Genomic DNA, 72,089 nt, shown 5'->3' with positions numbered 1-72,089 from the left:
TTAGTTAAGAGCTAATGCTTGTGATGTGATATTTAGTTGTATTTTTCTAAAACATTGTGTCATTAAACCTGCTCAGGACTTGTACAATTTTGTTATTTTCTGTTTTTTCTTTTTTTTTTTTTAAATCTAAGAATTGATCAGTTGAAACGTTTTGTGAAATGTTGTGTTTCCACCTTCATGGCCACCATATGACATCACCCTACTCAGCAACGTCATTGGCAAGCATCTCGTCAAAGATGTGACCATAAAAAAAAACAAAACTAAAAAAAAAAAAAAAAAAAACACAGGCACCATTTTTACCAAACTAATTTAAAAAGAAAATAAAGGAGACAGGAGTGAATTTGTATTTTAAAAAAATAAAGTTACAGCCTGACCAGAGGAATCCTCTTTCTATCATGCCGCCATATTAGAACTCTTTTGTTTTTTAAAGCCACCAGATAATGACAGGCAGTTTAGAGCTTAAAATTCTCAGTTTCATTTTCTCATCCTGTATTTAACTCTTTAGGTATTCCTTATATCTCATTTGAAGTTACGTCTCTTTCCTGTTTGTGAGACGTCTTTGTTGTTGAGTTGAAAACACTGCAATTTCTGAGGCAAGATGGATTCTCTCATTTCTGTGTTTTTCACAGGGAAATCCATCTAGCAAAGCTCCCATCTGAACAGTTTGGGCCCAGTTAGAAAGTGACAGGACCAATCAGCAACAAGGGGCAGTACTTTCAGGTGCGGCGGAGTCGTGACATAAGCAAGCAGCAACAAGAGGCCGGTGCAATTATGGCAGAAGAGATAAGTTTGGATGTTGCTAAAGCATCAGTTTTATCAGAACTCGACAACATTTCTTCATTAAAAGAAGAACAAACAACAGCTGTGAGTTGTTTTCTTTTCAGAAACAACAAAAGTCATGTACTGGCATGTCTACAGTTGCCATGGTTCACGTTATGCAGTTCTGTATGGAGTTTACTTCTTCGGTAGCGGCGCATCCACACCTTGGTAGGGGCAACAACTTCACATGTTTTGTTGCTCTGATTGGCCGGTAAAGATGTGACAGACAGAATGTTCATCCAATCACCCTCTGAGTTTGTTTTTTTTTTTTTTTTTAAAGGCTCTGCCCTTTCCTAAACGCTCTCTATCAGAGGTTTTCCATCTGGCATGTCAGGTTACTTCTTTTAACTATCCAGGACGAAAGACAAGTGAAATATGGATTAACACACATTCAGCAGGTAAAATGTTTGTTCCTACTGCACACAACACAACTGTACACAACGTGTTAAAAAGTAATTTTTTTACACTAGAAATAAACTGGTTTACAGCCTGGTTCAAAGACAAAACGTGTTTATTATCTAATGTTTTCATGTGCTCACACTTTACAGGGTGGTGAATATTTTTGTACCACAATCATCACTGCGCACCAGTGTTGATTTTGGCAGTTTTTTTTATTTTAGTCTTAGCTGTAGTCTTTAAATGAAATGCATTTTACTTTTAGTCAAATTTTAGTTATTTCCACCCTTTTTAGTTTTAGGTTAGCTTTAGTCGACAAAAACTCAAAACATTTTAGTCTAGTTTTAGTCCATAAAAGTCCCCACATTTTAGTCTTTACTTCTGGTCCAAGCATTTATTCTCTTGTCTAAATCTGGTACCAGATCATGGTAGTGTGTTCTCTGCTCTCTGCCAAACCTGGGGTCCCTGCTTTCTACAGCTGAGAGGCAGAATAGATACAGATGCCTTGTGTTTGGACAGATTTACCAAAAGTGGTGAAATATCACAGATTTTGAATGTCCAACAACAACTAAATTACATTTTAGCTAAAAGTTTTAGTCATCTTGACAAAAAATAAACTAGTTTTTGTCAGTTTTAGTCATCGCAGATCTATTTTTGTTAGTCTTAGTCTAGGAAAAAAAGGCTTTAGTCATAGTTTAAGGGTGCATTCACACCAGAGCTGTTTGATCCGCTTTAAACGAACTCTGGTCCGTTTTCCCGGAGAGTCCGGTCCGTTTGGAGTGGTCCGAAAGCTCAAACGAACTCTGGTGTGGACCAAACAAGCGGACTCTGGTCCGCTTATAAACAGCGGGTCTTCGTCTGCTTCCAAACAAACCCTGGAGCAGTTCGTTTGAGGTGTGAAAGCAAAGTGGACCAACTTGTGAACAAAGGCAGGAATTGGCATAAAGCGTAAAGATATACAGATTTATATGTGATTTAATACGCTCAAACACATGTTGGTACCTCGCTTGGCGTCTGTGTAGCCATAGCAACACGCTGTAGTCCGTGCTGATTTTTTCATCTCACGTAAAGGAGGACATGTTGGACAGCTCACTGCCTTGCTGGCTGCTCATAATGCCACAATGCAAGAGCAGAAACCACAAGACAGTGTAAATTCTGTATTTTTCTTCTTCTATGCCTTCTTTTCTTCTTGGTTGCCGTTTGATCATGGCGACAGCGCCCCTAGTGGTTTGGTCTGTTTGACCAAGAGAGCAGTGTGAATGCGAACCAAACCAAAGGAAAGTGCAACAATGTTGTCATTTCTGTACCAAAACGGACTGAGTCCCTGGACTATCAGGTGTGAAAACGACCTTAGTCGATGAAATTTACAGTGCTGCGCACTGATTGCAGCATTAGGGGGCGGGGTAATTCCCCAAAGTAACAGGTGATGTCATAGGCTCCTTTATTTTCCCTGCTCAACTTAAACTAAGTCAGGAAAGAGTTGAACAACTTTGTAACAGTGTAAATAAAATAATGCACACTTGGATCTCAGTGTTTTCATGTTTACAACCTTTTTCAACATATCTCAAGTGTTAAGTCACAAATTTTGGATTTCACTTTACAGGGACTTTAATGTTTTTTTTTTTTGTTTTGTTTTTTTTTACTGTCATTTTACCAGTGTTACTGAGTTTTCAATGTCAAAGAATGACCAAAATAACTTAACTGGTTTCTGCCATGTGATTGGCTGATTTGATTTTAGTGTTACTGAACAGCTGAACATGTATACCAAATAAGGGGGAGATGTAAGAATAAGAAAAAAAAAAACTTGTTTGACTGTACACGTTATAGATTTCCTTAAACTTAAATCAGCACATACTCGTTGGCTGCCATGATAATTTTGTCTGACACTGACAGGTGTTCGACAGACCATGTGAGTAGGTGGGTTTTTATTTCTAGGATAGGCTACATTCACGGCATCTCCAGCTTTTCCAGAGAAAATTTTGGTTCCCACTTTGTGTTTTTTGGGGCAGCAAATCTGGGACAGATTTTACTCAGAGTGTGTGGGCGGGACTATGTGAGAAAATGTGTGTGTTTGCGAGCGCCATGCGAGCTCCTCACACAGCCGGGTAGCGGGGATGATGGGGCCCACACATGCTGGAGCTCCTCAATTATTCTGGTTACGTGTACTCTACAAAGACTTCATCACACGGTGTTTCAGGGAAGTTTTCACACTGCTAGGTGAATCAAAATGCCAGTGACACCCATCCCCGGCCCGGGTGTCATCTGTGAATAAACAGGGTGTCAGTCTAGCTGTGCTCCTACCGCCTGCAGACAGCCTCTGTCAGCGTCAGACCAGGAAATGCCACCTCTCTGCTGACAGCTGCCTGTGCCGCACTCTCACACTGGCACCCGCAGGGAGAGCCCGGCAGCTCCCCATCCCGCTCCGTGCACCGCCATGCTAAGTGCAGATCCCCAAACCTGCCGTGCGTCGCCCTGACAGCCTTTCACTGTATATCTAAATAGAGCAGGAGCCCGGCGTGTCCCAGGGAAACTTTTACATTCTGCTCCATTCAGGGAGGATTTGTCACCTGGGAAGGAGGATAATGAAGCAGTGTTTCTTCTCGGCTTGTTGCAGCCAGTCCTTCCCTGTAGACATGGTAATGGCTGGATTGGATTAAATGAGCTCTCCTCCTTGTCTGTCAGGGTGAGCCAGGTGGAGATCTGTGGAACGTTTAGGGTTTGTTTTAAGTTGTGAGAGTATTAAATGAATATGATTCAAGCTCAGCATGAGAAAAAGTTGGTGTTTGACTGAAGACAGTGGTATTAGATAGTTTAACTCAAAGACAAAGCAAATCTTCAGAGAACCAGATCTGTAGATATGCATTTTAACAGCTGGGCCGCTGGTCTCTCTCCCATTTTGTTTTTATATTGAACATACCAGTGCCTCTGAGTGTGTTTACATGATCTGATAACTGAAAATAATGAGGTGTTGGACTGATTGACGTGTTTACGTGCTCTTCATTTTTCTGAGAAAATATACATATATTTTTTTTCTATAAGAAAAAAGTTTTAAAAGCTACCTGCACAAGGCACTGACCTCAGCTTGACATGTTGGTCAATTATAGCTCTGTTCCAAATGACCAGTAGATTTATAAACAATCGGCGGGAATTAACCCTCTGAACTCCACTGGACTGTTGAGATCCCAAGCAGTAGGGCAGGGGTTGTCTACGACAGTGATTTTCAAACATTTTTAACCCAAGGCACACCTTCTCTGTATTCATGCAAAACATATTTTTTATCTGATGTATAGTTGTAGTACTAATGCATGGTTGTTCAAATCCACAACACACACCTAGGCATTCCTGGCCTTCACCAGAGTCTCTGCAGGTTTCAACAAGTCAAATTTAAGCCTTGTGAAGAATTTTTTCAATACCATAATGAATACAATTTAAGACCCATTTCACATCCATACTGGGGAAAAAGTACAATAGACATGAAGGAAAATCAGAGGCCCAGAATTACTTGCAAAGTATATGAACTTATTCACAGCTGGGTCAATATCATTATAAGGTGCCTTTCAGACTTCCCTATGTCCAAAAAAAAAAAAAAAAAAAAATTGAGATTTTCAATTAAACTTTATATTCATTGTATAAAGTAGATGTTATACTGTTAGAAGTGGATGTTGGTCAAGCTCAAACATTTTTTATAAATTAACTGCAAGCAGACAATGTACATGCAAACAGCAAAATATGTCCACCCTGGGACAAATTCAAAGTAGAATCAATACATTATAATTAAACAGTGATTATAAAATGTACATTTTCAGAAAGCTATTTAGTCCTTTTGTCAAAAAATATTTTAGTTAATGGAAAAACTATTTGGATAATAATGAAATTATGGCAAACTAGTTGCTTCTCTGTAAAATCTGTGAGAGTTGCACTTTCTTTTCTCAATAAAATCCAACATTAAAGATAGTTGGTCAAAATTTCAATCAATACTATTTGGCCATTGTTTGTTGATAAAGGAATCACACAAAAGGTTCTGCTAACTTTTGAAAATAATTTATTTTCATAAAACATGGAAGTGACAGGGTGGACAGTGACATGACAGTACACGACTTTTTGAAAAGAAAAACAACTCACTGCTGTTCTTTGTTCTTCTTTTAACATCAAGTTCTGATAAAACATACGCTTTAGCAGCATCCACATTAATCTCTTTGCCATACTTGCACCGGCCTCTTGTCGCTGCTTGCTTACATCACAACTCTGCTGCACTCCAAAGTACTGCCCCTCAACACTGATTGGTCCTGTCACTTTCTAACTGGGCCCAAACAGTTCAGATGGGAGCTTTGCAAGATGGATGTGCCAGTAAGAAAGACGGAAACGGGCATATTCATCTGCTTTGCAAGGTAAATTGGCAGCAGCATCAGCTAAAATGATCTCAAACATCTTCATTAGCCTAATCTTGCAACTATAAACCGCATCGTGTCTGCCTGTCTTGATTTTGCACACAAAGCTTTTGGTCCAGTTGTCCTGGATACCTCTCAGAAGATTTCTTGGGTGTACTGGTTCAAAACTGGTGCTCCCCTTCCCTTCTCCTTTCCCTGTAATGTCACTTCACTTGTAAAACACATACACACACACTTCACTCTCAAACACGCTCAAATATGGAAACTACACCGGGCGCATGACCGGTTTTTCTTCTTAACTGAGAGAGAAAGTGACAGAGCTGGAAAACAACTGGACTCTGTTGAAACACGACCACAAGGAAATATTTAGGATTTGCTTGGCTGTGATGATACACCTGCTCCAGGATCCTTGATTAAAGGGGTTCTATGTAAGATTTTTGTTTTAAAACTTCCCACTTTTGAGTATATAATGGTGCACACTTTATCCCGATGTGAAGAATGAAGCTCTTTATGTCTTCCTTGTTTTGTTTTGTTTTTTTTATTTATTTGTTTATTAAAGGGGGAAAATATCCTCCTTTTCTAATCGCCTCATATGAACCAATATTTAATTTTGTGCCATGTCTGCACTAGAGGTTCAAATATACTTCATTTTCATCTTTAGTTCGCAGAACTTTTAAGTGTCACTTCACTTACCTCCTCTGTATACATGATGCTGGTAAATCACCTTGGTCTGCATGTGTATCTGCTGATAAATCGGAGGCTCAAGATGAGTAAGGAGCGCGCCGTTGTGGACGAGCAGGACAATGTTGTTGTAGTTCGCCTAATGGCCAGCGGTGTCACTACACTGATATTTTTCTAAATCTTGCATAGAGCCCCTTTAAAGTAAGCATCAGCACCATGCCTGTTTATTAAACAAGATAATGCAGTAGATGTGCCAAATGTTGGTGTTAGAAATCACAGTTTACTTGCTGATATTTGTTAGCTTGTAGTTAGCAGTGCTGTGTAAACATGTTTGGATACGTGCCTGTCTCTGTGCAGTCAAACTGTGTGAACTTTATTAAAGCTTCACAAAAGTGTATATACTGTATATATATATATATTTTCCAGGCAATACAACACTACTTTAGATGGTCCTACTTATAAATATTGTGTTTTATTTGTACCAAATTTATTCCACTATATTATATTTCACCATTATATCAACTTTCCACGATGAGAAAGCAGCATTCAACGATAACGCATAACACATACAGTGTGTAACAAATTTATTAGACCACCTGTCATATTTGTCTCAGAGACCATCCAGCATCATGAAGTGCTTTAATGCGGACTCTTTCATTTTCAGTGAGCTCTCCACGTTTTACCATTTTGAACAGGAATGAGGGATTTCAAACTGAATTCACCCAAATTTGAGCCGGCTCACTGGGCTTCTCTGAGAAGTCAGAAATGATTCAAACATAACATTCAACCACTAAACTCATTTTTCTGTTCAGGAATGCAAGTAAATAACTATAATTTGACATATTAATCAAGAAATATTAATGCACTTTACTATTTTTTCAGGGTTTTTTTGTAAATCAATAAATTTGAGAATTCATGGATAACAATAATAATTCTATTTTAGCATTTAAAATATCATTTGGGTTAAAGAGCTTCTACATATTGGTGTATTAACCTTTGCAGAAACATAAAAAATGATTTTGATAATTACCAATGCTGTTAATTTAGGGCAGCTGTGGCATAAACCTTACTTTGCTTAGGGTTAGGGTGGTCTAGTAAATTTGTTAAGCACTGTATATTTATGTATGCATATTATGTATATTTATATGTAGCTGGTGTAGTTAAGCAGCCCACTACATCTTAATCATGTTAACCACTGTCAGTACAGATCCTCAGCTGGTGGAATACGTTTACAGAGACGTTTTGCGTTGTAACTGTACGTTAATATGTGAATATGTATAGTCTAGAACAGACTATATGACAAAATATGAAAGTTTAGAGCTGTACTGTGAGTATTCGCCACATTAAAAGAATCATTTGTTCTAAGGTTTCATATTCACAAAACTTAAGCATTAATTTAGTTTCACATCCAGACAGACCAGGCTGATGTGAGCCTTCAGGCTCCGCTTTGTGTTCTTAAAATCAGGTCCAGATAAACATCAGGAAACTGAAACTCTCCCGTTTTCACCCGCTCCTCAGACTTCTGAGTTTTGCAGCCCGGAGCCGAGCAGGTGTGTAGCGCGCTGACATGACGTCAGTGCAACCCCCTATTGTTTGTGTGTAGCTCCACCTTTTTGGTACAGATAGGTAAGACTGGTACCCCTACGGAAGGGTGCCTAAAATTGGAATTTATGGGACAGTTCTTTAGGACTCTTTCCAACTTTTGCTCTATGGAAACGCAAAAAAAAAAAAAAAAAAAAAAAAAATAGCGCGGTTCCATACTGAACTGAGTTGGACCGCTTGATGGAAATGACCTATAACATGTACAGGGGTAGCATGAGAAGTTTTCCAAATGGCGAGGAGTCTACCAGAATAGAAATATGAGTAATCATCTCAAAGAATGCAGAAAAAGTTTGAAAAGAAATGAATCCTGTTGATTTCCTGGGCTCATATGAAGAGAAGGCTGAAGGTTAAATATTACACACTTTACCTTTAAGTTGGCCATCACAGGCCTGTTTTAAGGAGAGAGAGGAGGGTAGTAGCACCTACATTTAGATCCTTTCCATTTTGTAATACTGGCAATATAAAACAACAAGAAAATAAGATATAAATTTTAGGCGGTGACCCTTAGCTCTAGTGGTGGCGTAAATCTAAATGCTGCAGCAACTAATGATGAAGGACATTTTACACAAGCTGATTATAACCGATAGCAACATTAATGCACAACTAAAGTGGTCTTAAATTAAATAATATCAGCAGTTTGATTATTTAAGACAAAGTTCAGAGGTATTCTAATGCTGCTGTTTCATTTGTCTTATTGTTAGCGTGCTAATCCTGTTAAACTTGCTCTTAATTTGCGATCCTAACACAATGCAATCAAAGATCACTTCATAATACAACCAGAAAATCCCCAAACAGCAGCACAAGTTCAGATCAGTCACACAGAAATGAAACAACTCTGGTTCTGTTCCACTGAGATCTTTGCTTTAACTTTCTAAAAGCTCTGTCATGTGTTTACGTCTGTCTTCTCATTGGAGGGTTGCTCCCACTAATTGGTCTTAATTGTTGGTAATACCCCCACGTCGTTTTGCTTTAGGTTGCCTCGGCGTGCGGCTGAGGAGATGCCTTTTTTATTGATGTGACAGCGCTAAATTGAGAACCTTTGGCGGAGTGTCAAAGCCTAATTAATCACTCTAATTTCATCTCTCCATGCGTCCACAGCCATTGAGTGAATGTGATCTGAGGGAGAGTCGTGTCTGCGTTAGCTAAGCCTCCTCATGCTAATTAGCTGCTAGCCCGGAGATGGAGAGGCCCTCAGGGTGAGAGGCGAGGGGCTAAAGCTGGCCTAAATGACCACATAATGACCAAGAGAGCAAGAATCAGAGCTCAGTTGATTTTCAGTATATATTACATTCAAGATGTCAACCCCCACCCTGTCCCAACCACCCAGCTGAATGTGGTTTCTTAAAGGAGTCAGGGCTCCATCTTCCACTGTAGAATATAGGGATGGGAATTGATAAGATTTTATTGATATCGATGCCGTTATCGATCCTTCTTATCGATTCGATTCTTTATCGATTCCTTCCTGTGAATTTTCTTTCTGGATTGCTAAAAATGTTACGTATCAAGTGTTTGGAAGGAGATCATTCTAAAATATACAAAAAATTTCTTTTTTGTTGGACATGTCTCAGTTAAAACAAACTGCTCTCTGGATCTTTAATCTGTGAACTTGAATTAGAATACATTTCTGCTGCTCATTTTCTTTAAAAGATAAAAACTTAAAATAAACACAAAACTAGTCTCTGGATCGTCGATCTCTGGAGGTATCAAAAAAAATTGAACTTCTGTTGCAAAATTAACAGTTCTTGGGCAAAAAGATGCATGTCATGTATTAGACATCACAATGTGTGTATCATTTTTGGAGAAATGAAGCCACACTTTTGACCACTTTAGTCTGTTTTTGTGACAGTTCACTAGAATTGGGTGGTACAACAGTAATACTGCATCCTGGGATATCAAAAATAGCCACGGTGTTGCTTTGATAACCATCATGAAGATGGTGCTGCAGGATAAGCGCACATTAATAATACATTTCTTGAGAATATGTGCATTTTCCACCCATAGCACCACTGCCTTTTTTATGAAGACACTTTAAAAGTGATGACTGAACTCCTGTTAATGACATCGGGACAGTTTTGCAAAAGACAAACACTCAAATATGGACCGAAGCACAGACACTCCCGTGCCATGGCGCAGGCACGGCACGGTTCTGGCACCACGGTAAGGTCTTCTCTGAAGTCAAACTGTTAGATGTGCTCTGCTGGCTCCAATGTGATCTACAACAGCATGAGTTTAAAAAGGCTCTAACTCTTCTTTCTGCCTGTAGATCAGTGATAAGAAAGTATTATGCACACTCACCAGTGCTGCATCCTGCTGCAGCCATGCCAGGTACAACAGAAACCACTGAGGGTTTTTAAAAGTTTAAACTTATCTTTGTCTGTTTGATGTGAAATGTAGATGAAATTATTCACTGCTTGTTGGTCATTTTATGCGCTTGAGTATACTCTAACTTTTTATAAGATCATCGTAAAGTAAACTTTTGGAAGGGCGGAGTTCGCCATTTAAACACAACACGGACATAAATAATAATAAAGTCCAAACTCTATCTGTTTAAAATCCCACAGAACATTACTTCACATTCCCAGATTCTATGATATTAGATTAGGATCTCTCATCTTACCTTTGGAAGAAGAGGAGGGAGGAAAAGAGCGCATGTCTGTGTCATTTAAAGAGAAAAAAGAGAAACTTCATTTGATCTCCTGCCCTGATTTAACTTGATCTACTTAAATAATTCACTTCTCCCACTCCTGTAAACATCTCTTTATAAACCTGTTTTATTTCAGATTGAAGCATTTTGATAAAGGATTAGATGAAGCTCTGCAGAGACGCGCACTCTGCTCGTTGTGCTTATGCTGCATACACGCCAACAAGAGCTTGTTTAATGTGTTTTTTAAAAACCTTGCAGAGATACCATTTAGTCCTGTAAATGTTTGTTTATGTCCTCAACTTCTCTGTTCTTGTTTGCTGACTACCACATGCGAGGCCTGTATTTTATTTTTTAGAATTTTTAAGATAAATTGTTAATGATGTCGATGGATCGAGCCGATTGGAACCGGTTCTCAACTGGAAAAATGAAAATGAAAAATCCGGCAAAGAAGACCCAGGACTGATGAGCAGCTAGAATCCTACACCAAACAAGAATGGGACAACATTCCTCTCCCCAAACTCTAGTAACTGCTATCCTCACTTCCCAGAAGTTTACCGACTGTTGTTAAAAGAAGAAAGGATGCTACATAGTTGTACACATAGCATTAGTAGTAAATCATTGCAGTTTAGTATTATTGAAATTCAACATAGTGTCCCAACATTTTTGGAATTTGGGTTGTATTAGATTTCAGTTTAGCCATTTTACATTATGACCTTTTTTCTTACAAGAGGATGAGGGGAGAAAATATTCTATATGAAAAGTTTAAAAATACTGAGAAAATGTGTATTTTTAGCATTTTTATGTATATTTTTTCTTTTTTTTGTTGTTTACTTTTTCCCTCCCCCAGTGGAATGATGAACCATTCCCATTGGCCAAACAGCTTATATCAGGGCAGACCTTCTGGTAATTGCCTGAATTCCAGATGGTCCGTCTGTCACTGGTGTGGAAGCAGTCACATCTGAGCCCTACACTCTCACAGTGAAAGCAGAAAGGTACAAAGCAAAGAGGTTAATCACAACACACTTACTTATGCAGTGTAGTTGAACTGTATATGAACATAAACGGATGACATGTTAATTGGCTGTCTAGTTGTGATGAAAAACATCTTTCAGGCATGTCTGGAGATCCAACCCCCCGTCCAGTTCAAAGAATAAAATTCTAAGTATTTAGCAGGCTGCTCTTATGTTGAAATTTGGCACCGTTCCTGCATATTAAAGTTTACAGGCCCAGTGTTTCTATACTGCCTGTCATGTGTTGTTAGGACCGGCCCCTCTCTATTAAAGCCTTCATCACACCACTTTATATGAGTGTGTGGGTACATCTGGCCGACGTATTTGGCATCCTCTGTAGATCCTGGCTCAGACACCTAACATGAGACTTAAAAGCCCTCGGCACCCAGCCTGCCTGGCACCCGCTCCTCTGGGAAAGCTGCGCTGGAAGAACAGGCTGTGAATAAGGACGTGTTGGAGAGCTGTACGTGTGTGCGTGTTTGAGAGAGAGAGAGAGAGAGACGTCGACCCTTGCTCTACTTACTGTTGGTTGCTTGTAATGTTGGTGATCCAGGAATTTAAGCCTCCTCTGTTATTCTGTAAGTAGCTGTAAGTGGTTGTGCGTCACTCTGCAGAAGTGTGCCAGCGAAACGCCTGACATGCAAATGTGAATGTGGCTCCAGTTCAACACTGAATAAAACCAGATCACAGAAAAGTGTTATTAAAAACATATTAGGGTCAATTCGTGTGATTAAAAGAGTGATTTTATTTAATTGATGAGTGTACTATTTAAAAGCACATTAGTTCTGAAAGGCCATTAATGTTTGTTTACTTTTTATTTCCATAAAACAACTTCAGACTACTTTATTTTGTATTTTTACATGAATTAGATATAACATTATCTGTAACTTTTACAAAATATATCAGAATTTATTAGACTAAAACTTGCAAAAGTATATCACAGTCATTATTTATTTTCAAGATAATTATGGACCATTCATAATGCTGAATATAAGGATGAAAAAAATTCATTATTCATATCATAACTTTGAATTAGGCATGAAAACCAGCACAAATAATCTAAAAGGGAAAAAACAACTAAACCTAGCACAAAAGGAAATTAGTGTTTGGTAGATTATTTCTTTGTTGTAGCAATGCTTCTTGGCAATAAAGCTTATTCTGTTGAAAAGACTGTTAATTACCTTTAAAATGGTGCCACAGGTGTAAGGAACATGCATTTGTTGGATGAGCAGCAGAGCTGAGTATGTGGGTTGCACCCATGAAAAAATTGCCAAATTTTCTCTGCCAATGCCAAACAGTTAATTCTGCCATTAATTGGATTGGATGATTGAAGTTTGAAGAAACAAGACATATTGACAATATAACAATTTATTCATCTAACAAACAGGACCCTCAGTAGCGTGTGGAAGCACCATACACAGCCACAACAGCCTGGCTCCTCCTCCTCATGCTGGTCACCAGCGTGGTCACATGCTGCTGTGGGATGGATTCCCATTCTTCAACCAGCATTTGTCGCAAGTCAGCCGACGTGGTTGTGTTGGTCACTCTGGCACAAACAGCACTACCAAGCTGATCCCACTAGTGTTCAGTGGGGTTAAGGTCAGGACTGCTGGCAGGCCATTCCATCCTCTGCACTCCCAAATTCTGGAGGTAGTCTCTGATAAACCCTGCTCTGTGGGAGCGTTGTCATCTTGGAGGATAGAGTTCTTGCTGACAGGGTGAGAAAACAGTATTCTTGGGGTGTTGTCTTCTTGGGACGCCCACTTCGCGGCCTGTCTCTGACATTCCCCATTATGTGGAACTTGGCCTTCAGTTTGGAGATGGTACTAGGGTTCACTCCGAACAATGCCTCAAATTGATTTAGCAGCTTGAAGTTGCCCAACTGACGGGCTTTATCCAGATCAGTCAAACGTAGCATGCCGATTCTTGAAGCAGACATCTCCTGACCACTGTAGCAGGGCCCATGCTCACAGGTGCTGCCAATCAGGCCTGGGGGTACCAGAAGCTCAAAACAAGAGTCAATAGCAACAGCAAAATAAGTTGTTTGGCATTGGCAGAGAAGATCTGGCACATTTTTCATGGGCGCAACCCACATACTCAGCTCTGCTGCTCATCCCACAAATGCGTGATCCTTACAAATGTGGCTTTCCAACAGTATAAGATTTATTACCATGAAGCATTGTTACAACAAAGAAATAATGTACCAAACACAAATATTCTTACTTTTTGTTTGAAGTGTATTTGAGAGTGTGGCACTAAAGTGCCCAACAAGGAAATAGCTGGCCCTTGTACAAATGTAATTGATGCTCCCTGCACCAGGCTGTTCTTTGTTATCCTTTGTTTACATGCCATGTAAAAGGACAGGTCTGGATTTGCTGCCGTCTTGAAGTGTTGTTAAAAAGCTTACAGTCAGGCAAAAGTTAAAAAGTGAGTGTATTTGAATCAGTCAGATTTTACAGCTACAGTAGACAGCGTGGTTTTAGTTTTAAAAAAAAGGCAGCAGATTTTGTAAAGCCGTTGAATCCTCTCCATCTGCTCTTGAAAATCCTTGATACACAGTTTATTGTCCTTAGAATAACAATTTCTGGGAAAATAAAAACATAAGCATCCATTAACACACAGTAAATGTTCAGTTATGAGCCTGTGGTGTTATTTCTCTGCTCAGCTTGCCAAGGCTCTTCCTTTCCCTGTAATTACTGGATCAAATTCACATCACACATTAACATGAAGCAGGCAGCCAAATATGCTTTTTTCTAACACTTACAATTTATAGCCTGAACTATGTTTTGTCCTTATATCTCACACGTGCACTGAGATGCAGCTTCAGACACATTTGTCCAAGACGAGCATATGCCGCTTTGACCTGCAAGATTTCCTGGAGTGAGGATTCCAAACATACACAATCTTTTTTTTTTTTTTTTTTTTTGTTCATAGAAAATGCCAACAAACCTGCAGAGATGTGGTCAGTGCTTTCCTTATTTGCAGGGTTTGTCTGGCAGTGTGTGGTCACAAGCTCCTCTGACTGTTACAGAGATAATTATCAAGTCTTTGCTGCAAGGAGGTGTTTTTTTTTTTTTTTTTTTTTTATGTACACGCAATTCTAATTATGCACCGTAGGGGAAGTTAAGGTCTTTTTTTCATAATTCATGTTTTGCTTACAAAGTGTAAAGACTGCTATTCTGCAGCCCGCCTACTCACCATATTATCGTTATCTTCTGATAGTTTAAAGTGTGAAGAAACTTCCTACCTTTACGATCAGCTCAGGCTCTGCCTCTTAAGCTATGGGAACATTTTGCTCCAGCAGAGTGAGGAGAAGCTGCTCGGGAGAACAGATTTTTTTATGAGTACACTTTCGGGAAGGCTGTCAGCCACTATCGCTCACAGCTTTGGCACAGATGCTTATTTTAAGTGATCGAGGGAGTAAATATATAATTTTTTTCTTTAGTGCCACAGTTGGTGAAAGTGGCTTAATGTAATGTTGCTCGTGAAATTGGATAATCAGATGTAATATGCAGGCTGCAGCCCACACACACACAAACACACTTCCTGCTGTGATGCATGAACGTCTCACAGTATGGAATGAGCATGATAATGAGTCAGTCTCATGTTTTTTTTAGTTTTAAAGCGTGACTTGCCTGCAGAGGTCAGGTCAGGTCTGCATGAGGACTATTAACATCAACATTAATATGTAAACATGTGGAGGGCCTGCTTGTGTATCTGCAGGTGTCTGCTAATATTCTCAGAGAGTTTAAAGGCAACTAACATGACAGACTAGAAAGACTGGTTAAGTCTTATTTATTTATGTGTTTTATATTTGTCCTACTTAAATGTTTTAGATCATTAAAAACATTTTAATATAAGACAAAGATAACCCGAGTAAATACCAAACACAGTTTTTAAATTATTATTTCATGTATTAAAGACCCTGTAAAGTGATAACACTTTTGTATTTAGGTTTGTTCTGTGACAGGCCAGTAAGTTATGAATCACCAGGCCAAATTTTAGTCAAATGAAACATCTCAAATGAAGTGTAGAGAATTAAACCTCAAAATCCTGAAAAATAACACAGTAAAATCTGCTCCAGGACGGTGTGGACGTGTCGGTTAAAGGAGCTTAAGCCACGCCCACTCGGGGGAAATATATGGAAGCCCACTTAAAATAGAAAAATGGGGAAGTTAGGCAATTAAAAAACAAAAAAATAATCTCAAGTACAAGATAGGACGTCAAAATTGCGAGATGATAAAGTAATAATTATGAGATAAAAAGTCAAAATTGCAAGATATAGGTCATAATTGTGAAATAACTCAACATTTTGCGGCAAAAAGTCAAAATTATGAGACAAAAAGTCTAAATTATGACACAATTTTAAAAAATGAGATATAGAGTTTTAATTCTGAGATACAAAAGTCAAAATTATGAGATGAAAGGTCAAAATTATGAGATAAAAGGTCAAAATTATGAGTTAAAAAGTCAAAATTATGAGCTAATATGTCAAAATTATGAGTTAAAAAGTCAAAATTATGAAACAAAAAGTTAGAGTTATGCGCTACAAGGCAAAATTATGAGATAAAAAGTCAATCATGAGATTAAAAGTCAAAATTTTGAGACAAGGAGTCAAAATTATGAGATAAAAAGTTATAGTTATGCAATAAAAAGTAAAATTATGAGGTTAAAAAGTCAAAATTTCCAGACAAAAATTAAAAATGATGATTAAATAGTCACAATTATGAGAAAGACACTCAGTTTCATGTTCTCATGCTGTTTTCAACTCTTTAGGTATGCCTCATAGCTCATTTTCTGGAAGTTGCCCTTCAAAATAAAACTCCTTTATTATGATTGGGTTTGAAAGCTTTTATTGTGACAGACTTTGCAGGAATAGAACATGTCTATCATCAGATACTTTAAACTTTAGCACTGGGAAGGCAAGTGAAATATGGATTAAAACACCTTCAGCAGGTAAAATGTTTGTTCCTACTGCATCTGGTTCAGGTTAAAAAAAATAGATGAGCAATCCAGCAATTAGCCTGACCCCTGACCTTTTATTGACCTGTTTCAGAGTGTCACTGCCTGGCTCTGTGCAAAAGCAGAGACAAAGTCTGTTTTCTGGCTCAAATCTCTCTGATATGATACTTTTAATGATCAATAGCCCACCGTGGCTGACAGATTTGGCAAATGTACCTCAGAGTGAGGAAAACAACAGCATGTTACTGGCTGTAAGCTTTCAGTGAAGGCGGTGACATCAGCTAACGAACTGTACTGAGATGAACTGCTGGGTGACTTTATAATGTTGAGGCACCAGGGGCGCATTATTTTCCCGTTTACAGCAATGTCATTCCAACATATCTAGTGTGTTAAGACACAATTTTAAACATCTTTTGGATTTAACTTTAGGGTCTTCAAGGGGGAAAAAAAGGCCAGTCAAACTACCAGGCCCTATGTGAAAAAGTAAATGTCCCACCCTGTTAAATCATGGATAAACCATGATTAACCATTTTTTTGGAAAGCTTCATTCACTCTCAATAGCTACACTCAGGCCTGATTACTGCCAGACTTGCTAAATCCAGAAATCACTTAAATAGAACCTTTCTGACAAAGGGAATTAGGTTAAGAGATCTCAAAAAGCAACACATCATGCTACCATCTGAAACAAGAGAGTCAATGACATCTATCAGTCTTCAAAAGGTTACAAAGCCATGTCTAAAGAGTTGGGGCTCCAGAGAACAATAGTGAGAGCCATTAACCACTAATGAAGAAAACTTCGAATGGTGGTGAAACTTCCCAGAAGAGGCGGGCCTGCCAAAATGACTCCAAGAGTGCATGGACAACCCATCCGGGAGGTCACAAAAGAACCCAGAACAACGTCTAATAACTTGCAGGCCTCCTTTGACTCAGTTCAGGTCAGTGTTTATAATTCAACAGTAAAAAAAAAGACAGGGAAAAAATGACATCATGGGAAAATTCCAAGGCAAAAACCCTGCTGACCAAAAAGAACACAAAGGCTCATCTCATATTTGATGAAAAACATCCTGATGATCTTCAAGACTTTTGGGAAAATATTCCATGGAGTAAAACTAACAGCATTTCAACAATAGAACATCATACCAGCAGTCAAACATGGTGGTGGTAGTGTGGTGGTCTGAGGTTGATTAGCATGGAAGCTTCATTGAATGTCACCAAGCTTGCAGTATGACTAAATCACCCTGGAGCTACTGCCTCTCTTTCTTTTTTAGAGAAAACACCCATTAATAACTACAACTAAGTTTTGGTTTACCATTGGCGTGTATGCTTTAGAGTTTGCTAACATATACATTTATAGAGATCTGAGATATTTCCCAGATTAACTTTCAGTTCCAGGCCCAGTTTGCACCACCATTTGTTGGGAGGATGTGATCCGATTTGGAGCTTGTTTACAGCAAGTATTTTTCCATATAATCTTTCAGTGTGTGGTGTCAGTGTGGTTGTTTAACTGCTCCCAGCCAAGCCGAGGCCTACTTGATCTTGAATAGGAAATTTCAAACATGGAAAACCTGCAAAAGCCAATGAGACCAAGCAGACAGGGAAGTGTCACCAACCTCTATCCATACGTTTTCCTCTGTCTATCTCAGGTCGGGTCGTGTTGGCAGCAGGCGGAGTAAGTCAGCCCAGACATTCTTCTCCCTGGCAATGTTTCCCAGGTCCTCCTGAGGGATTCCAAGGCAGATGGGATATATAACCCCTCCAGCGAGTTCTGGGTCTGCCTCAGGGTCTCCTCCCAGTTGGATGTACCTGGAAGACCTCCACAGGAAGGCGCCCAAGGAGGCATCCTGATCAGATGCCGAACCAGCTCAACTGGATCCTTTCGACATGAAGTAGCAGTGGCTCTGCTTCAAGATCCGTCCAGGTGTCCAAGCTACTCACCAAGTGAGGGTGAGTGTCACCAAACACTTAGTGGGGGATGTTGATGGTCCTCCATATTTGTTTTTCTACTTATTTGATCTTTGAGATCCTGTCTGTTTGTTATCACTAATAAAATCATTACTACCATCAGCAGATGTGTGGTCTTGCTGAATTATCTTTGGTGGATTATGATGTTAAAAATGATTAAAACTGTCCTTTTGTCTGTGGTCTTCTGTGTTTTTAAAAATCTGTTGAGATTTGAACATCATCTAGTGCAGTGGTTTTCAAACTCCTTTCATCCAAGGTTAAGCTAAAGTCTCAAGGCTCAACATATTTAAATCGATACAAAACAGACTTTTAAATAATGTTGCAGTCAAGATGGCCTGTAAGGGGAGATGAATGGGAGAGCTTTCTGGGGACCAGCCAACTGGGGAATCATGGAGATGGCAAAAGGTGGCAAAAATGCATTAAAACTGATTTTTTTTTTTTTTTAATGGCAAATTGGGCAAAAAGTGGCAAAACAAAGTCAGACATGGGCAAAAATTGGTAAAAAAAAAAAAAAAAAAAAAAAAAGTGGCCAAATAATGGGTTGAAATTGGCAAAACTTGTTGAAAGTGTCAAAATGGTGGCAAAAATGGGTTACAAGTGGCCTAAAAAAAAGGGTTAACTGTTGTGAAACGGTGGTAAAAATGGGTTAAAAGTGCTTAAAAAAAGTGCAAAATTTGGCAAAAAAGTGGTCAAACAAAAGCAAAAGTGGGCAAAAATTGGCAAAAGTGGCATAATTTGGTTGAAGTGTCAAAAAGGTGGCAAAATAAATCACAAGTAGCAGACAGGTGGCAAAAAAAGGGTTAAAGTTGCTAAAAGGTGCTGTAAAGTGGTAAAAAGTGATGGGAAAAATGGCCAAACAATAGCAAAATTGTGCAAAAAGTGGCAAAAAGGTAGCAAAAATGGGTTAAATGTGGCAAAAAGTTCCAAAAAAGGGGCAAAAGTGCATTAAAACTGATGAGAAAACATGGAAAATTGGGCAAGAAGTGGCAAAACAAAGTCAGAAATTGGCAAAAACTTGTTGAAAGTGTCAAAATAGTGGCAAAAATGGGTTACAACCGGCCCAAAAGAAGGGTTAACTGTTGTGAAAAGGTGGTAAAAATGGGTTAAAAGTGATTTTAAAAAGTGCAAAATTTGGCAAAAAAGTGGTCAAACAAAGGTGAAAGTGGACAAAAATTAGCAAAGGTGGCATTAATTGGGTTGAGGTGTCAAAAAGGTAGCAAAATAAATCACAAGTGGCAGAAAAATGGCAAAGAAGGGTTAAAGTTGCTAAAAGGTGGTATAAAGTGGTTAGAAGTGATGGGAAAAATGGCCAACAATAGCAAAATTGTCCGAAAAGTGGCAAAAAGGTAGCAAGAATGGGTTAAATGTGGCAAAAAGTTCCAAAAAAGTGGCAAAAATGGGTCAAAAGTGGTAATATGAAGTGGCAAAAATGCTTAAAAAAAAGAAAAAAGAAAAAAATGGTTTAAGTTGTCAAAAGAAGTGGCAAAATTGGTAGAAAAGATGCACATCCAACACACATACACTGATATCATCAATAAATCCCAACTGGGGAGGTCCCATTCTCGGGGGTTTTCAGGGGTCCAGCCAGATCTGTGGGCAGGCCTGGTTACAGTACTTATCATGAAGTTGTAGTAATAACGTATTGTACAGATTCCCACGGCACACCTAGACTTGCCTTGAGAACCACTGATCTAGTGCATAGCCAGCCTCAAAAATAAGTGTTTTGATTGGTTTTCTCACAGAACAAGAGAACAGACGTGTAGAATGTGCAGCAGCACAGCGAGAGGGTCTCAGTGAGGACCATTACTGCCGTCTGAGACTCACCAGTGTCTCACCAGCAGCCCTCCACCATTCACAGCATGCTGTTCCTGTCAGACACTAAAATGTCTGCCTTCATGACATACTCTAAGAGAAAAGCCCCACCATGGATGTAAGATACGTCAACTTACTGCAAATGAGAGAGGTTCTTTATTATTATGAAGTAAAATAATCTGCCACATGGTGAGAAACATAAACCATATTTTTTCACATTCTCTTCTAGCTCAGAAAGTTTAAGATGATATCACTGGTCTCAGTGAAGAGCTTGATGAAAAATGAGTGAAATATTCCTGCCCTGTTGAAGTGATTCCCTCTTTTTGTTGTCGCTGAAACTGAAGCAGCACCACTGACCTGAAACAGATCAGACTGAGACTCCTCAAGAAACCGAGACCCAGTCTTATAAACATGCCTGTAACAGTTTAAAAGTCAGACTCTAAGTATTTCTTTGATTCGGCAGGGTACGTTTCTAATATGACATTAAGGCCAGACTAAGTGAAAACATTTACACTTAGGGAATCAATCCTCGCTATAGAAATTCTTCCTCCCTTATTTATATTTTTATACCTCCTACTGAGTTTGACTTTTCTTGACATTTTGACTTTACTCACAACAATTCAACTTTTCTTGACACACTTAGTTTATTCTCTAAATATAATAAAAATAGGTCATGCTCCTCTTGTTGCTTTTTGGATGCAAGGTTCTCAACTAAAAATATTTGGATAATATAAAGTTTTAACGGTATTTTTGTAAGGCAAGAAGTGGCACCAACAGGATTAAAGTTTATAGTATGCACATGATTATCCCAGTGCCATCCCATCTAGTTTTTCCCCCATATGTTAAAATACTTGACCTGAGCGAGAGAGAGAGCGCTGACACTATCCATACAACACTACAAATAACCTGAAGGCCGGCTCAGACTACGTGATTCTTTTGGTTGTTCACAATGCAACCAAAATCTTGTCCAGTCTTGGCCGACAGCCTGGCCACACTACAAGAGTGGTCCGGACCGCTCAGCGTATGCTGACGTCACCGCTGTCTTCGTGACTGAGTGCGAGTTCACAGGTTGTCAGGGGGCGGGCCAAAGAGTATCAATCCCTCTACGACAGAAGCGCTCGGTGTGATTGTAGCGGTCTTTTGCTATTAAAAAAAAAAAAAAAAGGAAAATAAGAAACAATTAAATCTGCAAGCAGCGGTAACGGGCCCTCGCAACCCGTTGCATATCAAAGTGTTACGCGAAAGTGGATACGTAGCAACCGTTGAGTGCCAGCAACAAGGCGCGCTGCACCCATAGGTTTTGTGAGCTTTGCAACACTCACACTGTCACAGAAACAGAGGGTGATACCTGTCATTAATTTCCAGAGATTGCTATTATTTTGGCAGTAAAACTAATGGGAGGCATGAACCCTGAAAATTTTCAATGCAACTCCAAATTATGAACAAATCACTGTATTGTCATTTTCACGGCTCCTCTTTCTGCTCTACTTGGCTCAGCCACTGTTTCTCGATCTCTCTCTCCTGCATGCTTGCAGCCTTGCTCCCTCTCCCTCGTGTGCGTGCTCTCTCCTCAGGAGAAAAATGACCAAGTGGCTAAAAGCATTGACTAAATGTTCCAATCATTGGTGATAAAGATCGACCAGAGGAGCAAATAGAGAGCTCAAGATGTGTACAAGTTTGTTTCATCATTTTTATATCTCCTCTTAAGTATGAAAACGGTCTTCAGCAGCAAAGATCATCACTCATGGAGATGTGCCACTCTAGTATGAATATGGTCTTCAGCAGCAAAGATTGTGGATTGTAGAAATGTTCTACTCCAGATGTGAAGTCTCAGAGAGAGTGCAGCTAGCATTAGCCTGTGTGTTAACTCAGTTGGTCATGTAACTGCCTTGAAATCATGAGGTTGTTGGTTCAAATCTTCTGTGGATTTTTGAAGCTGCTGGTGTAATTATAATACATTTTATTTATAATGCACTTTTCATTAAGGAAAATCTCAAAGTGTAAATCGCTGACTCAGGAGTAAAGAGGACTGCCATAGAATTGGAAGGTTGTGGGTTTGATTCTTGGTGCATTTTTAAGTCCAGTCCCCAAAAGCAATCCTCAGATCCTCTGAGAAACATGAACAGGTGTGTGTCTCAGTGGGTTAGTGGAAAAGCCAACTGACTTTGAATCAGGAGTTCACAGGTTCAAATCTTACCATGGGTTCATTTATTTTAAAAGTCTGAGTCCAAATCTAGACTTCTGGAGACCTGGACAGGAGTTGGCCTTTCAAATCTAACCAATGTCTTTAAGTTTCAAGATCTGAGTCCAAATAAAGAAGGAAAAGCTCCTCTGAGGCTCTGCTGCATGTCTGGCTCTGTAGCCTAAAGAGATAGTGGACTGACTCAGAGTCTGGAGGTTCCAGGTTCGATTCCCATCTTGGTCTCAGTGAATTTTAAAGCCACATCCTGAACAAAGAGGATAAATGCGCCAGGAGAAGAGATGGTAGCGTGAAAGGTATGGCGGCAGTGGCACAGAGGACTGGACTAGACCAGTTCTGCAGGGGATGCTGGGGTTCAAACCCCACTGTGGCTGGTACCTGGATCAAGGCATGCCTGATGGAGAAGGGGGGACGCGTTGCGGCGCCCCCCTGGGGATCCATCAGAGATGCAAGTAGGGGGTTATGCAACAAAAATGCAGACACAGCTGGAGTTTTGCAGGATGGAGTATTTATTTACATGCATGGATGATCACTGAGCCCCTCATGGGGACTTCATCTCCTCCACTGTACAAACAGGAAATACTTACCGTGGCCTCCTTCAGGGTCAGCGTACCAAAGTATCATTTATTTTGAAAGGGCATTTGAACGTACGGAAATCAAGAAAACGGACTACTTCGCTTGTTTTTCCATTCTGGACACAAATCAAAAAACCAGTGAAGTTGTCCGTTTTCTTGATTTCCGTACGTTCAAATGCCTTGTCAAAATAAATGATACTTTGGTACCCTGACCCTCCAGGCCCTCCAGGTCCTCTCTGGTCTGCTCCCTCTGCTCATTCAGCAGCCTGCAAACAAAAACCATATGAACTCACATTCCACATAAATAAACGTACGGATGAGTCCTTTACTCACATGAGTTTCTGCAGCTTGGCGTCCTTCTCCTGCTCTTCAGTCTTCAGTTTGTCCTGGTCTGACATCAGCCTCTCCTGCTCCAGCAGCAGACCCTGGTTCAGACTGAGAGGAGACACTCGCTAAGCTCTGATTGGCTGCTTTTTAACAGCAGAGTAACTGTCTGGATGAAATGTCAACAAACCACATCAACATAGATTCATTTTGTTCATCTGGTTTCTGGAAATTTCTCCAAACAGTTATCTGGCTTCAAAAATGGTAGAAGGCAGAACATTTCTGAAATGATAGACCTTTACATCAGTGGGTCCTAACCTTTTTTCTTTGGGGTCCCTCTACTCTAAACACTCTAAAGCCCCCAGGACAATCTCTGAAAAATTAAACATCATTTTTTTATTGTTTAATTGACTAAATCCCAGCATAACAGGCCTGCATAAATGAGTTCTTCATAAATATCTGCATATAAACTATCCATTATTACAACAGCATTTAGAGCCACCATAAGAATACCAAAATGAGAAGGTCCAGTCAATTTTTAAGTAAAATCTCAAACATTTCTAATCTAACAAGTCATAAATTTACCAGAAAAAGAAAATTGGAAATTTATGTCAACTAAAAGGTAGAATTTTTTGACATTATAAAATCCAAAAAAGCCGTGGAACAAGAAAAGGACAACAGAAAAAGCTGTTTTCCTTCCATAAGTCCTACAGTTGATCTAATCAGAAGATTTTTTGGATCCTTGTAAATTCACAAGTTTAGGATGTTCAATTCTGACATTACAAACTTGAAATTTTAAAGTGCATGATGAAATAATTTAGGACTTTTGAACTAGAAAATTCTAAGTTGAGGTTCTTGAAAAAATACGACTTCATCATCTCAACAGTGTACTTTTAAATGTCACCTTTTTCCAAGAAATGTACAGATCCTCTTTATTTTGTTGGACCTTTTAGAGGTCTCTAATACTTTCTCTTACATTTTCAATCATGACTCTATAAATTAAAGTTCATTATAGACGCCCCCCCCAGGGGTGCCTTGACCTCAGGTAGGGAACCTTCACATGACAACAATGTAACAGGTGTGTGTAGACTTTTAGAGCCAGTGTAAAGCCAGACTACAGTCGTATGCAGCTAAAAGTTGCTGACTCAGTAAAGAGGAGTGGTACGAGGATTTTACATCCTTCCTCATGAGGATCACACACAGTAGACAGTCGTAATGACTGTCACTACTTTGGTTTGAAAAAACAATAAAAACAAACTTTAGGATCATTTAAACCAGCATAAAGTGGTTCAGTGAGAACCAATCAAATCTGTGGAAATATCCTAGATCTAAAAAACATCAAACATGAATAGGTTTGTTGATTTTTCTACTGCTTCATTCGTCTCTGTGGACTTGAAGTCTAAATTCTAGGCCCGGTTTAGACAGTTTTAGACTAAATTCCTGATCCAGTTCAAGTCTTGTCACAAGCAGTTATTAGTCTAAATGAGTAAAACTCGGCCTGTGGCTTCATTGGGATGGTTTGTGGCTCTTTTATGTCTTCATTTCAAATATTTTTCCCCAGAAAACCTTAAAAACTTTCACCTCAGGAATGATCCATATCAAGTCACATTAATCAGTTTGTTTCCACTTTTACACAGGAGGCTTTAATTGTCAACCTTTATTTTTTCTCTTAGTTTTTTCATTACCCTTATTTATAATTCTTCTCCCTTTTTTTGCCTTTTTTTGACACTTTTGATCCCTTTTTGCTGCTTTTAGCCCATTTGTGCCACTACTTCTTGCTAATTTAGTAGTTTTTGCCACTTCCATCCTGCTTCTTGCTATTTGCAATTCATTCTCCTTTTTTTCATTTTTTTTTTGGCCACTTTTAACCCAATTTAAGCTGCTTTTAGCCATTAAATGACACTTTTTACGTTTCTGTCACTCTTTGCAGCAATTTGCCCATTTAGTCACATTTCACCAATAATTTACCACATTTTTGCAGCTTTTTGACTATTTAACTCAATTTTCACCATTTTTTTACCATATTTTTGTCGCTTTTTACAATGTAAGTCACTTTCCACATAAGTTTTTTAGCCCATTTTGCCACTTTTTGCCCCTTTCAGTCACTTTTCACCATTATTTTACCACATTTTTGCCACTTTCTGACCATTTTTAATCATCTGTAACTCCTTTTTAATGTCGCTTCTCACCCATTGTTGCTACTGTTCACATAGTTTTTGCCATTTAATGCCTATTTTTCACCTATTTACCTTTTTTTTTTGCTGCTTTTAGCCGTTTTAGTCACTTTTCACTATTTTTACCACATTTTTGCAGCTTTTTGACCAATTTACTTTCTTTTATCTATTTTTTACTACATTTTTTGTTGCTTTCTGACCATTTTTGTCATCTGTAACTCCTTTTTGGTCACTTCTCACTAATTTTTACCACATAATTTGCTGCTATTTAAACATTTTAGTCACTTATCATACATTTTTGCTACATTTTTGCCACTTTCTGACCATGTTTATCATCTGTAACTCCTTTTTTAATGTCACTTCTCACCCATTTTTGCCACTTTACAGCTGTTTTTTGCCTTTTAATTCCAATTTTGCACCTTTTCACAATTTTTTGCTGCTTTTGGTCATTTTAATCATTATTCATTCATTTTTTGCATATCTCTGCATCTTTTTGCCCATTTTAGTCACCATCCACTATTTTTTAACCACATTTTTTCAGCTTTTTGATATTTTAGTCACTTTTCACTATTTTATACCACACTTTTGCAGCTTTTTAACCATTTTAGTCACTTTTCATTAATTTTTTTTACCACATTTTTGCTGCTTTTTGCTCATTTTAGTCACTTGTTACTATTTTTTACCACATTTTGCAGCTTTTGACTATTTTTATCATCCATAACTCCTTTTTTTATATCACTTTTCCCCCATTTTTGCTACTTGTAACCTAGTTTTTGCCATTTAATGCCTATTTTTCACCTTTTCACCAATTCTGTTTCTGCTTTTTGGCTATTTTAGTCACTTTTCACTATTTTAAACACATTTTTTGCTGCGTTCTGACCGTTTCTTGTTTTCTGTAACTCTTTTTTGACACTTTTCACCCAGTTTTTGCCATTTTATTCCAATTTTGAACCTTTTAAACATTTTTTGTCTGCTTTTTGACCATTTATGCCTCTTTTAATCCATTTCTGCCACTTTTCACCACTTTAAATGTGGCTATTGTAAAGGTATTTTTCAACAATTTGGCTCTTTTTTTGAGCAGTTTTCAGTAACACTGGTCTAAATAATTAGTATACTTATTTTACTGCAGACTTTGATTCAAATATCTCATGCCATGTGTTTCTTTTTATGTCTGTGGTCTCTAACGTCTTTAAAAATGTACTTGGATTTTAAATAGTCAGACTTACTCTGTGAGCTCGTCCAGCATCCTCTGCTCGTCTTGATCTGGTCTCTCAGTGGGCTCAGCTGTTTTTGGTGAGCCTCTCTGTGGTTCTCCAGCTGCTCCTCCAGAGTTTTCTGTGCCACACAGACACAAAAAAATTCAACTATTTCACATGTCTGTAACAGAGAGTCTCAGTGGCGTGTTTCCTCATCACCTTTATGTCCCCGTCCCCATAGTGTCTTCCGATGTCCTCCTTCTCCTCTCCTGACATCTCGTGTCTTTTCTCTGATGAAAAACAAAGAGGAAAATTCCATCAAGTTAGCCTGTTTTTACCTGAGCTAAGATGTTTTAATGGTTAATATAAATGTGTGAACCATGAGCCTGCAGCTTAGCGAGCTCCTCGGTCAGAGGGTCCTGTCTCTCCTCCAGCTGTCTCTTCTTCTGCTCCATGTTCTGCATGTAGTCCGTCAGAGACTTGATCTTGGCCTGGTGCTGCACAGACCACACAAAAATGTGCTGTTTGTTTGTGCTGCTCACTTCCTGCCAACATTTATATGTTCCCATTTTTTAAATATGTATTTATTTTGTGATTGACTGTCACTAGGAAGCAACCCAACTTCATCTGTCCACACAAACATTTGTGTGTCAGCCATGTTTGTCTGTTGACACCACCAGGAGGAAGGAAAGGTGTGCATGCATGTGTTTCATTGTCAGTCACACTGCCAACTACTGGCCTGGCAGGCATACTACAGCAGTTTCAGGCATATTAGTGGATCTGACTGACATTTAAACACCAAACCTAAAAAAAAAAACAAAAACAAAGAAGAAAAGGGATTCTGTTCTCAGAGGATAGTTATTGTGTAAAAGGCAGACTTCCTGTTTGTTTTACAGCATGGGTCCAAAAGGCTTTTTTGAAGAATTTAAAATGATGTATAAGCTCAAGAATTTTAAAAATCCTTGGATAATCCTGATGCAGGGGCTGAATTTTCAAATGACTGTAGGGGGCGTTACTGAGCCAAAAAGCCATGCCCACCGATGGTCATCCTATCAGTTGTTGCTACTGGGTGTTTTTCTGCCAAGTTTCATGGCTTTACAAATTTTGTAAGCACTAGATAATTCTACTTCCTGTTACATGGTGAATGAAAAATGGTCACTGCCACACCATTTTAGGTAAGGACTCTTGACCTTCAAATTTGAGTAATACCAACCTTGAGGGATGCGCCTGAGCTAATTTCAGCAGGATTTGGCCAATCTTGTAATAAATGGAAATTTTTTACTAAGTACCAGCAACTTTTATCACATGATGAAGCTTTTCATGGCCACACCTTTGAACTAATGAGAAAATCCTGAATAACCTTGGACCTTGGACGTTTCGGGCCTAAGCCCTTCATCAGACGTCTGATGAAGGGCTTAGGCCTGAAACATCACATGTGGTGATAATCTTTATTAAATAGCCCTTGGAGCAGCTTCTGGTGTGCGGACTCATTTACCTGTTCTGCTTGATTCACTCTTTTGGTCCAGCACCCAGTACTCAACTTTATGGGATGTGCATGCCATCAAACTTTTTTAACTTTGGACCTAAGACATCTCTTCTTGCTCTACACCAAAGATGAAGTAGTTTGGATGAACGCCCTAGGACGAGTTCGTTCAAATACAACCCCTAAAATATGCCTCGTTTCACCTAAAATTTCAAAAAGGCCGACTTCCTGTTTGACTTATGATATGGGTCCAAAAGGATTTTTTTTTTTTGCGTCCTGACATGACACATCTACCCACACGTTCAAAATTCTGAATTAAACCTGCTAGAGGGGCTGCATTTTTGAAATGTTCTAGGGGGCGCCATTGAGCCAATACACCACGCCCACCTACAAAGTGAATATCAATCATCTCAGAATGCCAATGAGATTTTTTTGGTCAAGTTTCATTGCTCTACATGTCTTATAACCATTTGAAAAAATCAACTTCCTGTTTCATGGCAAACAAAAAAATCGCCGTGGCCACGCCTTTTAACGTAGCCGTTTGACCATTGTATATGTGTAAGGCCAACTCCTTGAGAACTGCCTGAGTGAATTTCAGAATGATTTGTCCAACCATGTAGGTACTGCAATGTGAAATTCAGGAGTAGTGACTTTCTGTTGCCAGAGGGTGGCGCTGTACAATCCTTCAAAATTTCAAGTATGGATGTGTTCTGGCCTGGACTGCTATCAACCACATGAAATTTGTCTCAGATATGACAATGTGTACTAGAGTTATGAATGTTTAAACATTTTTGGTGAGACAAAATGGCGACTCTTGACTCTTGACTTTGTTGCCGAGTCCATGCCCTCTAAGGAAAAGTCTTTTTTAGTTTTCATAAAGCTAAATCCACTTCTTTAGTTCTTCCTGACACAAATTTGAAGTGGATATCTTGGATAGTTTTTAAACTGTAGCTTTCACCATAAACCTTGACATTTCCTGTCACCACTTGGTGGCGCTTTGATCTGTAAAAAATCTGACCATATGAATGGGTGCAGGCCATGACTGTCAATATTCCTGAGCAATATGAGTCCAATTGGACAATGCACAGCTGAGTTACTACTACTTCCTGTTTACCAAAGAAATATGCAAATTTGAGGACTCGCCATGGCCACACCTTTCCACTAATGAGAAAACCCCGAATAACTTTTCATCATCCATGTCTCATGTAGCTCTGTGCCGAAGTACAAGTCGAGCAGATGAAATCCCTCAGAGGAGTTAATCCAGATAGGACCCCTGGAAAAGGCCAAAAACAGCCCCCTTTTTTGCATATTTATTCAAAATGGTGGATTTCCTGTTGGAGATAGAGTGTAGGCCCAAGAGGCTTTTTTGTAGATCTCCCCAAGCTGCACCTCCAAACAAAATTTCATGAATCTACGAAAAAGTCAAAGGAGGGGGCTTTAACTTTGAAATCTGTGAGGGGGTGCTATTTTTGCAATTCTGAATTTTCATGTTGGAGACCCAAAAAATATCAAAATTTTCATGAGACTGGATGTATGTGCAAAGTTTCCTGTAAATTCAGAAATGTTAAGGGCCTCAAAAGTCCATGCAAAGATGGCAAATGCGTAAGTAAAATAATCCTAGCAAATACAATTAGGTCCTCGCACCACTCGGTGCTCAGGCCCTAGTAATGGATTGGATTATGGATAATAAGTATGGATGTATCAAAAGGAGGACAATATGGACTGGCGCTCCTTCAGATAGAACTTAGGGTATGCATGTGATAACATAAATAAAATAAAATAAAATGTACACATTAGTTTTAGGGAATAAAATGGGATAAAAGTGGTAAATCTTGTAAATAATGATGCAAAAATAATGAGCAAATGTTCTCCTGTTGTTAGACGTCAGGATTCACCTCATTAACGTCAGGTCAGGGTGTCAAACTAGATGACAATTTACAAAAAAGTCTGACATGCTAGTCTTGTTGAATCGTGGTCGTGAGGAATCGTAAGGAGTCTTGGACGTGTTGTTAATTATGTCACACTACAAGACGGTTTGTTGTTCCTGACTCTCAAAATTTAGGCCCGAGTTTTGACGATGAGCTGCGACGTCGCAGTTGAGCTTAAATCTGGCTACATTCATGTAGGCTGAGCCAGCCTTAAGACACCAGAAAGACTGTTTTATATATATCCATTAAAATGTATATATTTGGCATTCACCAGTGAAACCTCAGGTCAGGTTTGGTATCTACCTTGTCAACCTTGGTCCTGTACTGCTCTGACCTCCTGATGGCCATCCTCCAGGCCCATGCCACATCTCGCACAGCCTCCCCTGGTGTCTGGACCAGCCCACTGGGTTCTGGGTTCCCAGTATGCGTTGAGCTGGACCAGGCCTAAGGAAGCACACCATGGTGCCCGTAAAAGCACAGCTGCTGCTCTAGTATCAGATAGCTGACCCTACCCATTTTTGCCCTCCTGAACATGTCTGGATCAGACACATGATCTAACCAACAATACCCAAATATGGACCAAGGGAATGTAAGGAAGTCCAGCCAGCCTCTGGGCATCAGTCAATGTCCAGGCCTCACAAGAGTATAGTAATACTGGAAGGACCAAGGACCTGAAGACTTTCATCGGCCTGCTCAGAACCAGGAACACCACACAGTCTTGCCCCATGAGTGAGTCAAAGTCTGTGGCTGAGCTCAGACTCACAGTTAGCGGATCGTGGATTATGTTGCCAAGCTAGGCGAACTTCTCTACAACTTCCACGCTCTCACCATTCACACACAGATTTGATAGCAGCATCCAAGGCATCCCAAAATCCCTGGATGTTTGTTTTGGCCCAGGAGACGTGCATTCCCAATCTTTCAGCCTCTTCATTCAGCAAATTAAGAGCCGCCACAAGGACATCGGCAGTCTCTGCAAGGATCGCAGCATCATCAGATCAGTGACCTGGACATCGCCTAATGATACTCTATACATGGAGACAACCACCAAGAAAAATAAATCCAAGCAAAAGTAAATGATTTAATCTGTGAGATCAAGAAAAATTCAAGCTTCTAGCTTTACATACATTTAATTTTGAAGACGATGTGAATTTTTTCCTGAACAAGAATAATTCCGTGATATAAGCCAATCTTCTTAAATTCATCCTCATAACTAAACCTGACCTGATTATATTTACTATTTTCCATTCTCTATTTCAAAACACAAACTACTACACTACCCATGAACTATCAACCTCCCCTGTGGTGCGTGTTTAGATGCTGCCTGTTATACAGTGATCACTGCTGGGATTCTTTTTTCATTTTTATAAAGGATTGTTGCTGTTTTTGATGTTCAACACTTTGGCACCCTGAGTGCAAAGAGAGGAGAGGACTTCCTGACTGTAAAGGTCTTTGCATACTAGGTCCATAATTTTCAGGTTTCACACTCAAACTTTGCACACTAGGGATGGGAAATGCCAAGGTTTTTTTTGTTTTTTTTAATTCGATACGATACTGATATTTTCTGATGTAATTTTATCGGATACCAAAACGGATACTGTTGAAGAAAGAATAAAATATATTTTCAAGTAAAAAGACATATCAAGGTCATACATAAATTCATTTCGAGAAAATTGTATCAAATTGAAATTTTTGTGCAAGCAGGTAAAAATGAAATAAATAAAATGGATAATTATAGCACAAAATTATACATCACATTAAAATATCTAACACGTAAATATGCCCCAATTATTTCCTTTTTTTTTAAATTTGGAAAGTAGAGATAGATTAGTTAACTATAGCCACTAGTTTTTAAGCAAGAATTTAAGAAATACAAGTCATCAAAAATTTTCATAGAAATATTTATCTTTTTATGTTTCTATGTTCTGGTCATCATATGTTTTGTGGTGTTGGTATGTGGCTTCAGAGTACTTTTTCTTATGTTTTCTTATAAATTTGAACCAACTTGGGGGCCACATTGAGTGAGAAGGATTGTTAGGTTTACATGCAATAGTGGAGCTGCTAAGATCTGTTACATGCAGTGATGGGTAGCATTACTTTTGAAACTAACTCATTAGATTACTGCGTTACATACGGAGAAAAGTAATTTGTTACATTACTGCGTGACCTACTTCTAAAACTAACGCTTTAGAGTACTTTTGCGTTACTAAATATTAAAACCCTTTAGCCACTCGTTCCACTCGGCGGTTGTAAAAACAACAGATAACGACCGCACTTCTGCATTTGAATGTGCAGACTGTAATGCCAATGTACAGTGTAATTCACAGCCCATAATCTGTATCTCTGAAGCCTGAGAACACCGCTAACAGACAGGAAAACCTTTACAGCTCTCTAACATGCTCACAATCAGACAACAAGCTGAGCAGAGGCAGACAGAATCACTCCAACGCAGTGCATAAAAAACGCGCGTAATTGGAACAGCAGAAAAGCTGATTCAATGAAAGCAAACAGAGCTTTTAAACTTATGTTTCACCAGGATGCTGTTCTTGTCCCTTTCATCCAAAAATCCATGGTAATGGGGATAATTCCACAGTGGCCGGCTGTCCTCTGACATCTCACTGGCTAACAATGCCCACGTAATGGCACAGAATGTTTACCTTCCACTGGCACGTGCCAGCGTGACTACATGAAGAGAGAAGGACAAACAGAGCAGATGCTTCAAGGAGCTTCTTTTTTTTCTTTCTCTCCTTTTGAAGCTATGGAAGAGAGAGGAAATTTGGGATTTTTCTTTCAGCAATGGATTACTTTTGTGAAAATGTAACTAATAACGGGATTACTTGAATTGTAAAACTAACATGTTATGTTACTCTTTACTCCAAAAAAGTAATCTGAGTACTTTAACAGATTACTTTGTAACGCATTACCCCCAACACTGGTTACTTGTATATGATTGCTCCCCAAAGTCATGTTTTAAGAACTAGCATTAAAGGCAACACAGTTTGGGGGACAGAGTCAGGGAGGCACTCAGGGGATAAGCGATGATTTTAAAGTCCTCATTTGGTATTGATACTTTGTTAAAGTGACCACAAAACAAACTAGAAAAGCACTCAGAGAGCACAGACCTCCGCCATTAGCCCTATCTCCCAATAGTGAAGAACCCTTCAAAAAATTTCTGGATCCATCCCCATGTGCCCCACCACGGCATTCGCCAATTACTCCCACCCTGGTGGGGTGGAAACACGGTGAGGCAAAGCATTGGCTTTGCTACAGGTGCCAACAGATGCACCCATGGTCTCACTGGACGACTGGAAGTCATGGCAGAGGATGAATATTCCTCTATTCCTCCCAGCGTGAGTATTCTCACTACAATTCGCTGTCTTTCACTCCGTTACGCTCCGACTTGTCTCCTCGACCAGGAGATAGACACACCCAGAAACTGCTGTAATAATAAATAATAAAGGTGACTTTACCTGAACAACTTAGTTAGAGGTCTATTTTCTTGTTCTTGCAAATAAATAACATACATTTTACTGTTCAACTCCCCAGTAGCTACTCAGTACTTACAGTAACCTTTAAAATGAATACATTTTACTTGAGTGGATTTACAGACCTGTACTTTTACTTAAAGACCCTGTAAAGTTAAATCCAAAATTTGTGTCTCAACACTCTAGATATGTTGGAATATGGTTGCTGTAAACATGTGAAAACACTGAGATCTACATGTGACTGAATTTTGGATTTAGACCATTAGAAAGTTTTTCACCTCTTTCCTGGCTTGGTTTAATTTGGGCGGGGCAAATATGTGGGCTGGTGATGTCATCGGCCCCCAGTGGGAAATGACCCCACCCCTCTGACACTACAATATAAAATCACAGAGCAGTTCATCTCAGTACAGTCTGTCATTAGCTGATGTCGCTCCTGAGTGGGCGTGGCTTCAGCTAATTAAACAGACACACCCACACCACCCTAGAGCAGATTTTACTGCCTTATTTATCATGATTTTGAAACTTAATTTTATAAACTTTGAGATGTTTTATTTGCCTGAAACTTGACGTGGGGGTTCATAACTTAGTGACCTGTCATACAAAAAACCTAAATACAGATGTATTTTATCTGTACAGGGTCTTTAAGTACACTTTAACCAGAGTATCTGTACTTTTACTTGAGTTCGGCAGTCATGTACTCTTTTTCCACCTCTGCTGTTATCACACACACACACATACACACACACTGGTTGTACAGTGATGATATAGGTCATATCTGTAATTTTAGCTTCCATGTTGTATTCATCAAGTCTGCATCTGATATAACTTTAATTAAAACAGCCAATTTGTTATCAAATGATGTGTAAGCTGGGGTTCTTTGGAGCTCAGAGCTGGGCCCAATTTAGCCTCTACCTTCAGTTATCTGAATCTTTTTCAAATATAGAATAAAACAGACTTATTACAGGTCTGCAATCATTGCCAGATTTTTGTGACGAAATACAATCAAATATATGTATCTTTTACTATCCTGTCCTTGTTTTAGGACAGGGGTGTCAAACTCAATCACAGCGGGGGCCGGACTCTGGTTTCAGGACTAACCTGAGGGCCTAACAGGGTTAAATAAAGGTTAAATAAATAATAAATAAATAAATAATAATCTTTTCAACCATAAACTGTCAACCTCATTTCACCAGTAATAAAATATGAGAAAAAAAAGAAAAACTTAGCACTGATGATAAACGATTTTGACATTTAAAAAGTTAAAAATATAAGTTTAAAGGCTCACAATCTGAGAAAGTACATGAATTAGTTCAAAAAGGTCAAACAATGAAATTAAAATTGAAAAATATTGTTTTTTTAAAGACAGATAAATTAGAAAGAAGTCAAAATCAAGAGTTTAAAGGTAAAAATATGAAATAAAATTTACATGATTCAAAATTTTTATTGTGAGTCTACAAGGTCAAGCTATGGGATTATGAAGTCAAAGTGTGGAGTTGAAAATATGAGATGAAAAACCAAATAATTGGTTATAAAATATAAAAATCTGAATTAAAAAAATCAGAGCTTCGAATCTTAAGGGTCAAAATATTATATGAGAAGTCAAAATTCTGAGTTGAAATGCTCAAAGTATGAAATAAAAAGTTAAAATCCTAAGTCTGAGTCCTGATTGTGAGATGCAAAATTGAAAATATGAAATTAAAACACAAATTGATTTATTTTCCCACATTCCTGACTTCTTATCTAATTATTTTTACTCCTTACTTTTTCAGATTTTATGACTTAACAATGATATTTTAAATCATCAAGGATATGTTTAATTTTTATACTTGAGGAAATCTGCAGACCTCATACTGATGGGCCAGTTAGAACATAAATATGAGATCATCATGGGGGCCAGATTTAACTGTTCCATGGGCCGGATTTGGCCTTGAGTTTGACGCTTCTGTTTAGGATCATGGTGAGTAAATGTATAGATATAAGATTCATAACACACTTGGTCACACACCATCATGCACACACAGCAGAGGTTATGACCCCTGGACCTTCTATTTCAGATCACATCATACCCGGCTGACGTTGGTCATCTTCAGCAGTAAAGCACATGGCAATCAGAGGATATTTTAACCTGTGTTTAATCTCAGATTTTCAAAAAAAGGAATTTTTTACAATCCTTCTAACAGTGACTCTTGTACAACAACATAAATACTGTGCTGGAAAAAAAACAAATTTCCAAAAATTAAGCAGTTTTTTCCCTCCGCAGTCTCTTCCTGTAAACATTGAAAAATGCAAATCAAGTCTCCTCAGTTCTCGACAAGACAACAACATCAAAATAACAACAACTGTTCCATCTGTAAGGCTCCCTGCCTCACTATGCAAATAGTCTCTAATGGGCTCAGAGAGCATTTTTTTAACCGTCAACCTTCTCTTTACTAATCCATTTAATGTTCAAAAGAGTCAACAGTGCTCAGTTTAAGATCCAGGTGGGTGGAGAAAAGGTGGGAAGAGGGGAAGGGGGGGTTATGGATCAGAAGAGGCTGGTCAGTGTGGTCTGTGATGGGCTCCGGCACTCGTGTACATCTATGCCGCCCGGCACTGAGGTAAGCACGGAGGTGACGGTGGGCATGGTAGGGTTGGTTAAGTCTGTCAGTGTGGTGGGGGTGCTGGAGGGGCTCATGGAGGCGTTGGAGATCTCGGAAGCCGGGCCCGACGGCGTCCCGCCCTGCAGCGTTGAGCCGTCAGATGCCTTGTCCACCCCTGTGCTCTCCTGTCGCAGCAAGTTCCTCCTGAACTTGGCCCGAGCGTTCTGGAACCAGACCTACGGAAAGAAAATGAGATCAGTTTATAAAGGTGAAAGACAATCAACATGAGATTTAGACTCAGAACACACGGGGGTTAAAGAGGTACTTCTTAACCTCTCCCCTCCAATGATCACCTCCCGTCTTTGAGGTAAGCTTCAGCATGTTTTTGTTTTACCCTTATCCAGTGAAAGTACAACAAAATCAACATTAAAATGATGTGACAGATGCACAACACTAACTTCGTAGCTTTAGTAAAATACATTTTATCGTAGATGGTTCATCATTCGTATCTGCAGATATATAAACTTATGGTGAAATTTATAACCAAAATATCTGTCTATGTCAGCTGTAAATATTACCCTATATGTTCCATAAATACCGGCCTTATAGCTAGCTATACACCTATTGTTGCTGTAAATAGCATTTTAAGCTAGTATAGGTCAATCAATTTACAGCTAATTTAGGCAAATAAATACTGCTGATGAAGGTCAATATACAGAGCTAATAAAGGCCTATTTTAACAGCTGATATATAGGCCAATTTACAGCTAATGTAGGCCAATATAGGCCAATTGTACTGCTGATATATGGCAATAATTACAGCTGATATAAGACAAATATATACCACAGATAAAGGTCAATATACACAACTAATATAGGCCAATATACAACTTTATTTACATCTGATTAAGTCCACTATTTACAGATTATATATAGGCCAATTTACAGCTTATGTAGGCCAATATAGAACTATATTTATAACTAATAAAGTCCAATATTTACAGCTAATTTTTGCCAATATTTGAGGTCATATAGGATGACATTTACAGCTGATATAGGACAAAATTTATAGCTGATCTACGGCAATATTTGATACTGATATAGGCCAATATTTTCAGCTGGTTTATACTGATATTTTCAGCTGATGTAGGCTAATATTTGCAGCTAATGTAGGCCATTATTTATAGCTGATATAGGCCAATAGTTGTAGCTGATATAGGCCAATATTTACGGCTGATGTAGGCTAAAATTTGCAGCTGATATAGGCCAATATTTACAGCTGATATAGGCTAATATTTGCAGCTAATGTAGGCCATTATTTTAAAGCTGATCTAGGCCAATATTTAGAACTGACATAGGCCAATATTTGCAGCTGATATAGGCCAATATTTACAGCCAATATAGGCCAATATTTATAGCCGATATAGGCCAATATTTACAGCCGATATAGGCCAATATTTACAGCCGATATAGGCCAATATTTACAGCCGATATAGGCCAATATTTACAGCCGATATAGGCCAATATTTACAGCCGATATAGGCCAATATTTAAAGCTGATATAGGCCAATATTTACAGCCAATATAGGCCAATATTTACAGCCGATATAGGCCAATATTTAAAGCTGATATAGGCCAATATTTACAGCCAATATAGGCCAATATTTACAGCCGATATAGGCCAATATTTAAAGCTGATATAGGTCAATATTTACAGCTAATATAGGCCAATATTTACAGCTGATATAGGTCAATATTTACAGCTAATATAGGCCAATATTTACAGCTGATATAGGCCAATATTTACAGCTGATATAGGCCAATATTTACAGCCGATATAGGCCAATATTTATAGCTGATATAGGCCAATATTTACAGCTGATATAGGCCAATATTTACAGCTGATATAGGCTAATATTTGCAGTTAATGTAGGCCATTATTTTAAAGCTGATCTAGGCCAATATTTAGAGCTGATCAAGGTCAATATTTACAACTAATATATGGCAATATTTATGGCTGATATAGGCTGATATTTACAGACAGTATAAGCCAATATTTACAGCTGATATAGGCCAATACAGACCAATATTTACAGCTGATCTAGGCCAATATGGGCCAATATTTACAGCTGATAAAAGCTGATATTTACAGATAGTTTAGGCTAATGTTTAAAGCTGGTAAAGGCTAATATGTACAGATAGTATAGGCTTATTATTACAGCTAATATTTTGGCAATATTTACAGCTGATAAAGGGCAACATTTATGGTACATACAGTAAATATTTTAACAAGATCAAAAGCGTGTATACCCAAAGAGATTATTTATTGTGATAATGGGCAGAATACCACCAAGACCTGCTGTCCATCCTGAGCCATTTTAGTGTCTCTATCAGTGTTTTCACTTAGTGTCTGCTCACTAACAGAGGAGGTGGCTAACTGATCAACACATAGGAGCATTTAGCAGCTAAATAAACACAAATCAGGATTTCTTTGATGCTAAATGTACACAGAGATGTCATCTTAATCTGGGAAAAACAAAGTGGGATTTGTTTACAACAAAAGTCATGTTCAATAAGGCAAAGTGAATGAGTATTTTTGTACAAATAACAATGAAACACTTTTCATATTCCCTCTTGGTACTCATCATTTTTCTTAGAGGTGTCACCACCAGGACTTCAGTTTTCAAGCTGGTTCTAGTAAAAATCAAGCAATATCTGTTTGATAGTGCAGTCAGAAAAAGACCAGAGGGACACCAGAGAACTGGTCTAGTATCCTGAGAGTGCCAGTTCATCTACCAAACCCCAAACTGCTCAGATGGCAGCAGTCCGTTACAAATATCTCTGCTTTAGTGCATGTCTGTAGGATCCAGGCCGTGCCTGTGCACGTATCTATGTCAGAGGCATGTTCAATAACAGAGGGGAAATTGTAATGTTTTATATTTTGGACTTTATTTAGAATGTTCAGGGCCCACGGTGTCCTGGGATAGGGGTTCCCACACTTTTCAGCCCACAGCCTGTAACTGATGATATGCATAAATCTTTATGAAAATGGGTCAATTGTACAATTTGAATTAATCTAAAATCATTCTTGGCTTTATGGAAGGACTCTTGTTACCCTGCTCTCAGTGCCTCGTGACCCCCTGGAGGGTCCTAACCCCCACTTTGGGAACCACTGCCCTGGGAAACCACATCCACCTGATGGTAGAGGTGTACAAATTGCCAGTATTATGTAGTATAGTACAGTTTGTTAGTATAACAGCTGATATACTGGATGCAAATAATGCTAATATCAACATATATTATTTTGCATCCCTATCAGTTAACATCCAAAACATCTGGATTCATTGCAATAGATTGTAATTATTATTTGGTTAACTAAACCAATACTCTTTTACAAAGTATGTGTAAAATCAGCCTTTTGAATTATTACCACACTGTCAGCCACGCTCGGATTAACTGGAACCAAATCAGTGATGAGAGAATCTTTTGGATCGACTTTGGAATTAGCATACACATGCTACAAATAGCTAAAGCTAACAGCTTTCCTTAAATATCAGTCATTTATTTAATTTCATGTTGTTTCACATATAGTGACCAGTTCTGCACTACACCTCATATTTTCCTCTTAGAATGAGCTTGAGATAAAAATAGATGTTTAGTCCAAAATAATGAAATAATGACTGCATGGTTCAAATGTTAAACACCCTTACTGAAGCCCATATGAACTTTCTGCATTTATTTGGAATAACTTCCTGTTTTCATTTTAATCACATTAAATATTGCTGAAAGAAAAAAAATATCACAATGCCAGTTTTGTCCACAATTGTTCAGCTCTACTTCCATGCACTTCAACCTTAAATCTGATGTTTCTATAACTCTTGGTGAATAAATCTTCATGCATTAGAATAACCAAAAGTTAAGCTCTTAGTATGCTGTGTATCATAGAGCCCTAAGGTTCATCACTGATCCAAAATCACCCATCACTGTTGTTATGAATGTGTTTCATGGTCTTCCCTGTCTACATGTAGACTAAAACTCAGGTGAAGCTTTCTTTACAGAGCTGTTCTTGGTCCACTGTGTTCTACTTTCTGACTAACATGAGTCAGAAGAGCTCTTACATTCTTCGATTCTTACTGCCGGTTCCAAAGGTCAGAACTGAACTGGGGAAAAGGAGCCAAGGTTTGAAGTTTTCTTTACTCAGAAAGAGGACCTTACACCAAACCTCTGTTTGGATGCATTAAAGTGGACATTTAATGACTGTGGACGTTCTGAGATATTTAGAAATGTAGTCATGCTGACAAATATTTACTTCTTTATTATTCCATATATTCTAATGTATTCATGCACCTCTACTATCTCCTCATTTAATACACGGCTGCTCATTTCCTGTCAGAACTTTTGCAAGCTAACCAAGCTAACTCATTCAAAGTACACTTGAACAGTTATCAAAATAAATAAAGGTTAAATAGAAAAAAATCCTTTATATTTGAAATTTGGAGCTGTTGCTGAAAGGTACTACACTGTGTTATTGTCTGTTTTAAAGACAGTGTTAAAAGGAAAAATACTTGTATTGCTATTCTAGGGTTGGGCTACACAGACCAAAAATCATATTTTAGAATATCTTGATGTTGTTATAGATGTTTTCTACTATAACTGATAGTCACCTTACCAGAGTTATAAACTTTGATATGATTCTAGCCAAAGTCAGACCACACTGAAACCTGTTTCATACTGCTGAAACATTGGCAACAATTCTGTAGATTGAGCATGCTGGAATTGTTGATACCCTGAAACATCATGTGATGGTTGTCTGTCTCTATATGTCCGGGGTGTACCCCGCCTCTCGCCCAGTGATAGCTGGGATAGGCTCCAGCCCCCCCCCCGACCACAAACGGGATAGGCAGTATAGAAAATGGATGGATGATTTCAATGTCAGGCCCCAACAGTGTTTAGCCTTTGTGTGAATGGAGTTGATGACCCCTGATAGAAAGAGATCCCTGGCACTTCTAGTGTTAAAACTGAGGAAGAGCACTATAAAAAGTTTTTAGTTCTATTTTTGTTGCTGTGGTAGTTAATCAAAATAAGTCCTTTAATATCTCATTTCAAAATTGTTCTGTTTTTGTATAAAACTGATTTTGATTTTTACTTCCTGTATGGATAAAGACCTGCTTTTATTCTGACAGAAATAAAACACTGGAATGAGACCGACAATTATGACATGAACTTATGTACAGAAAAAGGAACTTGTTATGGATTGAAAAGGAAAAAGAGAGCATTAAAAAGCTAAGTGTTTAATAACAGAGGGTCCAGATGATGCCTGACTTGTTCACTTAGCTTTCTGTGAGTTTTTAAGGTGAAATGAGTCATTAAGGATTTATTCATGGATTAGCCAAAGTTGACAAAAAAAGATGCCATTAATCCCAATGAAAAAAGATGAATGCATTAATTTGGGGCCATAATAAATCACAATTATTGCATTATGGCTGACAGCCTAAATGTTCACTGATATTATGAATGCTTCTAGATGAAAAAGACAAATGATTGTTTCCTAACTAGACAAAAACAATTCAAGCTGATTATCTTGTGGTTTTTAATGAGCATTTGGGCCGGTGTCTTTTTTTGATATTCTGAATCAACATCAACATTCCAGTTTAAATGATCATGTCTGCTTTAAAATAAAGTTATATCTTAACAATGACATATTTCTAAGTCTTAGTTCATTTTATTTTAGCAGAGAGCTGCTCTGCACTCGTATTGGAGTGGAGTTAAAGCGAGGGAGCTCCTCTGCTGTGTACAGAAGGATTGCATGTGTTAGTTAAAGAAAATGTAATATTTGTTTAGTGTATGCGTATTAAAATAGAAAACTTTCTGTAAGAGGATAAAAACAGGCCTGTGTATAGTGTGGAGATGAACAGCAGCCATTACTCTCAGTCTGTATTTTTCTAATGAAGTCAAATTAAAAGCGTTCTCCTCATTTTGCAGAGAAAAAGAGAACCGCTTCATCGAGGTCCTGCACCCCCAGTTTGGATCTCTGGTGCTCCCCAGCATCCCTGATGTCGGTTTATTTTCACATTTGAGTCTGAATTTTCCAATCCTGATCTTTGCTCTTCTTCTCAGTAATATAAAGCAGCATCTGAGCTGTGGTGAGTGAGTCGGCGGTCTGTGCCGAGCCGAGTGTTGGAGCGTGTTAGCGATGGAATCATGACGGAGCCATGGGAACAGGCGGAGGGAGAAACGCTTCAGCTGGAATAACAGGCATGAAAACTCGAACGCATCAAAGCAAAACGACTGCTTTGTTTTCTGCGAGCGTTAATTAAAGCAGCGGGATGATTTCTCCTGTTTTTTTTTTCCTTCTCAGAAAAAAAAAAATTTGATTCAGAAACCTTTTTGTCTCATTTTTCTTCTTCTCAGTCCCCCAGATAATTTGCTGTCGTCTTTTGTGAAATCAAACGCTCTGTTGTGCTTTCTCTTTCTAACTACAGAGCTTTGTGTTTTTCATGCTTCAGTCTTCAGCTGAAATACATTACATTTAGCTTTTTTATGGGTTTCTTTTCATTTAAAGGTAATTTTACATTCCGGTATGAACACACACATTAACTTTAAACAGTTTGCTTTATAGGCTGGAGCAACATTCCTTTAAAATCTAGCTTTTAGTTTATCTTCATCAGTATTTAACAAAATATTTGAGTCAAATTTGACCCATCTTTACTTGTTTTTATCCACTGGATAAAGTTGGATGGCAGGAAAGGAGCTACATTGGATTTAAACACGGGCCGCCAATTTTGAAAACAGAAGCTTTTATAGATATTCAGGGCCGCTGATTATCAGGCCTGATGATCCACCATCATCATCCCCTTTGTTAGGAACTGTGGCCCAAATTTCTACAATCCTTTGTCTTTGAAAGGTAGATTATTTTACAGAGAAGAATCATTTAAGTGAGGGGCAGTTTGGCTTCAAAGTAAGAGGTTGACTTCTTTAGCATTAATGAATAAATAACTGCAGCCATAGAAAGAGAGAAATACACTACTGGTGTATTTACTGGTTTAAAAGATGGCATTTAGTATCATAGATCATAATATTTAATATCAAAATTACAGACATGGGTTGAGAGTGTAGTCCTGAATCGGTTTAGTAGCGGCAGCAATATGGACAGTTTTCTGGTTGTGATTCTGAGTGTCTGAACATTTAATGTGGAGCCCCACAAAGTTCAGTTTTGGGACCAAAGCTCTTTAATGTGTATATTAATGACTTATATGGAGTTTCAAAGATCCTGCAGCCTGTGCTGTTTGCAGATGACACATTTCTTTAGCTCTGTAGAAGATTTGAAACTTTGGCAGCAGGAGTAAAAAATTAAATGGTTGAATCAGCGGTTTTCAAAGTGTGAGGCGGGCCTCCCCTAGGGGGCGCCACAGGACTCTAAGGGAGGCGTGGAACCATAAACCAGAACAAGGTGGCGTGCTTTGCTAGCTTCTGCTGTGCATGAAGCAAACTCAACAGATTTATAGTAAATGTCGAGTCTTTAGATCAGGGGTGTCAGACTCAATCACAGCAGGAGCCAAATTCTGAATCTGGGTCTAACCTGAGTGCCTAACTGGGTCAAAATTTCCCATAGACTGTCAACCTCATCTTCACCAGTAACAAATTATAGGGAAAAAATGGAACACTGATGATAAATGATTCTAACTTTAAAAAAAAAAGAAGTTAAAATCATGATTTTTAACAGTTGATAAATAAAATTCGAAACCTTGAGTTTAAAAGGTAAAAAGATGAGATAATAAAATTTAAAATTTTGAATCAAAAACGTCATATTTGGGATTAAAAAATTACATTAAGGAGTTGAAAATGTCAAGATATGAGAAAAAATCTAAATAAAGAGATTAGAAAGGTGAAAATATGAGATAAAATTAAAAATCAAGACTTGTAAAGGTCAAAATATAAGATACAATTTTACATCATGAGTTTTTAATGTCAAAATATGAGACAAAATTAAAAATACTGAATTATAAATGTCCAAATATGAGATCAAAATTTAAGATTTTGAATCAAAAAGGTTAATATTTGGGATTAAAATTCAAAGTTAGGAGCTGAAAATGTCAAAAGATAAGATTAAATTCAAATTTATGAATTTAAAAAGTCAAAATATGACTAGAAAATTAAAAACATGAAATTAAAAAAGTCAAAATATGACTAGAAATTTAAAAACGTGAATTAAATGGTCAAAATATGACTAGAAAAGTTAAAATTATTATTGTAAAAGGTCAGAATATGATGTAAAAAGTCCAAACCATCACTTTAGGTCATAACAGTGAGATGCAAATTAGAAATCACAAAATGAAAACACAAATTTCATTACCACATTCCTGACTTTTTTTTTAATCAGGTTATTTTCACTCTTTACTCTTTCTAATTCTTATGACTTAACAAGGATATTGTCAATCATCAAGGTTAAATTTACATTGTTATACTGGAGGAAATCTGCAGACATCATACTGTTGAGCCAGTTATAACAGAAACATATGAGCTGGTGGGCCGGGTATAACTGCACCATGGACCGGATTTGGCCCCCAGGCCTTGAGTTTGACACCCCTGCTATAGACTGTTAAAGTTAGGATTGACCTGCAGTTGTCCTGACGATGCTCAACAGTCACACTGTTTATTAGCAAGATGTACAAGCTAATGCCAGCATAATGCTGTTTACCCTGGGTCAGATTTTTGACTGTGACTGACACATTTAGCACCGTAAACACCAAGAAAGCCTCTGAAAGAGCAGGTTTATGGCAGCGACGATGATAAAAAGTGAGTGCAAAGCAAGGCTGAAGGTGGAGGATGATCTGCTGTTATGTAATCCTGCATAGATGCAAACTCAAAGTTCCCATTACATTAAAGCATAGAGCATAATAATCAGGTTGTACTGATGATAAATTCAATACTGAAACTAGATTACTGATTGCCTTGAAGAGATGGGTGTCTAAAATACATGCAGACCAAAACAAAAAGTTATATTAATGTTTAAAGTCATATTTTTAAGAGGGTGGGAGTCCAAGGAATGAAATATTTTCTCTCGGGGAGGCTCACTCTGCCACACTTTAAAAACTCCTGTGCTAAACTGAAAACATGGTTTCATGAAAATATCTATTGGAGCATAGATGGTGATAATATTAAAGGAGTGTCTGAATTTCTTTCTCTGTGTAAGTGTTGAGGGTAGACTGACAAGGAAATCTGACATAGCTCATATCCAAACAAAGCTATCTAAGAACATTTTTATCTTTAACAAAGTGAAGCTTTTGATAAACTAATTTAGAAGATAATAAGGATTCTGTATGGCTCTCTTTGACCATATCTTTGTTTTTGTGTGGAAATTTGGGGAAATAACATAAAAACATCATTTATATTACAGAAAAAAGCAGTAGGAATTTTACATAAAGCTAGTTACAGAGTTCACAGCAACAGTCTGTTTATCATTGTAAAAACTTGCAGACACTCAGATCTAAAAGTAAAATACAAACAGAAAATGTGTCAAAGTCGTTTGATCTTAGAAGGAAATATAATCTTAAGCTTCAATTAGCACGGACAAAGCAGGTGTGTATTTCTGTGGTTGGAGTCAAACTCTGGAATTCTTTACAGACGGGCATGAAGATTTGTGTGAGCATATTTTAGTTTAAGAGAAATATTATTAGACATTAGATTCACTGTAAAGTAGTGTATCTTCTTTGTCTATGGTTATTTTTGTGAATGAACTCTCTAGGGGGGCTTCCAGTAGACTCTGGCCCACACTTTGGGAAACACTGCTCTTCTACATTCACCCTGTAAATGAACCGATAGTGCTGCAGTGTTTCATGTAAAAAATAAAGTTTCAAACGCCGTTGTTTCAGCCTTTTTCTACAGCTTCTTGCTGCTGATTTTCAGGGTTGGAAAGTAACTAATCACATTTACTCATTTTACAGTGATTGTGTGGCTTTTTTGTGTACTTGCATTTTAAAATCAGTCATTTTTATATTTTGAAGTAAGTATTGAACCTCACTATGTTAGACTTTCATATTCTCCTGTTGTCATTGCACATTTAGCAATCTTTTCACTCAGTATCAAAGTTACTTCTCAGTACTTTGAGTAAGCTTAAAGCGACTTACTTTGACTTGAGTAGATTTTTAGACAGTAATTTTATTTCTACCATAGTACATTTTGACCAAAGTACTTGAACTTTTACTTAAATATGATAGTCTTGTACTTCTTCTGATTTCATGCTGTCCTCCTGCAGTCGATGATGATGCAGCGATTATACTTCATCAACAATAAGCCTCCATTTAAGCAGATCATGTTCTATGATTATCAAAGCAGTTCAAGGATGAGTGGTACATAGAAGACTTTTTATTTTTTAAATGTATAAATTAAGCCATATTTTAGACCACAGGAACCCTGTGTATAGAGCATGGGTGTCAAACTCAAGGCCCGGGGGCCAAATGTGGCCCACAGTGCAGTTTTACCCGGCCCCGCCTGCTGCTATGAGGTCTGCAGATTTCCTCCAGTATAAAAATATCAATTAAACCTTGAAAATTAACAAAAAAGCATTGTTCAGTGATGAAAATCTAAAAAAGTAGACAGTAGAAATAATTAGATCAAAAGTCAGGAATGGGGGAAAGAAATTAATTTATGTTTTTATTTCATATTTCCATTTTGCATCCCAAGAATATGACTGAAACTTAGGATGTTTATTTCATATTTTGACCTTTCAAATTAATAATTTTGACCTTTCTTCTCATAATGTGGCTTTTTAGCTTCACAATTTTTCATTTTAAATCAAATCTTGACCTTTTAAAATCCTAACTTTGACTTTTAATCCCATGTTTCCACTTTTCAAACTCTTGATCAAGAATTTTATCTCATATTTTGACCTTTTAGCGTCACAATTTTGAATTTTATCTTCTATTTTGACTTTTTAAACTCATGGTTTTAACTCTCTATCCTCATATATTTGCCTTTTAAAAACCTTATTTTGACTTTTAATTTTGTATTTTGACCTTTAGGACCTATAAAGCTGACATTTTATCTCAGATTTATTGATGCCAGGATATTTAATCATGTTGACTTTTATTTCAGAAATCTGAAAATCATTTATAATCACTGTTTAATTTCCCCCCCAAATTACCTGTGAAAACACGGTTGGCAGTTTTCAGTTAAGCGCTCAGGTTAAACCTAAATTCAGATTTCAGCCTCTGCTGTGATTGAGTTTGACACCCCTGGTTTAGAGGCACCATTATGCATATAGAGATTATGCTGGGTCAAATCTGACTGGCATGAAATCAAGAGGAAAAAAAGCCATATTAAACTGAAAGTCCAGATTATTACAGGATATGTAAAGACAGGGATGCACAAGATTAGATATTTGCTGATATCAGATATGCCAATACCTACAAATCTCTTACTGATGAAGATACACACCATAAATGTAGCTCAGAACTAAATTTCAGATTTTAAAACATACTTTCAAGTTTTAGGTGTGAAGATTAAAAAGCTGATAAAACTCTTTTGGTTCTAAAACTCCACAAACCTGTTCAAACTGCCGATATTTACCGCAGCTGTTAATATCGGCAGAAATGTTTATGCCTGCTGGTGTCTGGCATCCTAAAAACAAGGCCTGTACTGTATAAATTTTAAAAAACTGCCAGTGGGGCAAGGTTGACTCATTTTGATGATGCATGTTAATTAGGGATGCATGGTATTACCTGCATGTTCTTGGTATCTGCAGATATGAACATTTCTGCATTTTTGGTATAAAAATCTGCATGTGTCAGCTACAAATATTGGCCATAATAGCAAATAAGTTAGTGGAGTTTTAGGTCAGACCAACAGACCTACGTCAGCTGAAGTCTTTCTCTTTATTGATGATCATTACTTACACTTTAAAGGCTGTTTTAAGGACTAAAATTTGTCTATTTGTTCATCCTAAAATTTTAAATTGTGGGTTTTAGCAACTGAAAATTTAGTCTGAATTACATTTATCAATGTCGTTATTGACTAAAATTATTTTGCAGATCAGCAAAAATCCAATATCATGCACTCCTACTGTTAATTCTCTTTCAGGGTAACAGGAGGCTGCAGCCGATCCCACCTTTCTTTGGTGAGAGGCGGGGTACACCCTGGACTAGTTGGGCTGACATATCGAGACAGCGAGGTATTTAGAGTCACCCAGTAACATATAAAGCATGTCTTTGGTCTCTAGGAGGAAGCTGGAGTACCTGGAGAAAGCCGATGCATGCACGGAGAGAACATGCAAACTCAGAAAGCAGTGAGGCTTCAGTACTAACCACTGAACCACAACTACAGCCCCTCATTTTGATGATGCATCTCATTTCAGGAATCCTAAAAAGCATGGTTTTAATTTCCTGTACAAGAAATCATTATGGCTGTCTATTCATGTCTCAGCTAAAAGAGGTGATTCTGTGTGATAGTAGATATTTTTCTCCTACAACCAGCAGTCTTACACCTTAAACACACACTCTCCCTGCTCTCTGAAACACAAAGTAAGAATTAATCCCTCATTTATGAATGCTGAATGCCTCTTTATATGTCCTAAACAGACTAGTAGTTCAAAATTTGGCAGAAACACTTGTAATAAGGGAGTTCCTGCCCCAGAGGTTAAATCTGACCTGAATCTTCCTGTGAAAACATGAAATATGAAGAGTATGTAAGGGTTAAATAATAATAGAAGAAGAAGGATTAAAAAGAAATAGACAATCTTTTTCTTCAGCTGCTTTTCAGTTTCCTTAAAACCCTCCAAGAGTTTCAGTCAAAGGAAAAACAATTTTAGAATAAAGCTGCAGATCTGGCTTCTCTCTGGAAAGCCTCACTTCATATATCAATACTTGGACGCAGAGTGATTTGTATTGGAAACAAGTGAAGTCTTTCACCTTTGTTGGCATCTCTCAGCGTGTCTTCTGAAGCTAAAAGGCTGCTGTGGCCAGAAGTAATCCTGTGTGCACTCTGTGCAGATTTTAATGCCCGTAAGAGTGACAACAGCAGATCCTGGGGTTGATTCTTTTCCATTTCTACCCCAGATTTTCCATAACACCAGTTTTATTAGGAGTGACGAGAAGACACGGGCATCAGACTGGGTCAGACATGCTGCAGGTGTTATGGTTTACCAAGTGACCGTGCAAACTGGTGACTTTCAGAGGAATGCACCTGTGGTTTGTGGTAATTACAACAGATTTTGGATCTACAAATTCCTGCATTTCTGTTTCGTTTTACATAAGTGACATCTGTATATTTATGGCAATAATATCAAAAATGCAAGGCAGGGGTTCAGACGGCCTTGTCGTTTAAGGCATGCCCTCTGTACAGGGGGTTCAAGTCCTACCTTTGGCACAATTTTCCCACTTTGTCATCCCTATTCCTGATTCTATCCACTGTCCTCCTCTATCAATAAAGGTATAAATAGCCCAAAAATATACCTTTAAAAATGCAGGCAAAGAGGCATGCATTTACATCTTACTTCAGCATCTATTGTAATTATTACATCCATAGATGCATTTGGCTAAAAGTCACCAGTTAACACAGTCACCTGTTAAACTGAAACACTGGCTGGATCAAGCTCAGTATTTCACATTCCTATGGATTGAGTTTGATTGTGTACTACACTGCTCCTAATATTTGTCTGGGGTTGTTTTTAAGGTTTTAAGGTTAATCTGAGTTTTGGTTTTGTGTGGTCTGTCAGTGCTCTCCTTCTCTCTGTCTTTTTCTGGTAAAGATAAACTTGTCCTCCATGCACTGGTGTGGTATAGCAATGCTTTATTAATGCTTTATTAGTTACCTGTAGGACCCGCTTGGTGAGGCCGGTCTTCTGGGCGAGCTGCTTGAGGTCCTTGGCGTCTGGGTTGTGGTTGATGGCGAAGTAGGACTTCATGGTCCTGAGCTGGTGGTGCTTGAAGGACGTCCGCATGCGCTTCGTCTTCTGACTGGAGCTGTACTGAGAGTCCCGGTCCATGGACTCGCCGTCGTTCTCGTTGCAGCTCAGAGCTGCTGACCGACAGAGGAGAGGAGAACGGGTCAGATAGAGAAAGAGTTGATCCAAGCGGTAATCAGGATCATGAAGATTTCATGTGAAAGGCCGTCCTTCTCTTCTAGATCCATTAAGAAGAGCAGATCTTAAAGAGGGGACTATTTCTAATAGAATGAATAAACTAAATCTCTCACTAAATCAAGGAAACAAGTATGGGACAGTGTTAGGAATGATCCTCCTGTTTTTAAAATAATAATGGCCTATATGGATATTTGAATGTTTAAATAACATTATACATTTCTTCTGACTTCATCTGGACATTGTTGAGTGAAATGTTGAATAAACTAGTGCTGCATTGTATCATAATTTCAATGTGAGGCTGTGGAACTGCAAAACTGCATAAAAGGCTGGAATTATTTCTGCATTAAGTACTTAAAGGTTTGCAAACCTGACTGCAGAAAAGTTTTTAAGTTTATAGCGATGCCACTAGAAGTACCTTTATTTTCAAGAAAGGAAACTTTTTTATTTTATTTGGACAATTTTTTGAAAGCAGCCCGGTTAAATCTTCCAGGTTTGTATTTTTTTATGCTCCTTAATATTTTCATGTTTTGAGTTGAGAAATACGCTTGAAAACTGTCATTATGCTCTTCATGTTTACCCAAGCAACTAGACTCATGGTACCACTTATTATTCTATTGTAATGACAATCACAAATCACAACTGCACATTAGTACCAAATCGTGCTGAAAAAACAGGGATGCCAGGCCTAATGAGCAGTAAAAAGATTGTTTACAAGGAAGGACCACTAACACACATACTGCATCGGTTTATCTCATTATTAAGATTTGTTTTGGGCATTTTTATGTCTGTTTTAAAGAAGGACAATGGATATTTTTGGAAACCCAGAGGAGAGAGTGGGCAACGACATGCAGGAAAGGAGCCACAGCCTGCTTTACAAGCCAGCAGCCTCTGCACATGGGACATGTGGGCAAAACCAGCTTCTGGCACTCACATTAATATGCTTTTTTAAAAGCTTCATGTTGTTTTGCCTTTGTTGGAAAGGATAGCTGAAGAGAGACAACGGGGAAAGGCACGCACCAAACATACACCAGGACTAGGGCTGGGCAATTAATCGCAAATTAGATTAAATCGCAATATGGCCTGCTGCAATTTTCAAATTGCAGAAGTTGCAATGTTTCTTTAACTTGAAATGTGTCAAAATATCAGTATAATAATTAATTTTTTGCAGCAGCAGAGATTTTATACACATAATGCAAACATTCAAGTGTCAACTTTTTATAGTGGTTTACAAAAATCCTCCTTTTTGTGTTTTATGTATGTTTTCCTTAATCAAAATGTGTGACATAAAAATGATAATGCCCTTAAACAAAGCAAAGGACATTACATTTGCAACAAATAGTTTGCTCAGCCAACATGCTTGCACGTAAATTTAATAAGTGTACTGAAGATGTCAAGAGTGATTTGGTTAGGTCATATTGCACTTCATTGTATACAGCACACCTACGGTACAAGTACAGTGTTGCAAAAATGAAAAAACTCCAGGTGGCATATAATGAAGCATTTAGGATTTTACTCAGGCATCCAAGATGGACAAGTGCAAGCCATATGTTTGTAAGCTGTAATGTGCCCACTTTTCATGCTGTTCTTAGAAAGCATATATAAAGTTTCATGTGTCAACCTAGCCAGTCAAAGAATGAAATCATTATGGCCCTAGCAATACCTGCACAGTGTGACACAAAATATACGTCAGTCTTCTGGAAGCACTGGAATAGACGCCTGTATGTGTTTTAAATCTATTTGTGTTGTTTTTGTATTGTCTGTGTTTTTGTATGTATTTTATATGGACCTGAGTCTGGAATAAAGTTTATCAATATCATTCTGTCTCAAACTGATGAAGCCTAGCGTTACTTCACGAAAGTCATACCTCAGCGGCAATCAGCTGGTAGCCAGCCTCACCTCCCCCACCCCAGCCGCCTCCTTTATAGCTTAAAGCTTGTTGCACCCCCATATTCAGACTCATGCTACAATGGATTATTGCTTTGGAAATAATTTCATTGTTTTTTAATACACATGGTCTCATTTATGTAATTATTAATGCTTGAATTTGTAAAAAAAAAATACACAAGGTTAACCCAAGAATAATCGCATATTAAATCGCAATTCCAATATTTGGGGAAAAAAATCACAATTAGATTATTTTTGCAAAGCGTTCAGCCCTAACCAGGACCAGGAATTGATCCTGCAGCCAGTGCGTTGAGGACTGTAGCATCTGCATATGAGCGCCTGCTCCATGAACCAAGCCAAACCAGCACCAGAATAATGCACTTTTTGGCCACAAGATGATCAATATGGAATATGCAGTCTAATCAGGAAAAATCATGTATTTATAAGGTGGCTTTTTATTTGAGTTTGTCTACTTATATGACATTTTATCATGTACATATTGACATTATGCAGCTGCCTCTCTGCCTGTGACATTTCTTTAGTGACACTAGTATTGAGAGAATTAGATGATGTATTGCTATCAACCTCAAAAATATCATTTTTTGGTGCCCAGATCTACTCATATCCGTGCCTTTTCCCCTCCTTTCTTTAATTTCATTCGAAGGATCCACAAATTGTTGTGACCCCAGTGATCTAAAGACAAAGTAGCCACTGAATGTGAATTCAACAAAACCGACTCAGTGGGTTCATTTGAAGGAAATATGACAAAGAAATCTCTGAAACTCTGCAGGTCAAGGATTCAAATATGAGGCCTACACAAGAGAGCAAAATACTACTGAAAGGAAAAAAAAGAAAGAAAGAGAAAGAAAGATTTTTGAGGTGATCTAGGCTGTAAACGTGTATTTTCTAATCTGTGAACTGACAGCTGCTTCTTCCAGCTGCAGATGGTCCTCCTCTCTGCACCTCCTCAGTCTCCCCATCTCTACACGTCTCCCTGTCCTTGGAGGAGGTGCTAGCCTGGCTTCACAAAATCCACACAAACGCACACCCCAACACACGCACACTCACAAAACACATGTATTTATCTCAGCCTGCAAATTTCTTGGCAACATCTTAAGTGTTGCTGCATGCATAACAGTTCGCGTTCAATATCCGAACGCTGCAAATGATGAATATGAAGTGAGTGAAAAGCACCAGAATAACACTTCACTTAATTAGCCGATACACACCAGGCAGAACAAATGCTGCTTTCCATCCAGAGCATATGCTGCAGCGTTTTTACAGAAAGCAGCCTGTTTTCCTGCTCCTCATCCATCACACACAACGTCTTATTCACGTTAATAACATCTGAGAGCTGCAGGCTGCTCTGGGTCGCCACATGTTCTCATGTGACGTTCAGGTGATGTTGTTTCAGGGTGGAAACAGGAGAGGGCGCACTGCCTCTGCACTCTGCTCTGAACTGATCCACCTCATGCTCTTTGCCTCTCTCTCTTTTTACCCACAAAGGTCATTTTAAAATCCAGTCACACAGAGAGAACTTAGCGAGCTTGTTTGTTTCTTTTCTAGTAAGAAAAATACACTTTTTAAATCTGCATACACCTGACAAGCAAAGATAAGCATCTCATTTAAGGATATAAAAAGGCCGAAATAAGTAAAAAGGAAAGTGGTTTGCCAATTTTGATAACATGTCTCATTTCCAGACATTTGACCATTCAGATTTTGCTTTTTTCTTTTGCAGAAACTTTCTGCAAATGCCAGAAGCATGCAGGCCTTATTTTTTATTTCTTTACATAAGATGTTTATCTGGACTTGTTGAGTGAATGTGGACTAAAAAAAATGTAATGGCATGTTTTTGAACAGAAATGAGACAAAACTAAAACAACAAAAATATGTTATCATTTTAGCAATTATACTTCAGAGCTGGGGATTGATTTTTAATGTAGGTTTTAATTGGAAATACAATAACTGAGAGCTTGAACTTCTGCTAAATATAGTTCCTCTTTTTGCATTTTCAAAACAAAAGCATAAATCCTCCTTTAACTCTGAGAGCTTAATGAATAAGCAGCCAAAATCTCCGTCTCTGCACTGGGTGCATTTATTGTGAAAGGCTGCTTTACTTCTATGGAATTTCAAACTTCCAGAGCTGCAAAAGAGGGACTCAAAAGTTTCTACTGGTTGTGCATTTGCTGTCATTCATCCATATTTATACATGTATTTTTTAAACTACATTTTGGGACTATTTGGGCCATTTTTACTTGTATGTTATGATTTGTAACACTTCAAATGAGAAGATTAATGGCTAAAGAAGTCACAGTTTGTTTGTCGGTGGTCTGACGGATGAACAGATTTGGTTGCTTTCTTGGTTAGAGGTTGAAATGGTCAGAAATGCAAGAATTGTACATTTCTGTGTTGTGCTGTTGATGCAGGGCAGTTGTGCAGATTTTGCAATAATAAAGAGGAAAGAGTGGCAGCCCTTGGCTGGATTACTCATAAGATTTTAACATAAATGTTAACTTCTGTTTATTCTGAGCAGAATAGATTAATTGTTAACAGATTAACAGAGTATTTTTTTGATTAGCTGCACCCGCCTCTGACTTTACTCAAGAATAGTTTTAAAATAATGGCAGCGTCTTAAATAAAAGTGATGCATCTTCTTCTAGGGAAGAGTCAAACTATCCAGGAGGAAAATAAAAGGAACGATTAGCATCACAAAGTGAAGAATACAGCAAATTCTTCTGCAGCTGCTGAGCTGATCAGAAACGTTTGAAAGAAGAGAATCGATAAAAGTGGAAAAAATGTAAAAACGAGCAGAGAGAAAGTTTGTTTCTGTCTCTGAGACGAGTCCTGATTCTGACATAAGACTAAGTTTGTAATCGTTTTATGATCAGATGGTTAATTAACTCAAGTCAGAGCATTAAAAAAACCAGAGCTGTGCTGTAAGAGACTTCTTGTATTCCCTGCTCTCTCTTCCAGTGAATAACTCATCAAATCACATTGATCTCTGGTACACACCCCGTTTGGCCCCGTCCCAATGCAGAGAGAAGTCTCCAGCAGTGTGTGAGTTGGGGGAGGGGGGGTGTGAGGGTCTGTAGATGTCTATGGAGCCTGACAAGTGGAAAAGGGCGAAAGCAAAAGCCGGAACATCAAAAAAACTTTTCTTTTTTATCCCCCCAAAGAGGACATGGGAGAAAAAAAGTCGTTTCTTTTCAAAGAAATCCAAAATGAAATATGATTCAAACTGTGATTTTAACTGGTTACACTTTGAAAGTTTGATTTATGAAATCTAAAATACAAGCAAGGTTGAGTTAAAATGTGTTCGGCTGCTGCAGATCGTTGACCTCGTGTAATCTGAAGCTGTGGGGAAACTTTAATCCGCACAAAAATGCAAAACTGTGGAGAAAATGTGTTCACAGACTGATGGTGGAGGCCCGGCTGCACTGACTTTTCTCTCTTCATTTAAACGGGGGCTAGCTGACTGTTTTCACTGATGCTAACATCAGCATGCTGCTGTTATTTCTGAAAAAAAAAAAAAAAAAAAAAAAAAACGGCTTTACTTTTTCTAATAATGCCTCAACAGAACAAGGGCTGAATGATTTTGGAAAATAATCGACTTGCAACTTTTTTCATGAATATTGCAATTGTGATTTGATATGCGATTATTCCTTAACTTTCTTTTATTCCTTAACAAGGGCTGAACAATTCCTTAAAAGTGTCTAATTCTGATGATTTTGACTTGTATTGCAAATTGTATATGAATTGTTGCATTGAAGAGTTTTTGTCATTCTTATGTTTAATAAAAAAAGTACAAAAATGAAGAAGGTAGGATTTTTTTGTAGACTATTCTATAAAAAATGGCACCCGAATGTCATGCATAACATCTCTGCTGCAAAAAAGAAGTTAAACACTGGTATTTTTACACAAATTTCAGGTCAAAGAAACATTGCACCTTTTGCAATTTCAAAATTGCAGCAGGCCAAATTGCAATGTAATCTAATTTTCAATTAATTGCCCAGCCCTGAACAGAACAGGCCTTTACACTAAAACATTTCTGTTTAGAGCATCTGCTCAGTATATTATCATGACTTAAGTTCACGTAAAGCAAGTTATGACAATCTCAAAGCCTTGCATCCTTCCTAAAGAAGCCCAGAGCTCAGGTTGGGAACCAACAATTTAAGAAATAAAGAATCAAATCAACTCAGAAAGTTAAAAATGAAACACAGCTCTCTATATCATGGTTTTCTGAATGTGGCATTTTAACTGTCTCTGTGCATTTCTTTAAACTCCCTCTGGAAATATTTAAGGAAAAGTTAACAGTCATGGACAAAGAAATAAGCCCCTATAGGAATGTTTTCCTAAATGAAGCCTGTCAGTCTTAATCGGCTCGTTTTCACGCTGTAGTGCTTCTTAAGAAAGCGACTTTTCCTGCTCTATATGTTTAAACTTTCACTTTTCGTCCTTTAAGTTAAAGATGCAGAAGAAAATTTGGAGGTAAAATGCAACACAAGCATGCAAAAACATCCTCTCAGATATGATGTTGGCCGATGCATGCAGTTTTTATCCAGTTTAAATTAATTGGTTTATTATTTTGTTAATTGCATGCAGACTCTTGCACACATTGCGCCTTGCAAGTTCCACCCATTTCTCCAAATGTTGCCAACAGATTTGTGCAGCTTAGATGGAGCCCCATCTCTCTCTTTTGGGCTAAACATGACTCAAGATCACTGATTTTTTTTTAAATATAGCTCTGATCATTGCAATAATTTGGATTTTATCATTTTGAAACACACTGTATTTTAAAGTATAGACAGTGCCTACATTTTTGCACAGTTTAGTCTGTGTTTTCCCTGCAAGTTTTTATGATTAAAAAAACAAGGAAAATGCTGTTTTGGACTTCTATTTTTGTGGCAAAAAGGTTTCAAAATTTTACAAGAATCATAATAAGGTTTACACTTCTGGTAAAGTGACAATATTTCCTAAATAAATAAATAATTAGCAGTGATTATTTTCGTTCCTATCGCCCATCCCTAATCAGAAGTTCCCCTGTTTAGGAGCTTTTCATCAAGCGTTTCTTACCCGCATTGTAAGCCGCCAGCTCGGCTCCAGGCCCCGGGCTCTTCCTCTTCCTCGGCCGGCCCTTCTGCACGGTCCCCACGCCGTTGAAGTAGGATAGTCCGAGCGTGTTGGCCGGGCCCAGGCCTTTATGCGGCACCACGTCTGCGTGGTTAAAGTGAGTCTGATATTCTCCCTGGATGAGAGTCTCAAAGTGCAGCCGACAGTACACCAGACTGTCCTTCATGCCGAAGTGGTCCCCGGTGGTCAGCATCTTGCTGCACGTGCTGCACGTGAAACAGTTCAGGTGGTAGACAAGGTCCCGGGCTCGCATCACCATCTCCGAGGCTGAGATCCCCAGGTGGCACCGGGCGCACCTCTGCACCGAAAATCTTCTGCGGACAACACAGAGAGGTGATCAGCGGCTGGGACTCTGCGCCACAACCAAACAGTGCGCTTTTACGCAAACAGGCAAACAGAGCATGCTCCTCTAGAGTCAGACAGATTCCATTAGTGGAGCCAGAATGTTCTTTACGCATGATCAATGTTAGCCAAACTTAGCATGGACTCACCAACTGACGATCATCCCTAAACTTAGCAGGCAATTAGGGGAGACCGGGGGCAACTGAAACACTTACTTTATTTCAAGATTTTCTTCCATTAGTCAGGGATTGTTGGAAATACTCCACTCATATTTTACTCAACAGTGCAGACATGTGCACTTATAAATAAAGCTTTTCTATTTATTTACCTTTAGAGACAAAAGCCTCAATGAATCAAAGTAGTGAGAATATTCCTAAAACAAAAGCCAAATAATCACATTTTTCTCAACTGTCCAATAAATTAATTTAAGATTAAATTATGTTTGTTTTTAACTTCTTTTGGGTTTCTTTTTTAATCCAATACATACCAGCTTATTCTGCTGTTTCGTGTGTAGATTAAATAATCTAAACTGACTTAAAAGTATATTTAAATTTAACAAATGTTTGAGTAAAAAGTCAAACTTGAACAAAATAGAAAACCTGCCATGTTCACATTAGCCTAAAGATAATTATCACTTTAAAAAGAGGGTTAAAGCACCAAGTTAAGTTTTATTCCATCTTTAAAGTGTGAAAATGATCCAACATTTTCTAAAGTTAAAATCGACATCTATCAGTAATTATAATGCTGATCATTTTGGTGATAATTTCCACAGATAAGACAGCCCAGGTAAAATCTGCCCTGGCGTCTGTCAGCTGTTCGCCTGTTATGTTCAAGCTAATTTGGAACCTGGAACCTTGAAGTCACAGTCATGTAAAATAAAAATGCTGCCCATCCCACCACAAAATGTTGAATGTAAAAATATTTTTCAGTTAAAACTTCTGCTATCCTGCTCCTTTTTTAGCAGACAGCAAGAGAACCCTACTGAGCATGTGCAGACTAAGTGTGATCACTCTACACTGTAAGCCCGGATGAGTTGAATTTACTTAAAAATTTGGGGGAAACCGGTTGCCCTGAAAAATTCAGGTAAAGTTTAATGAAAACTTGAGTGAATTTAACTGGAGTTTGAAGCACAACAAACTAGATGCCAAGTTGATTTCACTTAAAATCTCTTAATTTGCATAATTATTCAACTTAATATTTTAAGTCCATCGCACTAAATTACAAGTTGATTTAATTGAAAATAATTTGGAAAATTAAATTAACTTAATATTTTCAAAATGTGTACACTGTAAATGGCTGTTAGTGACCCACTGGACCAGTAGCTGATGTCACTGTGCCATCCAACATACATAGACATTATTAATGTTAACATCGCCCCCTATCTAACTGAGACAGCAACTTCACTCATGGTGCGCTTTATTTATTTATTTTATTTAACCAGGAGAAAGCCTCTTTGAGGTTAAAAATCTCTTTTTCAAAACTGTTCTGGCCAAGACAGCAGCAGCAAACAGAGTGCATAAAGGTTTAGTGCCCAAAGGCATTCTGGGAAAACTGCAGATTTCTCATATGATGTTGTGTTTTACAGTGCAAGATGCTTCGAACCAAGTGAGGGAGAAACCGGGTCGTCTTAGCTTCTGTCTTAGATGCTTCAACAAGGAAATTGCGCAATTTTGTTTCAAACAAGCCAAGCCAACTTTGAATTCAACACCTTGAAGCATTTGATATTATAAGTAAACCCAAAGTTTAAGTTAAAAAATACAAATTTTGAGGTTATTAAACAAGTACACTCTACAGCACAGGTGTCAAATTCAAGGCCCGGGGGCCAAATCCGGCCAGTGGAATGATTATATCCGGCCCGTAAGATCATATCATATTTGTATTCTAACCGGCCCACCAGTATGTCTGCAGATTTCCTCCAGTATAATAGTGTCAACTTCAACTTGATTATTTAAAATATCTTTGTTAAGCCATAAAAATCTGAAAAAGTAAAGAGTAAGAAAAATTAGATAAAAAGTGAAAAATATTTTCAATTGTGCATCTCATTACGACTCAAACTTATGATTTTGTCTTTTCATGTCATGCATTGACCTTTTCAACTCATCATTTGGACTTTATATGTCACATTTTTATCTTTTAGATTCCCAATTTTAAATTTTATGTCATATTTTCACCTTCAACTCATTAATTTGGCTTTTTAATCCCTTATTTTGACTTTTAAACCAATGATTTCAAGTTTTTTCCTCATATTTTGACATTTTAAATTCAAAATTTTTACTTCTTATATCATATTTTGACCTTTAACACTCCCAATTTTGAATTTAAATCATATTTTTAACTTTTTAAGTCATCATTTTGAATTCTAGCTCATATTCTGACATTTTCAACTCCACATTTTGACCTATCAGACTCACAATTTAAAATTTTAAATCATATTTTGACTTTTAAACTCATGATTTCAAATTTGATCTCATATTTTGACCTTTCAACTTATTATTTCAACTTTTTCCTCGTATAATTGCTCTTTAACAACATTATTTTTCTATTTTCAATATCGTGTTGTGATCTTTTGAATTAATAAGTTTTAATTTTTATCTCCAATTTGAGCCTTTAAACTGATCATTTTTACTTTTTTTGATTTCCCAATTATTTATCATCAGTGCTGTTTTTTTTTTCATATTTTATCACAGGTGAAAATGAGGTTGACAGGTTCGGCCCTCAGGTAAGATCTAAATCCAGAATCCGGCCCCTGCTGGGACTGAGTTTGACAACCCTGCTCTACAGTCACATTATAATAGTAGAATACACCAAAATGACTTAAGTAATGCAAAAAAAAGTAATATTTACTTAAATTATTTGATCACTAACAACTTTTGGGTTAACAGTGTGGGAGGGTTGTTACAGCTGCCCCTGGTCTCCCCTATCCAGGCTGTTTCTAATGAGTAATGACTGTAAGGTATGGTCTACTCAAATGTCATATTCTTCAGCGTAGTAAAACGTGTGTTTTGTTGTGCAAGTTTTGTAATTAATTACTTGAGAAGGACGTGGAGTTTGGGGGTTGGTAAGTGTGGGGGGTGCACCCTCAGAGAGCTGCCAAACCTAAATGTTGCTCTTTAATTCCACTTTATACTGTCACAGACAACATGACACAGTCTTTACTTTCCTTTTGTTTGTCTCCTTAAACAACTCATTAGAGATTAGACTATGTTTCTTGGAGAATATCTAGGAAGTGTCTGGCCTAAAGACGATGAAATGCTGCTATTTTAGCAGGGAAAATAGCTGTCGTTCGTGAAAAATCACAGCATCGGTGTTTTAGGGCGATGAGGTGATCGTGCGTTTTTACGCACACAGCCAAACTTTTACGCACCTAAAAACTGAGCATGTCTCTCCAAGTTACTCTGCTAAAATGTACCCAGAGTGATTTAATTGAATATATAAGACACGAAGGAAGTTAAAGGAGATTATTTAAATTGAAATTATTTATAATATTCTCTAAATTTGAGAAAAAATGTCTCCCAGAAAGCCGATGATTCCTGAAGCTTCGCTGTCAATGATTAGAGAGGGATGGGGAGTTTGGGGGGAGGGGGGATTCTCCCCTAGAGAGCTGCTAAACCTAAATGTGGCCCTTTCATTACAAGCTTTCAGAACCACAGACAGTATAAAACAATCCTTTCTTTCTATTTAAAAAATGTCTTTAATATTTATTTTCGATAACAGCCACTTCCCCCGTTGTTTTCTTTAACAAACACGTGATTTTATGAGCTGACTGAAAAACAGTCCAATAAAGATGAAAACAAATTTAAAAAACAATAAAACTGTCATTTGTGAAAAATGAATGCTTCTGTGTTTTTTCTAGTGCTAATTGTGAAGAAAGAAATGACACAAAATAGTGCCTTTATCCTAAAATCCAAACATTTGAGGTTTATCAGAAATAATGTCGTGACATCGACTGCATGGAGATCCTCTAGAACATTCTGCCCTTGTTTATGCGTGGTGTCACGTTTCACAGAATAATAATAATAATTAGCCTGATTTGAGTCCCATTTTCTCTGTCTCTCTCTGCGCGCCCTCCTCCCTACCTGTAGTAGTCCTCTTTGCAGTAGATGCTGCCGTCCTTGCTGAAGCAGGTGAGCTCAGACTCCAGGTTGAGTTTACACTCGCAGCACTTGAGGCAGCGCATGTGCCACTGTTTGTCCACGGCCAGCAGGTAGTACCGGTCCGAGATCTTCCTGCCGCAGCCCGCGCACAGAGCGACGCGCTCGCTGCTCAGACACGGCATGGACTGCGGGATAAAAAACACGGGAGAGGACGCAAGAGTCAGACATGAAAGGGAGAATATTCTTCACATCAGCCTGACAGCTTCACATTAAAGCAGAGAGAGAAGAGAGGAAAAATCCTAGAAAGTCACAGGACGAGACTGGGCGCTTTGTTTTTCACATTATTATTCGATCACCAACTAGGAAACGTCCTCACACAGCCAAACCAGAGGATTTTAGAAATATTATAAAAATGTTCCCCTCTCAACAACTACTATTGTTTCTCTCAGGAACACTAAAATAATAATAACACAGCAAAAAGAGCTCCAATGTGCATTTTAGTTCGAAAGGATTGACGCAAACTTCCTCCTTCGATGAAATAGAATTTAAACTCGCAGGCCTTCATCACTGCTGCCAACAAAAGCAGTAATTTAAATAATATGTGTCCAACTCTTTACTAAAGCAAAGTCCAAAAACAATGAGAAAATGCATTTATTTTTCCTTCACAGGATAAAAAAAGAAAAAAAAACAGTAATTTGATTTTAAAGTGGATTTGCTACACGCTATGCGTAATTGTGGATTTTCCTATTTTCATAACGTTATTCTGGGTTTGACCAAGGAACTATTTATTTCTTCCATCATTAAAATCCTTAAAAATATTCCGTTAATATTTAATTTTATAAATCAGCTCATCAATATCTTTATTTCTAGGCCTTTACATGTAAACATGCACACATTTCTTCTCATTTGTAAGGGAAATTTACTGAAATAAATATTTTTGAACCATATGTATGTTGCTTTTTTGTAGTTTTATTCTAACAAATAACCCTAAACTCTTTTCTCATTGTTTTTATTATTTTCTATTGACCTTTTAAGCTATTAAATCTTTAGAAGTATAATTATTTATCAAATGAGAATGAAAGAGAATGATTGCTGCTAATGTTTGAGATATTTTATTTTATCTGAATTATATTTTCCTTGAGTCTTGGGGCATTAAAATGCACCCTTTTGTGTGGTTTAAGTTCACGGTTAGAGGCATTTTTACGCACAGGAAAAGCTGATTTTAGGAAGTGTTAATGCTTTGTTTCTAGTGGAAATGTGCAGCTCGTTCAGCTCACTTTTACGCACAGAAAAAGCTGATTTTAGGAAGAGTATTCATGCTTTGTTTCTAGATGAAATGTGCAGCTCGTTGGGCTCTTAATTCATGTTTTTGCAGCTCTGATTGTGGGTAAAATAAGTTGAAGAATAACAATGACTGGGCCTGTTGGAGGAAGTTTACCAGCCTTTAATACAGTAGTTCTAAGCTGGCACATTTATTAGACAGCCTCTCAGTGAAGTGAAAGAGCTGAATCAAAGAGCCACTGTCACATGTTTCCAGGCTGCCATGCTGCCTGCGCTAACAAGCCGACAGGGCCGAGTGAGTCTCTCCTTACCGTCTCTGACTCCCCCATATCGATGGCTGAGCTGATGGCTGCTGACTCGCTCTTTCCTCTCCGGTCCATTTCTTCCACCACACCGTGCACGTCGCCTCCAGGGAGGCCATGGAAGAGCATCGTCGCCGCAGAAGGGAGGATATTGTAACTGTTCTCTTCGGATCTGCAAGCCAAGATGTCCATCAGAGGCTGCGCAATAATGCCACTCAAAATTCTCGCTTTTTTTATGTTTTCCTTTCAAGTGAGAAATCCAGATCAGGGAGGAAAAAATATGAGGGAAAAATTGGACACGTGTTCTCCACACTACGTCTCATCTGCCAATGGAAACCGTCATCCGAATCTCTGCAGCTCTCATTATTAATAAGCTATGATTAATTCATAAAGATTCCCCTTTCTCTTACTGGAATCTATTTTCCCCCAGGTGCGATATTATTTCTTAATTATCACCAAATGATATTTCTGTTGTTTCTTTTCTATTTAAATAAACATACCAACTATGGAAGCCCCGCTGCATGGGTCTCACACCGATGTGATGCCTCCTCCTCGCCGTAAGTAATGTTTCAGAGGACCGACAGTCTGCGAGGTTTTGGCTAATTGTTCCTTTTTTTCTGCAGAACAATTTACTCTGTAGAACTGTCACTGTCAGAGGAAAACAGCAGCTTTTCACTGCATCTCACAGTCAGAAAGAAGCAAAAAGATAAGTCCAAAATAGCTGACAGACAGGGAGCCCGTGAGAGAGGCTTCGTCCCCTCCTCCAGGTTCCACAGTCCAGCTCACAGCAGCTCAGAACTACTTTTCTCTTCAAAGAAAAGTAGAAAAATGAAAAAACACAAGCAGCCTTTTCCGCACAAAATCCCGGAGAGGCACTTTTTCCTTGACAGTAGCCTGTTTAGTTCATGTTTTGTCTTATGCCAGGAGGCTGCATGCATGTGCGTAACAGCAGAAGAGGAGGAGTTGGCTTTACGTTGACTGATGATAGGCGAATGTTTGCTGGCCCCCCAAAACCGCCGATCCTCCTTCTCAGGTCCCCGGTTGGACTCTCCGCTCCTTATCAACGGGGCCTTGTTGCGTCACGACGCACCATTTATGTTCATTGGCTGTTACGCCGTCACCGAAACTGTTTGGCTTTACTTTTACCGAGCGGTCTGAGAGAGAAGCCTCCGTTACGCACGGACCATCGGACACCGAGCTCCTTTATCTGTGTGTGCAGTTTGAAAGGTTGGTTTTTAAGGGAGGAGAAGAAGAGCGAGGGGAGTGAGACAGAGAGAGTGCCAGCCTTCAGAGGTGTTGGAGCTGTCTGTCTCTGTGCGCGCCGAGCAGCTCTGCTGGGACCTTTTTCCTCCAGTGACGCGCACAGGGGGTTCCACGCACTGTTGCTGCTCTCAGCCTCTCCATGGCACCCGCAGGATCTGTTCACGACTAAAGTGCAGAGCTAAAGTGCCTCCAGAGCAGAGAGAAAATAAAGAAACAAGCAGATTCTTACTTCTGAATGTGATTCCATCTGCTCCTTTTTATTCCAATCTTATGTATTTCTCGTGTCTTTTGATGTCTTTCAATGCTTTTAATGCTACAAATGTTTTGTTTATACTTTTATAAAGCACTTTGTGTTGCTTTGTGTATGAATGATGCTCTTTCTTGATTTCATTACACAAAATAAAAGTACAAACAAAGCAAACTGAAAGCTTAAAAAGCATGAATACACTTTTTTAAAACACCAAATGCTTGTCTAGTTTCCCTTAACCTGCATCCACAACGTGCTCTTATTCATTTCATTTCACATTTGGCCTTTATTGTGTGAATGAGGCGAATTTAATCTCACAATAATACGACCATGCTTTGTTTTGGTTTGAAGATAGAAAAGCAAAACCTTTAAAATGTCACATATGCTCTCCAGAGATATTCAAAGCAAATCTGGAGAATTATTAAGAGAAGTTGAAATGTAAAAACTGAAAATAACACTGTGTTTATAATGATATCGTCATGAATTAAGAGTTTAGCCAACTGGAAGGTGTAAGAGGGGTCATTTCATCTTAACAGCTGCTTTGTTTTGGTGAAAAAATGCGTAAAAACAGGGCCTTTAAATGTTACAAGTAGATGTCAGTGATCCCCAGACTATTTAAAACAAATGAAGGAAATTATCATGAAGGTATGGAATTCTTAAAATAAGTAGAAAGCTATGTTTATGAGGGGAAAATGCGTAAAACCCAATCTAAATGAGTGAAGTTTACGCGTAAAATTGAACCAAGTGCGTAAAACAATTCTGGCACCACTACATTTTATCATTCTTGATATTAAATCTTAAAAATGTGTTTATTTAGAAAAAAGTCTGTCATTTCCCATGAGGACCTCTCTGTCACTGATGTCATGTGTAACTCAGCGGCTCCAGCCTTTTTTATTTTGCTTGAGCAGCGTGACGCGCGAACTGATCCTGGATCGGCTCGTTTCTAATTAGCTCTCTGCTCTTAATTGGGAGGGGGGGAAAAGTGGACTTCGTCATCGGAGGACGTGTTTGAGGAGAGGTTTGATCTCGCACACAAAAGAGGACGGTGTGGGAGAAAAATGACACGTTATCACATCAGCAGCTCCGCAGGCTTTTGTTGTTCCAAACTGAAGTCAATTCAAGCAGCAAGGAATGATTAAATCCATCCAGTCATTTAACCTGCTGGCTTTTTATATTTAAGAACAATATTTCAGATGTGGGGGGAACGCGCTCCAACAGCGTCAGAATATTAAAAAAAAATCTGTTTCATTGATATTTGTAATTCCTTTTCTTTTCAAAAATACCTGTCCTGCCCCCTCCCGCGCCTAACAGCCCGCGTTTAGGCTATTGTGAAGTTTTATAGCACAAATATGATGTTAAGCTCCTAAATCCCTATGCAAATCAGCTCCTCTGTAATACCCTTAATTGAATACATGCATATTTATCATCTGCGTGTTCTATCTGCTATAAGGCTGCATGGCTTTATACATTAAACATAGCGGCAGCGGGCATGTCTGCGGGCGTGTGTGAAATATAATATTAGGTGCTAGTGTAAGATTACAAGAAGAAAAAAATCACCAGTTTGTATGTATTTGTATCAGAGGCTCGTTTCTTTTATTTCATTAAGTCTGAATGAAGAGAAGAATTCACACTGATTTTTAGAGCAGATTTATGCAAACAGAAGCCGAGGTCTGCATGCATGGATATATGTTGGAGAGCTCACAGCAGAGGAGGAGAAAACTCACAATATGATCATTAACAACAGTGTTAAGAAGGCAAAGCAGCGCTGCTTCAAATAGTCCAATATTTAATTCATCCATGGTACATTTATTTAAAAAGGTAAAACTGAATTAATTACTGATCAGCCAACACATCCTCCCTCTCTCTCCCCCCCTCTCTCTCCCTGTGTTTTCTTTAAACATGGGGGCAGTAGACTCACATCTTCAATGCTGGGAGATAAAAGGATGCACGAGAGAGATTTAAAAGGCAGTCCACCACCAACAGCAGACACACGTGTATTGTAAAGAAGCATTCTCTCTATTATAGAGTTTAAACACCTTTATGTTCCATGGCATACTCCGTGATGGAGATCTCTAAAATGTTAAGTTTATAAACTCCCCTCCTTTGGATGATCTGGTCAGCATGTTTCAGGCAGTGAGAGGATAAGGTTAAGGCAAATATAAAAACAGAGGAGGACCAAAGTGATGCATGGATTATTATATGTCTGCAAATGAATGTAAAGTGTAGCTGACATGTTGAAGATGAGGGCTGAAAGATTTAACCCTTGTGCCCTCCTCAAGTTTACTACCCTCTTTACACCTTGGAGGCAAAAATGTACACGTGCAGAAAAACTGCCATTAAATCAGCATACGTCAATATTTTTTTCTACCTTTTTTCATAAATCTCTTTAACAACTTCAGACCTGCTCAAAACTACAAAAAAAATCAGCAATTCTCAGAATTTTAACCCTTTCAATGCCAGTTTGATTATTTGAAATATTTCATTTTTTACAGCAAAAGATGCAAAAAGTGAATTATATAATACATAGTAGAAAGATGGGGCTTTGCTGCTGATAAGAGTCTTGGATGGGTCAAAGATTAGCAACGAAACTGATTTGATTGCATGAATATTTTTTATGTAATGTCAGAAATACCCTCTTAACATCTTTGAGGCAAGAATGCCCCCATTGACTTCCATTAAAACCACGTTTTTTAACCTCACTGTCATTGCAGTATAATACGCATTCTTTAATGTTAGCATTCCAATGTGAAGAAGTCTAGTGAAATTTGACATTTTTACTTTATTCCACCAGATTCAACCATTTACTCATTGTAGGACCATGCACCAAATGCTTGTATTTTTGCCCGCTATATTATGAAATATTATAAAAAATAGAAGGGCAATAAAATCAATTTTGTTGCTAACCTGTGACCCATCCAAGACTCTCATCAGCACCAAAGCCCCTTCTATCCACTATTAATTTTATGGAAAATAATTCACGTTTTCTGTTTTTTGTAGTAAAAAATAAAATATTTCAAATAAACAAACTGGAATTCAAAGGGTTAAAATCTTGAAAATTATTGAATGTTTGGTAGTTTTGAGCAAGTCCGAAGTTGTTAAATAGATTTATGGAAAAAAAAAAGCAGAAAAAAACTGATATATGCTGATTTTATAGCAGTTTTTTGTACGTGTACATTTTTGGCCTCGAAGGTGTAAAGAGGGAACAAAATTCATTGAGAGAGTATGAATGACATTTAAGATTAAAACATTTTGGATTTCAAAAATTCAACTTGAAAGAAAAGTTCCTGTAAAAATTTATGCCACAAGCTGTAAAACTGACAAAATGATCACAAATTAAAAAAAAAAAAACTTGAGAAAAATGGCCAAGAATGCCCGAGGAGGGCACAAGGGAAAAGACTGATTAGCATTTGATACCCCTACGTCATGAAAGAAGAGATGAAGAAGAGATGAAATAAGCAATAAACAAACAAATAAATAGCTTGATAAGTTATAGCATTTTTGTTTTGGTGGACAAGTTAGAAGTCAAACACGAACCTTTTGACTGTTCCCTTATTTCCTTTAACAATCCATGATAAGTTCCTTTTTCCGTGGCCAAGTTCATGTTACAATCTTAACCCATTAAAGCCTGAAAACACAAATTATAGCCAGAAAATTCTCATTTTTATGAAACTAAAATGTTTATTTCGCTTTCTACTGAAATCCAAAAACATCCAAATTTCCATAAAAGTTAATATGTATATTTTTTGTATCTCATTTGATCCATTAGGTGTTTTTGGTAACTGATAACCCACTTGAGGGCATTTTTGACATTTATCAGATTGTGTTCAATTTATTGATCATATTGAGAGGTATTGTAAAAATATGTATCAAATATAAAACAACAGGCTTTAAGGGGTCAAATCTGTCCAAAGAAAAAGGGAGATTAATCTCAATTAATTAAAGAAATTAATAATGACATTAACATTAGGGCTGTCAAAAGAGAAAAGTGTAATTATGAATTTCTTAAGATAAGCAACATCATTTTAATGTCATTTTAAAATTCCACTGTTTTAAACTGTTTTTGGGTTGTTCTGGATTGTTCTACTGTCTTAATCAAAGGGAAATGAACTTCCTGTTTGGACACAGACCAGCTTTAATAGGTAGACTGAAGATTTTTATATGCATTTCACCACGGAAAAAGGAGCTTGTCATGGACTGAAAGGGAAAATAAGGGAACGGTTAAAAAGTGAATGATGTCCAACTCGTCCACTGAGCTTTCTGAGAGTTTTTAAAGTGAAATGAGACATTAAGGAGCAGTGGTGGATTTATTTTACGTCACTGTGGCTGCAGAGACACGCTGACATGGTTTAACCAAAGTGTGCTAGAAGGGACAATAAATTAAAAAAACAAACATATAGTGATCATATTGTTGACTTCGATTAACTAAGATTAATGCAATTAATCTTGACAGCATTGATAAAGAGATACATCATAATATGATGTATCTCTTTATCAATACTTGTTTAAATATATTATATATAAACAAATAAATGAATACATTAGAGCTGTCAAAAGAAATCCTTTTTGTATTGCGAAAAATCTCAGAATTTCTGCAGTTAATTGCGATTTATAAGACTCTTTATTTGATTTTTAAAATTCTTCCATTTGCATTTAAAACTGTTTTTGCTTCATTTTTCTTTCTATTGTCTTAAACGAGTTGTAATTGACTTACTGTTTTCATACAGACCTACTTTGATGGGTCGATTAAAGATTTAAACATAAACTTAACCGGGGAAACAGGAACTTGTTATGGATTGAAAATGAAAGATGAGAACATTAGAAAGGTTCAGATGACTTTGACTTACAAATGAGCTGTTTGTAATTTTTTTTAATGTGAAATGAGACATTAAGGAGCAGTGGTAGATTTATTTTACATCACTGTAGCTGCAGAGACACGCTGACATGGCTTAACCAAAGAGTGCTAGAATGGACAATAAAGCATGAGGATTAATCGCAAAATTTTAAAAAACAACATATAGTGCTCATATTGTTGACTTTGAATAATTGTGATTAATGCAATTAATCTTGACTTAATCTTGAATTAATATGTCATATATATATATATATATATATATGTATACGTGTGTATACATTATATCATAAGATATCATTTTTACATCACGGTTAATCTCAGAATATCTGCAGTTAATTACGACTAACCAAACCCTTTAATCGTTTTTTTAAAATTCGGCCATTTGCATTTTAAACTGATATTTTTCTTTCTATTGTCTTTGCAAGGGTTTGAATTGACTTCCTGTTTTCATACAGGCCTACTTTTATGGGTAGATTGATGAGGAAAGAGGAACTTGTTATGGATTGAAATGAAAGAAGAGAACATTAGAAAGGTTCAGATGACTTTGACTTACAAATGAGCTGTTTGTAATTTTTTTTAATGTGAAATGAGACATTAAGGAGCAGTGGTAGATTTATTTTACATCACTGTGGCTGCAGAGACACGCTGACATGGCTTAACCAAAGAGTGCTAGAATGGACAGTAAAGCATTAATGTTAATTGCAAAATTTTAAAAAACAACAAATAGTGCCCATATTGTGGACTTTGGTTTATTGTGATTAATGCAATTAATCTTGACAGCATTGATAAATATATACATCATATATGTGTTTGTATATTATATCGTAAGATATCATTTTTACATTATGATTAACCTCAGAATATCTGCAAGTAATTGCGATTAACCACACCCTGTAATCGATTTTTAAAATTCAGCCATTTGCATTTTAAACTCTTATTTTTCTTTCTACTGTCTTGAAAGAGACTTCCTGTTTTCATACAGGCCTACTTTTATGGGTAGATTGATGAGGAAAGAGGAACTTGTTCTGGATTGAAATGAAAGAAGGGAACATCAGAAAGGTTCAGATGTCTTTGACTTACAGATGAGCTGTTTGTGATTTCTTAAAGTGAAATGAGACATTAAGGAGCGATGGTGGATTTATTCTACGTCCCTGTGGCTGCAGAGACACGCCAACATAGCTTAACCAAAGTGTGCTAGAAGGGTCAATAAAGCATATGATTAATCATGATTAAAAACACAAATGCACTAATTATGGACCTAGATTAATCGGGATTAACTAGATTCATCTTGACATATTATGTATGTGTATATATATATATATATATATCTCTTAATAATGAGTATTAATTATGAATACAGACAGCAAGTGTTGCTTACATTTGGGATAGACCATGTTAACACACACAAACTGAAAACATAACAATAATCATATATCAGTTTTTTATACAAGCTTGCATTTTACACTATTTAAATAAACATAAAATATTTGCTCTGATAAAGGTTTAAAAAAAAAAAAACTAACAAAAAACCTGAGACAGACTAATGAGCCTGTTGGCTGATCCTGATATAAAGGGAATCCATACTGATGTCAGATATATGTTTACTGTGTAATGGTATTAGACATTAAAGGAAGACCTTAAGTCAGCCTCATGCTACTGCAAAGCTACATTTCTGAAACAAAAAGTTAGAGCTTGTTTGGTTAACTAATGCTGATAACTACTGTGGAGTTAATAAACGGCTACAGAGTTTGTTCAAAGTAAATGCCCTTGTGTGTGTCAGTGTGTGTGTGTGTGTGTGTAGCTGCTTGTCGAGGACTAAAACGCTGATGCAGCTCCACTGATTACTCCTTGTCCTGTAATGATTTCCAAACAGGGCGTCCATCAATAACACAAATCTGCATTTCTCAGAAAAACATCACCCTCGTCAGGCTGCTGGCATCTTTTTGATCTCTCCAGTTTTTAATTGTATTCTGCATAAAGGTAGAGGGGAGGCGTGGGGTGCGTGCCTTTAATGGGATGCTGCTGTGGAAGTGGGGAGTGGGTTACACGCTCTCTAAGGAGACCGCGGCTGTAATTAAGAAAAAGGGAACAAAGCAGAGGAGACTAAAAACACATGAAAGGCAGAAAGCAGATCACCTAATCACTGTACGTTCAGCGCTCACGCCGTCGCACACATGTAAACACACACTTTTAGAAGATCCACACATGAACAGAAACACAGAGTGGCTCAGACAGCACACCTGAGCCTCGTCACTCCATGTATACACTGGAGTGAACGTATCTCACACCAGCAGTCTCATTCTGATAGACAGAACACTCATCATGCCCAGAGTCTGAGCACAAAGGATGCCCATTCCACCTCACATGCAGACTCATCTTCTGGTTATCATTTCAGAACATA

General features: G+C 37.9%; 1 protein-coding gene across 2 annotated transcripts; it reads right to left on the bottom strand.

Moving 5' to 3' along the window:
- Positions 1 to 36,139: 36,139 nt before the first annotated feature.
- lhx2b (LIM homeobox 2b) lies at positions 36,140 to 63,518 on the bottom strand. Of its 2 annotated transcripts, none has more exons than XM_041788139.1 (5): positions 63,336 to 63,518; positions 61,726 to 61,928; positions 57,251 to 57,621; positions 50,024 to 50,229; positions 36,140 to 36,453 (listed from the first exon to the last, which is right to left on the bottom strand). In XM_041788139.1, exons 1-5 carry the CDS (start codon positions 63,516 to 63,518, stop codon positions 36,163 to 36,165), a joined length of 1,254 nt encoding a protein of 417 aa, XP_041644073.1. In that variant the 3' UTR covers positions 36,140 to 36,162. The 2 variants fall into 2 exon arrangements, with proteins under 2 accessions (XP_041644073.1, XP_041644074.1); XM_041788140.1 differs by having other exon boundaries at positions 36,140 to 36,402.
- Positions 63,519 to 72,089: the final 8,571 nt, after the last annotated feature.

This window comes from Cheilinus undulatus, linkage group 5, assembly GCF_018320785.1.
Source record: "Cheilinus undulatus linkage group 5, ASM1832078v1, whole genome shotgun sequence".
Classification (NCBI taxonomy): Eukaryota; Metazoa; Chordata; class Actinopteri; order Labriformes; family Labridae; genus Cheilinus; species Cheilinus undulatus.
The sequence above is the reverse complement of the archived record's forward strand: the minus strand, read 5'-3'. Positions and strand labels throughout refer to the sequence as shown.

Excerpts from the sequence above, each read along its gene's own strand:
- lhx2b (XM_041788139.1), bottom strand. The coding sequence starts at position 63,518 with ATGGACATCTTGGCTTGCAGATCCGAAGAGAACAGTTACAATATCCTC. Across the intron at positions 57,622-61,725 it reads TGCAAAGAGGACTACTACAG|AAGATTTTCGGTGCAGAGGT; the intron begins GTAGGGAGGAGG and ends TGTTGTCCGCAG. Across the intron at positions 50,230-57,250 it reads GCTGGCGGCTTACAATGCGG|CTCTGAGCTGCAACGAGAAC; the intron begins GTAAGAAACGCT and ends GTCGGTCAGCAG.